The sequence below is a fragment of the Thrips palmi genome, unplaced genomic scaffold (genome assembly GCF_012932325.1).
Source record: "Thrips palmi isolate BJ-2018 unplaced genomic scaffold, TpBJ-2018v1 HiC_scaffold_4, whole genome shotgun sequence".
NCBI lineage: Eukaryota > Metazoa > Arthropoda > Insecta > Thysanoptera > Thripidae > Thrips > Thrips palmi.
The window spans coordinates 12089834-12160476 of NW_023144631.1; the positions used below are offsets into that span (position 1 = coordinate 12089834).

The 70643-nt window shown below is 45.0% G+C and overlaps 4 protein-coding genes across 35 annotated transcripts in view; 2 read left to right on the forward strand and 2 right to left on the reverse strand.

Moving 5' to 3' along the window:
* Window positions 1-2194: 2194 nt before the first annotated feature.
* Window positions 2195-14259, forward strand: LOC117649554. Its single transcript, XM_034392440.1, has 9 exons — window positions 2195-2217; window positions 2968-3117; window positions 5249-5476; window positions 6562-6696; window positions 7117-7239; window positions 11665-11799; window positions 12388-12480; window positions 13585-13754; window positions 14130-14259. Exons 2-9 carry the CDS (start codon window positions 2968-2970, stop codon window positions 14206-14208), a joined length of 1113 nt encoding a protein of 370 aa, XP_034248331.1. The 5' UTR covers window positions 2195-2217; the 3' UTR covers window positions 14209-14259.
* Window positions 14260-16219: 1960 nt separating this feature from the next.
* Window positions 16220-29861, reverse strand: LOC117649481. 26 transcript variants are annotated; one of them, XM_034392333.1, is made up of 8 exons: window positions 29733-29844; window positions 27932-28080; window positions 25733-26029; window positions 24673-24917; window positions 23889-24099; window positions 22330-22609; window positions 18420-18638; window positions 16220-16805 (listed from the first exon to the last, which is right to left on the reverse strand). In XM_034392333.1, the coding sequence occupies exons 3-8, from the start codon at window positions 25987-25989 to the stop codon at window positions 16593-16595; spliced, it is 1425 nt and encodes a 474-aa protein (XP_034248224.1). In that variant the 5' UTR covers window positions 25990-26029; window positions 27932-28080; window positions 29733-29844; the 3' UTR covers window positions 16220-16592. The 26 variants fall into 26 exon arrangements, with proteins under 26 accessions (XP_034248224.1, XP_034248217.1, XP_034248219.1 ...); XM_034392326.1 differs by lacking the exon at window positions 29733-29844 and adding an exon at window positions 29372-29490; XM_034392328.1 differs by lacking the exon at window positions 29733-29844 and adding an exon at window positions 28895-28950.
* On the forward strand, window positions 28343-37862 carry LOC117649626. Its single transcript, XM_034392525.1, has 7 exons — window positions 28343-28532; window positions 29704-29957; window positions 31992-32168; window positions 33815-34177; window positions 35552-35788; window positions 36731-37261; window positions 37408-37862. The coding sequence occupies exons 1-7, from the start codon at window positions 28343-28345 to the stop codon at window positions 37477-37479; spliced, it is 1824 nt and encodes a 607-aa protein (XP_034248416.1). The 3' UTR covers window positions 37480-37862.
* An 18305-nt stretch (window positions 37863-56167) lies between these two features.
* Window positions 56168-70643, reverse strand: part of LOC117649411 (NFX1-type zinc finger-containing protein 1-like) — a 19258-nt gene continuing 4782 nt past the window's right edge. For all 7 annotated transcript variants that reach the window (XM_034392190.1, XM_034392189.1, XM_034392192.1 and 4 more), the window contains 10 exons: window positions 70108-70484; window positions 69010-69386; window positions 67707-67854; window positions 65274-65402; window positions 64253-64439; window positions 61683-61766; window positions 59112-59386; window positions 58218-58358; window positions 57451-57628; window positions 56168-57065 (listed from right to left, as the gene is read on the reverse strand). In XM_034392190.1, coding sequence (XP_034248081.1) covers window positions 56809-57065; window positions 57451-57628; window positions 58218-58358; window positions 59112-59386; window positions 61683-61766; window positions 64253-64439; window positions 65274-65402; window positions 67707-67854; window positions 69010-69386; window positions 70108-70455 — 2124 coding nt within the window. In that variant the 5' untranslated portion in view covers window positions 70456-70484 and the 3' untranslated portion in view covers window positions 56168-56808. The remainder of the gene's footprint in view (window positions 57066-57450; window positions 57629-58217; window positions 58359-59111; window positions 59387-61682; window positions 61767-64252; window positions 64440-65273; window positions 65403-67706; window positions 67855-69009; window positions 69387-70107; window positions 70485-70643) is intronic.

Sequence of the window (70643 nt, forward strand, 5' to 3'; positions counted from 1 at the left end):
AGCGTGAGATGAGCATCACAGCACTGGACGCAGAGCAGCGCCAAGATTGCTCCTTCCAGAGAGGTTTCGAGCCGCATGGGGCAGCGGTCGGGCAGGCGGGCCGCCCTACAAACTGGTAACAGTGGCCTTTCTAGTGTACGCGTCGCGGACTCAGGGTAAAGTTATATTATTATTATATATAAGTTATATATTATTATATATATAAGTAAAGTCCTATTAGTCAATAAATGCTAGTTCTAATGTACTTATGTTAGCTTGCAGCATCGCATTAGAATGTAATTCCCCGAGTCAAACCAAGACAATTTACGCATGTATGCCTACTAATTTCAACAAAAGTTATTAAAGTAGTACATCAGCTAGGGTTTCCCGCCAAAAAATTTTAAAATTAAAATTTGTCGTATTGCTCTGCGCTTTGCATCAAGTTACAGATAAAGCTCCAAACTCTATTTTAAGTAATATGCAATTTTGATGTTAACCTACAGGGTTTTGACCAATTCGACTATAAAAACGGCCAAAGTCGCGTTTTGACCCAAAAGAGGGCATTTTTTGGACATTCTTCGTTCTGTAGTTCTCACCTATGGACAGGAACCCCCGTTTTTCTGGAAGGATTTTGATTCTATGTAGTGTTCTTTATCTAACTATAGTTTTTCATTGCCTTCTTATTACTCCATATGTGCCAAAAGTAAACGTTAGCATGTTTTTTAGACCCATTCCCCATAAGACCCATGTTAAAAATCCGAACTTTGACTGCATTTATCTCTGAAACGAGTTCAGGAAGGAGCATTTCGTTTGGTAACACTGACTTCAGCGCATGATTTTCTATCGATATGGATCAAATGGGGAACTTTTTGAATACCTTTTTTTGTAACTGATGTACTACTTTAATGCATTTCCATGATTTGATTCAGTATCAATATTAAATTTAAAAATACGATTTCAAGAAATCCTAGGAGTCACGAAGTCAATTTGGGTAGGAGTGTGGGGAAAGCAAAAAAGTTGTGTAAAAGGGATAGGGGGTGGCTCAGGGGTGGCTACGAATGGCAGTGGTACCAATGTGGTCGATGTGCCACCCGTCAGGCAATAAAAAGAAATCAAAATGCCGGTAAATTCGAAAAAAATTCCAATGCTAATGTATTCCACGGAGTTCTGACAATGGAACATCTTTGAAGTCCATCATTATCAGAGATCCTTAACTTAACGTAACATTTAACTAACACTGCTTTCATAACGTAACATAAGACAATGTTCGCTAAAGGTTAAGGGTACGGACTTTTGGAAGTACTTCCAAAAGTATCTCTACACAAATTCAAAACACAAAAAAATAACTTACCCTTTTTGAAAAGATGTCAGAAGTTAAGGTTAATAACTTTAACGCTTACGATAACGTTATGATGCCCTTATGAGGTAAGTTAAGGATCCCTGATCATTATTAAAATTTTGGTAGCAGAAAGAAGGCAGTAAATTAATTTTCGCGGGTTGGCAACAATTTTGTCGTTGTCTGCGCCCTTGCGAAAATCGCGAAGCTGAAAACACGAGTAGTCGCGCATTAAAACTGCCCCTCCATTGTTGCTGACCTTGAATTGTTTGGCTACGGTTCTCTAGTCATGTTTTCTTCAATTCTGTGTAATAGTTCTCACTCACAACGTAGCAACACCACGGCTTGACAAACTTTATAAACTCGAGAGGGATGGTTTTGAAACGCGGGTGAGTCTTGTTCGAGGAACATAAGCACTGAAAGTCGCAAGGTGGAGCGAAGTGATCATGGTTCTAACTGAATCAGAAGTACCATCAAACCTCGCTAAAAGGAGCAGCTACATGGCCAGCTTATTCAAAAAGAAACCAAAAGTCTTAAAGTGACTCTTAAACTACATTAAGGAAAGATAATTTACAGATGCAGTGCACAGGTACGCAGTTTAATGGCTCAATTCACTCCGATGTCTAAAATTATGACGGTTTGCCTCACCCAGGTCCTTTTCCGCCTACACCAAAACACATTCGTGCACACTCGTGCATCATTCAGTATGTCACGATGCACGACGGTCACGGAAGATCACCCGGTCGGTAAATGCCGCTTAGTTATGCCGACACACGCCGGTCGAAGGAAATTTATACTTAATGTGCAGTGCTGCATACGTGGCAATCCACCTAATTACAAGCGAGGTCGTCGGGCCAGCCGGCAGAAGACCAAGAGGCGTTGATATCGTGCAACCCCCTGAGGTGAGCCACGCACTCGACATCACCCTTGATTCTAGCAACTTCGCGGAGAGCGTACACCAAATTCCTTTGGAGTTGTCCATAATTTTTAGCACATGATGTACGTTATGTACAAATTTCTACTTAAATTAAGTACAATTTTAAAAATACTTCAGCACGATATTGAAATAGTGTCCCTAAGGGGTACGCGCCGTTTAGTTTGTGCGCGTAGTGGCTGAGCGATGCGACTCCGCAGATTCTAATGCAAGCGTAGCTACACTGCAATACCTTAGTGTTGCGGGCTTGCATGACACGACTGGATTAAAGCCCTGATCGCGAGGTCACCAGACCTCAGTTAGCCTCTTGCCGATCAGTTGAGATTGGCCATCGACATGAACAAATGGATAGGCCACCCACGTACGGCACATTGGCGCACGGACGACGCGGCTACCTTCCCACCTGATGCTTGTTCCGATCGGCTTTTTTGCATTAAGCTTACCTATAACTTCCATACAACTAAGGACAACACAATTTTTTTTAAATGTTGTAAAAATTCCGCTTTTTCATTTGTTTTTTTCGGTTTGTCTCTAAAAGGCATGTTTAAAAAAATCATCACCAACAAGAGGGGGAAAACCCCCCTAAAAAGGGTCTAGGGACGAGACTGCCCCCTTAAGAAGCTCACGAAACATATGGCGACCTTAAGAAGCTGTACTGCTTGCTCACTTTCGTGCTTACTATAGCATTCTTTTGTTAAAGCTGCGTCTGGTCTAGCAGATGGGCGTCTTGGACATGCTGAGAGGCCGAGGAGTGCCAAATGGTGATGAGGGACCTCTCCGGAGTGTAATGGGCGCCTGGCAGCGCGAAATATCGTCTGGAACGCCTGGCATTGGCCGTCTCCTACTTCGCACAATGCAAGGGTCAAGGGTAAGAATTCACTGAAAATGGAATGGTCGGACACATGGCCAAATTATGGCGTGACAAAAAGTCGCGCCAAAAATTTGCGTGACAGGAAATTCACGCAGTCATCTGGCGTGAATGTACTACCATGTGGATTGGAGCGTACAATGCTTTTTATGAGAAAAGTCATGCCGAAAACTGACATGACAGGAAATTCAGGCCAAAACTTGGCGTGAATTTCTGAGTCACGATGATTTTTGGCATGACTTTTCTGTCGTGCCGTTTTTGGCCGTGACTCTTGATTCACGCCCGCCCTGCAGCAGCACGAAGTCACGCCGATAGATTTTCAGTGTTCTGTCAACAGTTAAAGCAAAATCAGTTCACAGTTTTGTCGCTATCCAATTTATGATGTGTAATAGAGGATGCTTTCAATAATAGTTATATTGAGCCGCATCTATAGAAATCGAATCATCACAGCATGGCCGATAAACAAGTTTAAGGTTTAAGGCGGTGCCCACACTCTTAAAAGTCTACAAAGCATCTGGTTTATAACTGCGAAGACATTGAAAGCATTGAAGAACTGCTTCGTATAATGAATGAATGTTTCTTACTACGACGGATTTTGCTGCATAATACGAAGCGTTTCTTCGTACATTGATTCCGTTTTCTTCGCATTAAGGGGGGACATCACTCCAAAAACAGTGCTTTTGTAAAATCGTCATAAAAACCAAACGGAAAGAGAAAAATTGTTCATACTTTAACAGATAAAGTATATAACAACACTAAGTCAATCCGCCAGGGCAGTACAGCGCTTTCGTTGAAAACGCATTTTTGAGTGTTAGGTTAGACCATTTCGCACTGTTGCAATGCTGGACGCCAAACGGTTTGACCTAGAACATTAAAATTTGGTGACAGCCTTCCTGAGATGTCTGGCTGTGGTGGGTACCTTAATCACATTTCAAAAATCATTTTAAGTTGTATTTGTTACATACCAAAAAAAATTGTTCAATTTTTGGGGTCAAAATTGTTCAATTTTGAACGTTAAAAAAATAATAAAAATTGACCAATGCAAATTATTTTGCTACCCACCATAGCGGCATGTCGTAGGAGCTTCCATGCTAAATCTCCCCGCTGTAGCTCAAAAACTGCGCCCTAGAGGCCTGCAACCGTTTGCAATTTCATGTTCCGAGAAAAACGCGATCAAAGTTGGGGAAACTGGGCTTTTCCCCTATGCATGTTTGCGGCTCACAGCCTCCCAAAACTGCAGTTTTTTTGAATTTCAGAATGCGGTTTTCGCCATTCGATGCAGAAAAGAATGGTCTTTTGTATGAACTAATAAAAAAAAGTTGCGATTTTTTATCATTTTGGAGTGATGTCCCCCCTTAAGCGGCGACGCGCCGTGGACTTTTTAGTGTGCAGATAGAAGAACGGCTTAAATTAAGAAGAAAATATATTTTCAATGTTTAAAATTTAAGAAGCCTGACGATTTCAGATTCATAGCTTTCAACCCCCTTGTTCCGTAATTATCACTGGACCATTCATAGAAGACTAATTCAACGGTCAATCGTTTGGCGAAGTGGCCACGCAAATACTTGCATCAACCAAACTAATCTTTATCATGGCACAGGACACACTAAATGTCATGGGACTTTTTTTGTCCCATGAATGATGCAATTATATTAAGCAAATCCGGTCGTGGTGCAATTTTGAGTCCGCCAGGCGGGACAAATTGTCTAGTGAAAGTACGATTTGCAGCAGGTGTCGGACAAAATGTGTCGCCAGGCGGGAACGAAATTGTATCAGCGTCGGATGTGCTTAAAATTGCATCTGCTAAATGCTAGGCTAGAGAATTTAGAACGTTGAAAATGCCAGGGATCCTTAACTTACCTCATAAGGGCATCATAACGTTATCGTAAGCGTTAAAGTTATTAACCTTAACTTCTGACATCTTTCAAAAAGGGTAAGTTATTTTTTTGTGTTTTGAATTTGTGTAGAGATACTTTTGGAAGTACTTCCAAAAGTCCGTACCCTTAACCTTTAGCGAACATTGTCTTATGTTACGTTATGAAAGCAGTGTTAGTTAAATGTTACGTTAAGTTAAGGATCTCTGGAAAATGCTACGTTTTTGGTCTAATCTTGCTGTGATTTTATTCCGCAGATCTCTATGATCATCTCATTGGGATACCAGATTTTCCTCCTTTCCAACATTGCATTCTCTGGAAGTCTGGAGAACGCAAAGACGCCCTTCCGACTATTCTCCGGGGCCTACTCGACGCAAGCGGCCCAATTCATCTTTTTCCTTCACCGGCACCACGCCGAAGAAGCTCTACGCATTACTCGATGCGTGGCGGAAGACTTGGAAAAGACCGCTGACGAGGAAACAAAGGTGCGGAGTATGGATACAGATGGCCTTGACAGTCGAATGAAGCCGGTGACAATGTTGCGAGCTCTGGATACCCACGAATCCATCCATAGGAGACTTCAGCACTAGGTAGTCAAGAAATTTCAAATGTCGAACAACTGCAGCTTGCAATGGAGGTTGTATGCATGAAATAATTGGCCACTTTTCATGCTGCCTACAACGACCTGGCATTCCGATAGTTTCTTATTAAGGTGAAACAGGTGATAGGGGACTGTTCGAGCAGGGACGGACTGGCACCAGGAAGGCCCTGGTGGTGGGTGCCCTTTTGATCCTTGCTCTGAGGGCCCTTTGTATCCTTGCTCTGTGGGGCTCTGAGGGCCCTTTGGATCCTTGCTCTGAGGACCCTTAGGATCCTTGCTCTGTGGGCCCTTTGTATCCTTGCTCTGTGGGCCCTTTGTATCCTTGCTCTGTGGGCCCTTTGGGTCCTTGCTCTTTGCGCCCTTCGGGCTCTTGCTCTTTGCGCCCTGTTGGGTGCTCGGCAAACTGAAGTGTGTCCATAGTACACTGGAGCATGCTTCCAAGTACACTCTTATTTACAGCATGCATACTTGCTAGGCACACGCTGAAATGGAGTGTACATTGCATGTACACGCTTAATAAGAGTGCACGTGGCATGTACACTTAAACCGGCCCATGCTTTCAGATAGGACAAATCGTGCGTATTTTAGAGTGTACTTGCAAGCTACACACTTATTTAGCGTGTACTTGCCAGGCACACTCTATTTTAGCGTGTGCCTAGCAAGTATGCTGTAAATAAGAGTGTACTTGGAAGCATGCTCTAATAAGAGTGTACTATGTACACACTTCAGTTTGCAGCCCCACTGTGGGGCCTTCGGACCCCGGGCAGATCTAGGGCCCTTCGTCAGGCAGACGCCATTGGAGCCTTTTAGGGCGGGCCGAGGGGCCCTTCGGGCGTCTTGCCACCCACCCCAGTCCACCGTTGTGTTAAAGCGAACGTAATTGTGATCTCGTTAATCCACGTTCCAACCTGTCTGACTTTGGAAGCCGGATATTGACTTTGTTCTAAAACTTTTCCATCAATAAAACAGGTCCGTCTGCGACGAGCTGCCCGATTAATTCGCATCATCAAGATTTTCTTTCTGATCCACATGCTCAACGCCACTTTCTCGGTGTGCATGACTCCACTGTCCATGGGGTTTGACTCGTGGTTAATCGCTGCAAAGGTGCGTTTATCCTCTTTTTGATCCTGAAATAGTGTCCATTTTTTAAAGCTGATCTCACGTTACTGAAAGTTTACGCCAAAAGTTGCACTTTGCCCCTGTAAGTAGACCCTGACTTCGTCGTCGACTGACGAAAAAAGCAAAAGCACGCACAGGAGATGGGGAGGATCGGGAGTAGGTAGCCAGCCCAATTTAAGGATGTTGGTAAATGTTTTTGTTTCCTTTGCCTACATGTAAGTAACTGAAACAGCCTAAATTACTTTTGAAAGAAAGGCTCTTTAGAGAATTCTAATAAAAATACACTCGAACGGGTGTCTGAGACCGGCACCATTTCCGAAGTTGTGACTCTTTTTGTTCTTCACTTGCCGATGACTAGAAAAGTCTAATGACGATTGAGTCCTGCCCGTTTCTGTCTCTTTAAAGGTTGTATTCATGTGCATCGGGATGGTTGTATGCTGTTGGGCATACTACACGTTGCTGCCACTAATGCTCTGTGTACACCTAGCCTGCTGCGCCCTCTATAGGGAGGTGGGACAGCGCCTACAGGTACGCACATGACCACACACCACTGCGAGGCCCGGGCAGGGACAGGTCGCTCATCATTACTGAAAGCAACGCCTTCCCATGGCCACCATAGATTTCCATACCAAAATAATTTTTAAGATACCCACCCACAGGATAAAGTTGCTAAAATATAAGCCCGCCATAAACCCAATTGATGGAGAGAATATAACTTTCTTATACGATGACCCGAGGTTGTTGGTGCAGTTAGGTTGACAACTGACTTGTTCCCACGATGCGATGTCGTCGGCAACTCTCCTTTACTGTGCACTCTCAAGAGTTTCCTCAACACACTCTCTTCGGCGTGTACTCACGAGTTTACTCCCACGCTCGTGTATTCATTTCAGCTCACTCCCAAGAGAGTGTTCGCCGATGAGTGAGTACACAACCTTAAGCTGCCTGCTCGGGCGTGCTGGTGAGTACTCGTGCTCCTCTGAGTGTACTCCAGGGATCCTTAACTTACCTCATAAGGGCATCATAACGTTATCGTAAGAGTTAAAGTTATTAACCTTAACTTCTGACATCTTTTCAAAAAGGGTAAGTTATTTTTTTGTGTTTTGAATTTGTGTAGAGATACTTTTGGAAGTACTTCCAAAAGTCCGTACCCTTAACCTTTAGCGATCATTGTCTTATGTTACGTTATGAAAGCAGTGTTAGTTAAATGTTAAGTTAAGTTAAGGATCTCTGGTGTACTCAGGAGTACTTTAAAGGGAATTTACTCATGTGAGTACACGCTGAAGTGAGTGTACTGAGTGCGCTGTGAAGTTTGCAGAGTAGCCGGGAGCATTCAAGAGTCACACACTGAATGTCCAAGTTTTTACAAGACATCACAGTTTTTTGTGCACACGAACTTTTCGTACTTTTAAGGGAGGGTGGGCAGATACTGACACGGGGCAGTTGCTGATACTTGAAAATTCTCATAGATTCCATCACGCCCCTGAGATATCCCATTGCACACAGTTAGTCAGTCGGTGTTCATCCTGGTTGGGCTGCAGTGAAGTTTTAAGAAAGTTGTGCCATCTAATAAAGGCCACAGTTTTGATAGCCCACAACGGCCCATAACCAACCTTAAACTCACATTTCATTTTGGAGCCCTGCAACTTTGCCTGCGTACGTACGTGCTCTGTCAAAAACGGTCATTGTTATCGATTTGTCAATGATTTCACTTAAAATTTAGCGGAAAAATATTTCAAGAAAATTGATTCTTCCTTTAACTGCACTTGATCAAATGAAAAATGGGTGCTTGCCTGAGGCACTTAATGACAAAGCCATTCAGCCCAGAACATAATGTGGTCTAATTTAAGTTCTCTTGTAAGTTTTAAGCTTAAAATACATGATTTGAGAACATCAGGACTGAACCTACGGTTGAGTTTGTCAACTACCTGCTGTCGGGTAGTTTGTCAACTACCTGACAATTGCAAGCCTTTTTCAGCGCAAATCTAGGGTAAATCTAGGGTAAATGCTAATTCTTAACCAAATATCCACCCGGGCCCTCTCAAAGCAGAAGGTTTAAAGAAGCTTTTAAGCTGGAACGGGTTTTAGACTGTCCCACGAAAAATTACATGTTCTGTTTGCTCACGGGGCACTTGAAAAATAAGTTCTAAATGTAAAAAAAGGAATAAATTCTTTTGGCCCAAGCATTCGGACAGAATTTAGAGGTCGCGCATCGCTCCCAAAGTGAAAATAGCGGTTTTTGGCAAATTTCGCCCTTTCTCTCACAGCCACGGCGCTTCCCGGCCGTCCCTCGCGACTCGGTCGGACTCCTAGTACCCTCGCGTAACATTCAAGCACCAACCCGACCCTTGCCGACCCCTAAAGCCCTTTAATAATGGCCAAAAACAATAATTTTTATCAGAAAATTTTGTTGAAAAGTGCTGAAAAAGGTGTAAGGACTGAAGATTAGGCAAGTCTGTGTGGCTCAATCGATTGGAAATCATCGAAAACCTTCATGTCCAGAATTGGAAGTGCCTACGGTCAGAAACGGCCGCACCCGAAGCAGTGCAAATTCACAATTTTCGGGAAACGGCCTATTTTACATAGGGGCGTTCCAGACCAAAAAGGCCACTTGGCCGGCAACCATCTCGGGTCAAGCTCAAACGTTTTCCTGGGTTCCTTTCATCCTTACGAACTGCCGAAACACCATGGGAGCGAGATCCGACTCGAACTCCGGATTGTATAAGGGTCGTAAACCCCCCAGCACCGGTAGAACTCAAGCGTAGTTTTACGCCTTTCTTCTAGCGGAGTAGAATCACGCTCGGCTTCAAGCATAGTTCTCCATTTAGCCCCTCTCCCGCCTATCGAAACGCATGGGAGAATTTCTTCTTTACGCTTGACGTCAAGCGTAAAGTCTTCAAGCGTAGTTGTATGCTTGAATCAAGCATACAACTGCGCTTCCGCTTTCTCTGCAAACTGAAGTGTGTACATAGTACACTCTTATTAGAGCATACTTCCGACTTCCAAGTACACTCTTATTTACAGCAAACTTGCTAGGCACACACTAAAATAGAGTGTACATTACATGTACACGCTAAATAAGAGTGTACCTGGCAAGTACACTTAAACTGGCCCATGCTTTTAGATAGGACTTATCGAGTGTATTTTAGCGTGTACATGGAAGGTACACACTTATTTGGCGTGTACTTGCCAGGCACACTCTTTTTTAGCGTGTGTCTAGCAAGTATGCTGTAAATAAGAGTGTACTTGGAAGTATGCTCTAATAAGAGTGTACTATGTACACACTTCAGTTTGCAGAGCATCTCCTATTTCCATCTCCCATCTCATCGTGATCAACACCTCTTGAAATTCCTTTTAAACTGTCTTGAAGCTTCGAGACTTTCTCGTGGAAAAAATGTTTTGACGATGTAGGGGTATTGACCCATGGGTACACTGATTTTCTAAGTGTAATAATGAACTAATTTAAAAAGCAATAACATTTTCATTGCTCTAGTAGTGCCATGAAAAAGTTTTTGCATTATAAGTGCAATAGTTGTTGTATTGCATTAGCGCATTTATCGCATTATTAACGTAGTTATCATTTTATGGCATATGTGATAATCTGGGCCCAGGCCGGCCAAAACCTGAGGGAATTATTGCATTTTTAATGTGATAATTTTTTATTGCTGCCACGGATGCGATAATTTGAAGGAATCACACTAGCCTTTTTATCGCAGCAAATTGTATGAAACTTATAACATTAGAAATACCAGTGTATAGGCAGGCACCATTTAAGCCAAAGAGGAGCGAAATCGCCGATGATCTACTTTGAAGGGCCCTGATATGATCAAATCACCAGGGAACATAAGGAAATTGAGCGACTTTGCGAGCCCGTATCGCCGAAACCCGACGTCGTACAGCCGCGTGTGACACGCCAATCGAAAGAGCGCATTATTTCCACAAGAAAAACCTAGAGGGTAGATTTTTTGAACAGCCGCTTCCACCAGCCCAACAAGTCCCAAACCCTCAAAAACAGCCATTTTGGGGGGTTAACAACCCTTATAAAAGCCATTTTGGGGGGTTTACGACCCTTATACAATCCGGAGTTCGAGTCGGATCTCGCTCCCATGGTGTTTCGGCAGTCCGTAAGGATGAAAGGAACCCAGGAAAACGTTTGAGCTTGACCCGAGATGGTTGCCGGCCAAGTGGCCTTTTTGGTCTGGAACGCCCCTATGTAAAATAGGCCGTTTCCCGAAAATTGTGAATTTGCACTGCTTCGGGTGCGGCCATTTCTGACCGTAGGCACTTCCAATTCTGGACATGAAGGTTTTCGATGATTTCCAATCGATTGAGCCACACAGACTTGCCTAATCTTCAGTCCTTACACCTTTTTCAGCACTTTTCAACAAAATTTTCTGATAAAAATTATTGTTTTTGGCCATTATTAAAGGGCTTTAGGGGTCGGCAAGGGTCGGGTTGGTGCTTGAATGTTACGCGAGGGTACTAGGAGTCCGACCGAGTCGCGAGGGACGGCCGGGAAGCGCCGTGGCTGTGAGAGAAAGGGCGAAATTTGCCAAAAACCGCTATTTTCACTTTGGGAGCGATGCGCGACCTCTAAATTCTGTCCGAATGCTTGGGCCAAAAGAATTTATTCCTTTTTTTACATTTAGAACTTATTTTTCAAGTGCCCCGTGAGCAAACAGAACATGTAATTTTTCGTGGGACAGTCTAACGGGTTTCCGTGACTTGATTTTCCTGGCATCTGAGAGGCGCCGAAAAAAAGCGTCAGTATGTGCCCCACCACCCCTTACGCGATTTTGCTCCGAAATGGAGAAATGTGCAGTTCTTCGTACAGGAGTACGAAAAGTTCGCGTGCACCAAAAAACTTGTGTCTCGTACCACTCGGTACATAGCATTTAGTGTGCACTCTTTGTCCCTGTCGCAGTGAGACGCTCTCTAAGCTCTTTCAATTACCAGGCACACATCGGCTTGGCCGAAGTGTCCCGGTGCGCGAGGCTGCACTCCAGCCTGAAGGAAGCGGAGCGGCACATGGACTCTCTAGTTGGGATGTATTTTCCGCATTATCTTCTTGTCGCAATCCTGTTGCCTTTGGTGAGTGGAAAAGACGCTTTAGGGTCAGTTGGGGTAATTATGGGACACGGGGTAAAAATGGGACAGCTGATTCTTAGTCAAAATTTGACATTTTTGAATGCATGACATACCAAATGTGTTGTTTTTGTCGAGAAAATAACATTTGCTACGGCACAAGTTCTAAAATCTTGATTCTTGTCTAAGAATCAGCGGTCCCATTTTTACCCCGTGTCCCATAATTACCCCAACTGACCCTAGTTAGTTACGAACTACAGCGGCCTCTGAAAATATTGTTTAAACAAATTTGGCGGACGTGCTGCATTTTGTCATTTTTTTCAGTACCTGACTGAGCTAGTCATAGCTCTTTCAGGCACGAAGAAGTAGCTTTATGATCCTGTCACAAAATTCTCTCTTTTTTTTGTAAGCCTAACTTCATATCGCATGTTAAATTCTCTCTACAATTTTGATGGGACTCTGCCAAGAAATCAAACTTTCCGGTCGTGAAATTGCCGCAAAAGTTTGTGGCTAATTCTTGACTGCTTTCGAGTGAAAGTCACCCCTAAGTCAGTTTGGCAAACTAATCGCTCTGGTCGTAAATTCAATGTACAGCTGAGCATCGCAGAAGTACTGACTTCTGACGTGCAGGCGGACATGTACGCGTTGAGTACCGTGCCCATTGTGTTCATCATCATCGTACCTCAGGTACGTGCCTCTACACTTGAGATCTCAAGTTACGCTCTAGTTAGTAATATATACTATGTAAGAAGCCGATATTATATCGTTTGTAAAATGCTTTGCACACGTTCAATGGTTGCTTTTGTCTGCTGAACAATATGTGAGAGCACGCTGCAGCAATGAAAGCAAAGTGAACAGATGACCTTTCTTTTAACGCTAAGTTGCTGAGGCCTGGAAGCGTTGATGAAGAGTTACCCTTGTTACTCGTGCACAAATGAAATCAAGCGCGTTAATTCACTTCCTTTAACGAACCTTGAGTGAAACATGCATTCCTGAGAGTAACGGTTTCCATTTGGGTTTCCACGAGCTCGAAGCTTCCAAGCTCTCATAACTTGGCCAACCCACATTGCCAGAGAAGGTTCAAAATACAACAAATCGACGCAGAATGATTTGTTTTCCACACACTCCCACACTACAAACCTAACTGTCGACAGTAAGCTTCTAGTGGTGCACACTTACAAATGCATGCTTGCAAATACTTACACGCAAACGCATGCTTGGTGCCGTATAACTAAATGCTTAGCGTAGGCTTCAGTGTCTACATGTCAAGCATGCATTTGTGGCCACGCATGCGTTTGTGAGTGTGTAATTGAAGCATGCATGTCTACAAAGTATCCAGTTCAGTTTCTAGTGAAATTTCCTGCTGAGAAATAATGCCGTAGTCATGCTGCTAAATCTAAAAACTCTACGACACAATACAGATAATACAGAGAAATTTTTCCGCAATATTAAGAAACTAAGTCAGGTTTGCGAGAACCTTTTATGTTATTACCACCATGCTCATGCTGGTGCATTTTGTTCGTATTACAAAGAAAAATCTCAGAGGGATCATGCTTGAGAGTGCACACTGCAGGGCGGGGAGTGCTACCCTCACCCTCACTCGTGTAAATCTTGTCAGAATATCAGAAACCTGTCTGAGAACCTGATCGAAATTCGCGCACCTCTGAAAGCTGAAAACATCTCCCGACATTCCGTGGAACTCACGCCATCAATAGAGTAAGTTTTCAGAATTTCAGCTTTCAGACATATGTTTCTGACATTCTGACAAAATTTACACGAGTGCTGTTTCAGTGCCTCGTCGGCCAGTACCTGGAGGACTGCAGCGGCGCCGTGCCGCAGTCCTGCTACTTCGGGCCGTGGCTGGAGGAGGACCGCGAGTCGCGTCGCGGCAGACTCCTCGTGATGAAGCTGGGCGCGCGGCCAGACTTTGTGCGAGTGCAGGGCATGGGAAGGCTCAACAGGTGAGTCAGCACCGAGGGAATGGAGGCAACCACTCGCCAAATCCTGTGTCTACTCGACCGCCTGAAATCCTTTCATTTATACAATTTACAAATTGATGACATTTCCGACAAAAGCTCCTACTTAAGGCATGTTTTTTTTTGAAAACAGCAATTTTTTTCATTGAACAGTTAATCAAGATAATAGTAAAATCAATAGATAACATTGCATTCGGTCTTGCTTCACATTGACTTACGGTTAAAACTGGACGGTTAAAATTGGACGTCACACTGAGGCTTGACACCTTCGGTCTCGTGAGGAAAATAAGCCTTGACATTGTCACCAAGTGACAACCAAAATTTTCACAGTGTGTTTGTGCTATCTGCCTCTTGTTGTAGAGCTGCCTGCGCGTCCATCCTCCGCTCTTGGTGTGGATATCTCCAGGTAGTCGTGAGGTTTAGTAACAACAGCCAGTGAGTTCTCTAGGTATTTTTGTTAGTAGAGACAATTTAGCGTTCCCACGACGAGAAGATGAATAAACACGCAGCAAAATCTGAGGCACAATCATTGTTAAGGGGGCAGTCTCGTCCCTGTACCCTTTTTAGGGGGGTTTTCCCTCCCTCTTTTGATGACGATGATTTTTTAAATATACCTCTTAGAGACAAACGGTAAAAACCAAATAAAATAACCTTAATTTTTACAACATTTTCAAAAAAAAATATTTTGTTTTGTCTTTAGTTGTAAGGGAGTTATAGGGATTGCAACAAAAGCCGACAACATACAAAATTTCACTGCGCGACAATTTTCTCCGGAAGTTCTTAACTTTTTGGCAATCGGTTTGCGGCATCTTGAAGATGAAAAAATCCTCTTACTTTAACCTACAATTGTCCATGTAGCCCAAGGAAAACCTAAATTAAAACCGTTCCTAAGTTTGTATAGGTTTTTGGTTACGTTTTAAAAAGTGTAATTCTTGAGCTATATGGACGATTGTAGGTTAAAGTAAAGAGGATTTTTTCATCTTCAAGATGCCGCAAACCGATTGCCAAAAAGTTAAGAACTTCCGGAGAAAATTGTCGCGCAGTGAAATTTTGTATGTTTTGTCGGCTTTTGTTGCGTTCCCTATAACTCCCTTACAACTGAAGACAAAACAAAACATTTTTTTTTTGAAAATGTTGTAAAAATTCCGTTCTTTCATTTGGTTTTTCCCGTTTGTCTCTAAGAGGTATATTTAAAAAATCATCGTCATCAAAAGAAGGGGCGAAAACCCCCCTAAAAAGGGTACAGGGACGAGACTGCCCCCTTAAATGCTCATGATTTATAGTTTATTGCAGAGAGATTACATCAGATCGCTGCCGACTTTTGTTTTGTGTGCAAGTAATGGAAAGAGGAATAAATTTCGTCATAGGCCTCAGTTGCTTATATTCTTATAAATTCAGAGATTCTTCGCTAAACCACAACTTCGAGCTCATTGGTTAGTTCGCACTCCGTACTCCCGTAACCGCACAGACCACACTGAAAACCTTAGGGTGTACTGAGTACACATAGAGCACTTAAGTGAGTACCGAGTACACACAGAGCACTTGGGTGTGGTCTGAGTACACATACAAAAGGATGTATGAGTACGCACACGGAGCTGATACGTGTGCACTCCGGCTCCGCACATGTCAATGTCTTGTCTAGGCATAGGCTAGCTTATTCTTATTCTGGAGGTGGTGGTGTGTTGGCTAAACCCAGTGTGCCCCACACGCTTAAAACGTTACGAAGTATTTTGAGCATACACTGTGCAAACTAAGCTACTTTTTATACGAAGAAAAATTTCGTGAATTACGAAGCATTTTCTTTGTAAGCTCATGTATGCTCAAAACACTTTGTTGTAACAAACTGCTTTTCATTGTAAGGCCGAATATAGTTTGTAAGGTTTTCTCAGTGCAGTTAGTTCCGGCGCGTTAGGTTAGGTAACTCAGCTCCCATCGCGCGCTATCACAATAGCGGACCTATGCCTGACTGCGGCAGTATATATGGGCACGACTGATTCTTGACCATGCACGTGCAATTTGGATGGAAAGACTTCGTGCCGGCGAGACATAAAAGTCTCGCCAAGTTTTGGTCAGACCTGAAAGTCTCGCCAAAATTTGGTGAGACAAAAAAGTCTCGCCACAAAACGGTCATACACAAAAGTCTGACCCCAAAATGGCGAGACTTTTGTGTCTGACCACGGCTTTGAGGCCGTAACCGTCCGGCGCATTACGGCCTTTCGGTGGCTGTCAGACTCAAAAGTCTCGCCATTTTGGGGTCAGACTTTTGTGTATGACCGTTTTGTGGCGAGACTTTTTTGTCTGACCAAATTTTGGCGAGACTTTCAGGTCTGACCAAAACTTGGCGAGACTTTTATGTCTTGCCTCTGGAGTGGCGAGAAGTCTGACCTTTGGATTTGTAGTGTGGCAGTGAAGAAACGAATAGGTCGTAAAGTAGTGCTAAAAAAATTGGTTTAGATACTTAGAAAGCAATCTATTTCAAGTGAATACAAAACACAGCACTTGCTACATACACAGGGAGGCTACATGGCCGAAAGTGACAACAGCACAGAACGTGCCCAGTAACTTGAAACTCGCAAGGAAATAGACAGCCAGCCATATCGACAAAGTAGAGCTTACATTCTGACAAACAGAACTAGTTCCGTTCTGGACCCATCCTCGCGTCCATAGCTTCTCTACTTGATTTTACCCTATAACAGCGAGCTGAAGAAAACATACGCACGTTCACTAGATGCATCACTGTAAAATCACAGCAAGTTAAAGAAAAGATGCGCCCCACAAGCACGAAGTCCTCGTTGACATGTAGCTGGCTTCAACACAACTCCCCTAGAAGATGTCGACTCGCTCGAGGTCTGGTCGCGCCATCTTCAGGGCCGCGATCAGGGCGGACTTGGACAAGCCGTGGTGGGTCACAGCCCCTGACACCCGTCGCAGCTCCGGCAGTGCTGCCAGCGCCTCCACGTGATCCTTCTGCCCGGCCCAATGGAGGAAGAGATCCTGGAGGCGCGGCAGACAGGCCAGAAGTTGGTCGACCAAGTCCTGAAAACAAGACGAGGTAGGTCATCCACCAGTGCGGCTCGGGCACACGGTCAAAACGGAACCTGGTTTTCCCAGGAACTCCCTGGAAATCGCCTATGTCTCCACCATAAGCTTCCTGGGAAAACCAGGTTCCGTTTTTGCCGTGCACGTGATTTCAGAAGAGGAGACATACTAAAATCTTGTGGACTTCTGCAATGCTTTTAGACATGCTAATAAGATACACGTAATGTGCATTTACTGTCTCCATAATAGGAACAAAGATGCATAAAATGTTCTCACACGCACTAAAATACCGTGTAGTTAATTGTGCGTGTGTGAAGTATGCACGAAACTGTGTGCAACTGTGTGAAATTTAGAGTGCATGCAGTGCATTAAAGAAGATCACTTAGTAAGGTTTGGTGTGGACATCACTGGACAATGGTTTAAGCCCGAAATAATTTTTGTAGATTACAAATTTAGATAGTCCGTTCTGAGTCGAATGTGACATCACATTCGTGAATTTTGTCACATTCGTGTCACGTTCAAACGAATGTGACATCGTATTCAAACGAATGTGACATCGTATTCAAACGACCGTGACAAAATTTACATTATAAAGAATGTGACAAAATTCACATTCTAACGAATGTGACAAAATTCATATTTTAATGAATGTGACGTCACATTCATTGAATAATAGAGGGTGACGTCGAAAGAACCTGCGAGCCATTCTCGGAAACTACATTTTCGAACTTTGATCGTTTTGTTCTCGGGAAATGACATTGCAATGCATGGCGTACGCTGTGCACTTTATATATTATGTTCATACAAAAAGATGCATTATTGAATGTACACATAATAATGCCTCAGACTGTTTTATACACGGCTTACCACCAAAGGTACTGAAGCTGCAGAGATCTCAGTAACAAATGACCAGTTTCTTCATACTACTAACAATGTCTCTGAATTTTATAACGATTTGAATCGCTATGTACTGAGAATTACAGGCTGAAAAACCTTACGAAGTAGTTTCGGCGTACATAGTTCAAACTAATTTACTTTGTTATGCGAAGAAATAAATAGTTTGTAAATTACGAAGTATTTCCTTTGTAGGCTTATGTATGCTCAAAATCTTTGTTTATAACAAGCTGTTTCTCTTTGTACACGGTAAAAACGGTTCCTGGTTTTCCCAGGAACTTCCTGGAAATCGCCTATACCTTCACTATTGGCTTCCTGGGAAAACCAGGTTCCGTTTTTACCGTGTAAGGCCTAAAATAGTTTAAAAGGTATGCAGGGTGTACCTGGTAATGACTGCACGGCAGGAAATATCCACAACAAAAGTACGCAAATTTCTGGCAAATTTTTTATCAGGAATTTAGTGTACTTTTCAAGTACAATTGTTGTACAAAGTACAATGGGACCGGCATGAGGAGTGCTGTGCAGTCCACGGCTCGTTGTGGTTTCTACAATTCTCGTTGTACTTTCTACAATCCCTGTTGTACTTTTAATGTACAGTTTCTGTTGTACTTTTGCTGTAGTATCTACACTTTGTGAGCAGGACGACCAACTACACTTTTCCTTGCAGTGTGCAGGGCATTTCTCAGGAGGAAACGGGGAGTGAAAACGGTAACTCACCACAAAGCCCTCGTCCAGCCGTATTTCCAGTTCGGTGGCGTTGTGCGCCGCGCGAGCCACGGCCAGCAACAGCTCGGCCAGCGCGGGCCTGGCCGCCTCCCAGTACTGCGGGCCGTGGGCAAACCCCTTGGTGATGATCGTGAGGCGACGCAGCCCGGCCAGGCACTCACCATGCCGGGCCAGGAGGCATGTGCTGCGAGCTGCATCCTCGGGTTGCACCTGCAACGTCAGGGAAACGCACCTTTTCAATTCACTGGAAAAGGAAAAACAACCTTACAGGATTGTTTCCCATGGGGAATTGCCAGAGAACTTGAAGGGATCCGATCCGCGTTCCAAAACTGCTTCCGGGTAGTATAAAGGCTTGGTTTTTCAGTGGAAACTCTTTCAAATTATAAACATTGGAGATCTTCGAATCCCCCCCAAATGGCACCCAGATACCACTTAAAAGGTAGGCCAAAAGCCATTATTAGCCTGTAAGTAGACAAAAGTCTCGTCTCGACGACAAACAAACAATGTCAACACATCTCATAGGTTTGGATGGGAAATGAAAACGTTATTGAGCTTCAAAGGTACCAGGGTCATTTTTGGACCATTTTACAAAGTCTGCAGGTGAATAGCCTTTTCATTTTACATCCAAACCTATGACATGTGTTGACGTTTTTTGTATAAATTGACGAGACGAACACATTTCTGTAAGAAGATCTTGATTTGGACCACTTGCAAAATTTACTCAAACCCCTTTAAAATGTAAAAAGACATCTCCTTGGATTTCAAGGCGGCACTTTTACCGTGGGCCCATGCCAGAAGAACAGCTCACTAAAAAGTTCCCTTCCAAATTTCACTCCCGACAGTGCTAAATTCGCACTTCGCCAGTGCGAACTGCCAAAATCACTCTCGACGGTGCAATCAGCGCTTGTTTGCACTTCTAAGTGCGAAAATGGACCCAAAAGTGCTAAGTCGGTGAGTGAGTGCACTTGTAAGTGCAAAAATGTTTCACCCGGGAAAAGTGCGAAGTTTCTCGCCTCTCATTGGTTCCCATGCGGCGCGTAAGTTTGAATTACGCGCGTCAAGGGCACAAAAAATGTTGGTTTGGCGGGCGAAAACGACCGGTTACTGAAGAACCTAACATCGCGAAATATCCCAGGAGTAACTCCACCCCTAGGTGGACCGAGATCTGGGATTGGGTCACGGATTCGGTTCAAACTTTGTGGGTTCAATAGGTACCACTAGGACCTATCAACCCTCAAAGGAAAAATGGCTAGCTAAATAGAACCTGAGATATTTGCATTTTTCTAAATTTGACTAATTTAGTGTAAAATTGTCGCTTTCTGATTTTTTTTAGGGTAAAAGTTGTTTGCTTAGTTCTGCCTTATGTTTCTTCTTTCTAGTCGTAAAAAAAGAAGAAAAATGGTGGTAGGCCAAGTTTTGTACGTTGCTTGGTTTGGCCTACTCTAGCAATTTTGTCGAATTCATCGAAACTCTCATACCCAAAATACTCCACCTTGGATTTGGCCCTGGTGCGTCTCATTTCAGTTCTTTTTCTCTAATAAGCAATTGCTATTTAGTCCCTAGCACCAACAATTCCATAAAAGCCAGAAAAATCAAAAACACCATTTTTCAATTTTCTACTTTGACCTATTTTGGGCACTTTTGTCAAGATTAGGGCTTCTACATGATCTTGGGTGACAGGAAAGATCCTCCCTGCCCTCAATTTAGATAGTATCAACACAAACAAAGAGACCCAAACTCAAGTTGCACTAGAAATTGATAAGGAAATTGTTTCGAGCAAATTTTGCAAGATTACGAGGGGTGTGAAAAATTTAAATCGGAGGAAAATGTAATGCTTCAGCCAAAAGTGGATTTGTGGTTCATTAGTTAGCTTTCTCAAGTAGGTTTGGTGCCCTTTTAACCCTGAGAATGTGCCACCTTGATAATCAGTGTTAAAACCCTGTTTTGGTATGGGGTTGTTGGACTTACGATTTCAACTCATAAACAAAGTAATGATCCATTTACTAAGGTTGCTTGCAACGTGTAAGTTCAACCGCTTAGTCTTAGTCATCTGTCTGGTCTCAAAAATTTACAAACCAAATGGAACCAGGCTCAGTTATTGAGACTAAGCGGTTGAAGTTACATATTGCAAGCAACCTAAATAAATGGATCATTACTTTGTTGATGAGTTGAAATCGTAAGTCCAACAACCCCATACCAAAACAGGGTTTTAACACTGATTATCAAGGTGGCACATTCTCAGGGTTAAAAGGGCACCAAACCTACTTGAGAAAGCTAACTAATGAACCACAAATCCACTTTTGGCTGAAGCATTACATTTTCCTCCGATTTAAATTTCTCACACCCCTCGTAAACCTGCAAAATTTGCTCGAAACAATTTCCTTATAAATTTTTAGTGCACCTAGAGTTTGGGTCTCTTTGTTTGTGTTGATACTATCTAATTTGAGGGCAGGGAGGATCTTTCCTGTCACCCAAGATCATGTAGAAGCCCTAATCTTAACAAAAGTGCCCAAAATAGGTCAAAGTAGAAAATTGAAAAATGGTGTTTTTGATTTTTCTGGCTTTTATGGAATTGTTGGTGCTAAGGACTACATAGCAATTGTTTATTAGAGTAAAAGAAGTGAAATGAGACGTACCAGGGTCAAATCCAAGGTGGAGTATTTTGGGTATGAGAGTTTCGATGAATTCGACAAAATTGCTAGAGTAGGCCAAACCAAACAACGTACAAAACTTGGCCTACCACCATTTTTCTTCTTTTTTTACGACTCGAAAGAAGAAACATAAGCCAGAACTAAGCAAACAACTTTTACCCTAAAAAAAATCAGAAAGCGACAATTTTATGCTAAATTAGTCAAATTTAGAAAAATGCAAATATCTGAGGTTCTGTTTGAGCTAGCCAACTTTCCTTTGAGGGTTGATAGGTCCTAGTGGTACCTATTGAACCCACAAAGTTTGAACCGAATCCGTGACCCAATCCCAGTTCTCGGTCCTCCTTGGGGTGGAGTTACTCTTCTGTAATAAAAACTTATTGTTTTTATTTCCTCATGGATAGTTTTGAATTTGTGAAATTAAAGCCTCAGTAGCTTTGACTCTGTTTAATTTTATGGATTTAATTAAACTTGACATACCATAAGCCTTTCTTCTTTAGTCTATTGAACCTTTTCCCCAAAGAGAACTTGCTGTTTTAACACACTCTGAAATGAAGAATTGCACTTCAAAGAGTAAAAATCACACTATGGGGGGTAAAATTAGCACTTTTGGCGTTTTTCACCCCTGGTTCCACTTTTGCACTGGGGAGTGCTATCGACTTACTACTTTGCACTCTGTAGTGCAAAATTAGCACCTCCAGGAGTGGTCCATTTTCGCACTGCGAAAGTGCGAAATTTGCACCACTAGGAGCGAATCAGCTAGAAACTTTTTAGTGAGAGGACCTTTGATGAAAATGTCATCAATATGTGATAAGGTCACTGAAAATAGATGGCGAGACTGATGGCCAAAATTTGGTGAGACAAAAAAGTCTCGCCATTCTGTGGCGAGAAACATAAGTCTCACCATTTTTTTTGGCGAGAAACAAAAGTCTCACCATTTTTTGGCGAGAAACAAATGTCTCGCCAAAATATGGCAATAATTGACTGGGCAATAATTGACTGGGCAATAATTGACTGGGATGTTTTTCCCGGTATCCAATAGAGTAAGGTTGCAATTATTGCAATATTTTGGCGAGACATTTGTTTCTCGCCACAGAATGGCGAGACTTTGTTTCTTTCCCCTAAGATGGAATGAATTCCTTCCTTTGACTTTTCAGTGGTTGTCGTCATTTGAAAGTGATGAAAATATCATTGTGCAATGATGAAGTGACAACAAATTTTCAGTGTCTGGATCCACCACTGGTCCCACCCACCTCCTGGTGCGACAGCCACAGCTCCAGGCTGCGCAGGTGCCGCAAGCCGACCACACAGCCCACGTGCATGAGGTTGGCGGCCAGGCTGCGGAGCTGGGCGCAGTGCGACACGCTCTCCAGGAGCTTGGGCGGCAGGCCGCGCGGTGTTTTGCCGGCTCGGATCAGGAACCTGCCCAGCTGGTGCTCGTCGGGCAGGCGGAGGTGGCGCAGCCTGGCGGCAGTGCCGCGCACCAAGTCCACCATCAGCTGGGGAGGGCCCTCCCTCTCAATCTCCAGGGACCTGCGGGCAGAGCGCAGAACGTCGCGACATGACACATCAACCACTCTGGAAACGCAGGAGAGAGCAGAGCATGGCATGCTCTACATGTTCACATGGGCATAAACCACGAAGAACGCTTCATTCTGGAGAAAGCTTCCAAGCACGTTCTAGCCTGGAGCACCCAAGGCAAGCGCAGTGATAAAGTCACTGTAAGAAGGTTTCACATCAATGAAAATGCATGCTTCACGCTGTTCAGTGCCCAGCATGCTTTACCCTGGAGCGTATCTATGAATGCTCCAAGCTAGATCGTGCTTCCGAGTAGCACTCCCTGAGGCGAAGCGCGCTTTGAGACTTACTCTCAGGTGGAGCATGCCATGCACTCTCTTGTATTTCTAGAGTACAGAACAATTAAATTCACATTAACGTGAAACATGATGGTTGGCTGATATCAGCAATATTGCCCGGAATTATCTTAGAAAAACTACGCAAAATATTCGAGAAACACGAAAATTTCGGGTTCTTTTGGCCCGCCCTGCTATTTAAAAAATTTGGGGGAGGGCCAATGCACTTGCCTTTGGGTCTGTGTGTCGTCGTCGTCTGTGTACAAGGAGGGAGTCAACCTAGAGTTCCCAAATTTGGAAGGCACGATAGAGTGCCTTGGATCTTGGAAAAAGGAGGACAACCGACTGAAAAATTTTATTGCGGTTTTCGATAGGTCTCGCCAAGACCTTTTCAACGAGTGGTGGTGATTCCAGACAGTACAAGGTTTTCTTTTTCAGATAGGCAGATTTTTGCCTCATGGTTTTAAGCTCTGTCCCATTGCTGTATGTCTAAAGCATGCTTTTGCATGGGTTTGCAAACCCGCATTGACTTCCATTCACTCTCAAAACCTTGCGAAGAATGTATTCACATTACAAACCATTTGGTTTGCAGCTTGCAAAGAATTTGGCTTGATTGTGTTACAAACTGATAGTCCGCAATTTTGCGAACAATGTGTTTTGCAAAGGGTTCGCAATACAAACAGGTTGTTCGCAAATTGCGAAGCACTTGTTCGCAAGTTGCGAACTACTGATTTGCAATACGGATGCGTTCGCATTGCGAACAAGTCAGGTTCGCAAGCTTACAAACACATCGGTTCGCAAGGTTTTGAGAGTGTTGCATATGAAAATTCTGTTAAGCAGAAGTTGTCGGTCCCTAGATCAAAACCGACTATAGAAAGCATGAACTCAAATTTAGGCATTTAACCAGCATTTTTGGTGTTCCCATCCCCTTAATTATAACTAAGGGCAACCGTACTAACCTAAGCGCGGGAAGTAGGTCCTCCTTGACTTGGAACTCCGCGGCGTACGGAAGAAAGAACTGCATTTCCAGCCCCAGCGATTCCAGGCGCCGCAGCTCCGCCAGTATTTCCAGCAGGGAACGAGAGTCGTCACCGTCTGCCTCGACCCAGGCAGCCACCTTGTCGCTCTGGTCTTCCTCCAGGGCCAGGTCGCACTCCTCTAAAGCCACTGCTTCCCAACGAAATAGAGACTTAGAAAAGGAATATTCAACACAGATAAATACCTACAAAGATCCGCTCTTTGTAATACGAAGAAAACGGCGGCTTCGCAACCTGCGAAGAAGTTCTTCGAACGCTACGAAGAATTTCTCCTTTGTATTACAAACAAAATCGTTCGTATTACAAACGATTTCCTTCGCAGGCTGCGAAGCCGCCGTTTTCTTCATATTACAAAGAGCGGTTCTTTGTCGAGTTTTAAGTGTGAAAATAAAGGTTCACTGCAGGAAATAACCACAACAAAAGTACACAAATTTCTGGCAAATTTTTTATCAGGTTTTTATAGTACTTTCAAAGTACAACAATTGTTGTACAAAGTACAATGGAACCGGCATGACGAGTGCTGGGCAGTGCAGGCCTCGTTGTGGTTTGTACAATTCTCGTTGTACTTTCTACAGTCCCTGTTGTACTTTTATTGTACATTTTTTGTTGTACATTTGTTGTGCTATTCACACTTTTTCTTGCAGTGTTGATCAGGATCGGAAAGTAGCACCTGACCTCAAATTGTTTCTTTGCCAGAAGTTCTCACCTGCATCGAACATGTCCTCCTCCTCTTCGTCCTCTACCCACTCCTGGGGCGTCTCCAAGCCGAGGGTGGTCAGGTGTTCCCTGTTGCGCCAGAGCAGGCCGTAGAACACAGCCCAGGCAGGGTCGGCCATGAAAGATGCGCCGTCCATGAGGATCTCGCGTATGGCCGCACGGCTGCGACGCACAGCCGACAGGGCCATGGCTTGAGGTACGTTGATGTGCTGCCCGAGGTAGTTCCAAGACCAGCTGGTTGACAAAAAAAAAGTAGGAATACAGACGAAAGCTCTGTCGAAATTTCATTCTAACTCCAAAAGCCCTGCACGCTGAAAACCATGCAAGGTGCACAGTATTTAGTTCAAAATACGAAGAAATAATTTCGTAAAGTACGTACATTTCTTTTCAAGGTCACGAATGCTTAACATACTGTGCTATGAAGCTACTTTACTTCGTAAGGCATATATAGTTCGTGAGGTTTTCAGAGTGTGTTTAGGTTTTATTAAAATCTCAAGAGCTCTGGCAATTGTTTATTTAAGTTGTTCTTTTTAAAAATAAATTTCTGTCCATTTACATAATTGAATGAAAGAGCTTAGGACCGAATCTATCGGACAATGGTCAATTCAAGTGAGAACTCACTAAAATTCACTTTGAACCCGTGGAATTTTCATTTATAGTTAAATGTCATTCTGTGCAGCCTCCTTACTTGAAGAAAAGTACAAAATTTTCCCAATCAAATATTGTAGACTCAGCATCTGTCCACACTCTAAATGTCTAATAATGAAATTTGAGCTAGTTTATCATACTGTGAGTTCGGCGCAAGCATAATACTAAGCTATATTTCTTTATAATAGGGATCTAATATTTTTATTATACAATACAAACAAAAACCTTCGTAATACGAACAAAACCCCTTCGTATTATACTTGCGCCATTGAAGAAATTGTTTCGTGAGACATTTGGAGTGTAGACGCAGCCATTATGGAACGACCGTTCACAAGGAAAGAACGAAAAGCAGAATTCCGTTGGTAGAGCGACGAAAAGGAAGAAGAAATAGTGAAACTGACCCGAGAAAGCGCAAGACGGGGGCGTGCAGCACCACGCGCGCCTTGTCCATGGCGGCCTTTTCTCTCTTGGCGCGCTCGGTGCCTCGCCAACGCCAACACCACATGCCGAACTCGACGCGCACGCCGCGCCAGGCCTGCGGGTCACGTGACAGGGCGTGCCAGCGTTTGCACACCAGTGCCACGCCGTCAAGCAGCGTCTCGCCGTCCTGGAGCCACGAAAACACCTCCAGCAGCAGCTCGGTGGGTAGGCTGTCCATGGCCGGGCAGCACCAAGGGGCTTACAGCTACAGCAACACTCTGCCAACACATTTTCCGACGCACCTTCAATCTTGAAGTCCCAGCGACCACTCTATCTGAAGTGAATTTTTTTCAGACTACAAGGTCTGCAATTTTAGACCTACATGGTCCAAACATTATGACCCTAGTCTAAAAGCGAGATTCAGACGGACAAGTCAGACACTTTCGGTCTGAATTTCCAGAACTTATGACAGTATACCTGTCTCTGCACACTTTTCGGAAAGTCGAGGGGTCCACTGAAAGGGTGAGAATCGCGACAAAAATTTGGCAAGGAATATTTCTCACAGTCTTGCACTGCAGGAAATAACCACAACAAAAGTACACAAATTCCTGGCAAATTTTTTATCAGGTTTTTATTGTACTTTCAAAGTACAACAATTGTTGTACAAAGTACAATGGAACCGGCATGACGAGTGCTGGGCAGTGCAGGCCTCGTTGTGGTTTGTACAATTGTCGTTGTACTTTCTACAATCCCTGTTGTACTTTTATTGTACATTTTTTGTTGTACATTTGTTGTACTATTCACACTTTTTCTTGCAGTGTGAGGTGAAAATAAAAATTCTCACCAAATTTAGGCACATGAACTGTTCTTCCAAGCCACTAGTGTGTTGTGAATTTCTCACCACTTCATGGCGATCTCAACGCTACAGAGGTGGGGATTTTTATTTTCACCACACAACGGTGAGAATTATTCGAATGTGACACAATGCTCAAAGGAAAGTAAAGTTTTGTCACACTCGTTTCAACGTGATGTCACGATCCTGGAATAAGAGTAAACACACTTCTGCGCGCACTACTGGATTCCTTTATCTTTCATCTTCAAACTAGCGTGAATTATATCGTGACCTCTTTTGTTTCGAAGAAGTCTCATGATCGTATGAATACGTTCAATAGAGTACTCCAAAGAAGCTCTAGCCCGGAAGAAGAACAAAAACGGAAGTAAGAAATTGCAGTTTCTACACTGCAGGAAATAACCACAACAAAAGTACACAAATTTCTGGCAAATTTTTTATCAGGTTTTTATTGTACTTTCAAAGTACAACAATTGTTGTACAAAGTACAATGGAACCGGCATGACGAGTGCTGGGCAGTGCAGGCCTCGTTGTGGTTTGTACAATTGTCGTTGTACTTTCTACAATCCCTGTTGTACTTTTATTGTACATTTTTTGTTCTACATTTGTTGTACTATTCACAATTTTTCTTGCAGTGTATGAGACATATACGCGGCGCATGAGGGTCCGCTAGAGTCCTAAAGGCCCCTTGGGGAGAACCGTCAACTTGAAAAGTGTAATTTTTATTTCTCATACATCCGAAAATTTATGCGCCATTCCTCATATACTGATGATCAAAATGGCGTCGCTTTGTTTTGATGTTGTGTCGTCTGCTCCGAGTCTCGTGAGGTCAAGAGACTTGACAGCGCTTGCAATAGGCCTAAAAACATCCTCACCTCTTTAAATTATTTCATTGAAGATCCCTCGAATGTGGGAGATAAATAGTAAAGCCATTTTGAGGCTCACTGCTGAATTTTTAAAATCCCCGCCGGAAGCGGAAGCGCTCGGCGGACATTTTGATCGTCAGTATGAGCATCGAATCGGTCAGAAGTCAGTAACGCAGTTGACGGTTCTCCCCAAAGGGCATTAAGGACTCTAGGGTCCGCAGCGTATATTTCTCATAGAAACTGCAATTTCTTACTTCCGTTTTTGTTCTTCTTCTTCCGGGCCAGAGCTTCTTTAGAGTACTCTATTTAGGCTTGGGTGGCGAAATTTCTAGAACCCGATAGATCATTCTAGTCGTCGGCAAGTAAAGAACAAGAAGAATCACAAAACCGGAAATGGCATCGGCAACTTCACCTCACTCGTTCCGTGGCTTTAATTTTAGAGATTGACGAAGCGGCTCTCTTACCAAATCAATGGGAACTTCGGAGGATGCAGACCGGAAGTCAACGTCGAAACATGAGAAATCTCCACCAATGCTAAGCACCTTCGCTGATCCACTTCATTTCCGGTTGAATGATACTTCCTGTTCTTCGACGTCGATGACTTCAAAAAGTCCTTGGAACCAAGATCACTTGTAAATCGGTGACATGTACACAGTAAAAACTCTACGAAGAACCGCTTAGTAATACGAAGAAAATGAAGGCATTGTAAAATCTACGAAGAAATGCTTCGTATTACGAGGCAAAATCCTTCGCAATACGAAGCATTTCTTCATAATTCAAAGCAATTCTACAATGTCTTCATTTTCTTTGTAGTTATGAAGTAAATGCTTCGTGGGCTTTTAAGAGTGTAGGGACTAATCAGCGCTCTGGTGGAAATGTGCAATAGGGTGCTTCGGAGAAGAGCTGGGACGGAAGTTGAGTGGAAATCAAGAAGAATAAAAGACTACTTTGCAAAAGAAAAGAGCTCTGTGCAGAAATTGTCCATACTTTCGTCTTCTGAATTTCCTCTCAACTTCCGCACCAGCCCATCTCTGAAGAACCCTTATCCGTACCACATGTTACGCAGTATTGGACCTGTTGAAACTGAGCTCTATGTCGTAACTGTCGCTTACCCCTCACCTAGGCGTAACGTAACGAGTGCCCTATTCTCACCCAATTGTGGGTGTTAAATTGGTCCTTTTACACTGAAAGTCCCTACGCTATTAATATACCGTCAATTGGTTTTTGCATTACTCCCGTGCATTAGCATAGGGCATTTTCAAGAGCATGCTCGTAAGGCGCAATATGGCGATGGCATTGCACGCATGGCGCGATGTCTCAGTGAATTGCACCACACGTCGTATTCATAGTGTTTGGAATCTCAAGGTAGTCGTTTGAGTGGATGACAATAGCAATTAAAACGCAGGAACCAGCTAGCGTGAACTTACTTCCTCCAGACGCTTTCGACCAATTCAAGTTCAGCTTTCCACAGTTTACAGTACACTGCAGGAAATAACCACAACAAAAGTACACAAATTTCTGGCAAATTTTTTACCAGGTAGTTAGTGTACTTTTCAAGTAAAATAGTTGTTGTACAAAGTACAATGGAACCGCCATGACGAGTGCTGTGCAGTCCAGGGCTCGTTGTGGTTCGTACAATTCTCGTTGTACTTTCTACGTACAATCCCTGTTGTACTTTTATAGAACAGTTTGTGTTGTGCTTTTACTGTACTATCCACACTTTTTCAAGCAGTGTAACGGCCGCTTAGTGGCGCCTGCCTTCTTTCTTCACCCGGTGACGCATGAAAGGGCCTAGTTTACTTCGCCCAAAATTTGGCTCTGATGAAAACTGTTTCATTCTCAGTATACATAGGGGTACGGAACCGGAGGTCAAAATTAGTCCAAACCTGCGTAACATTACTTACCTTTGGCCTGTCAGTGTCAATGATTCCCCACTAAGTCCTTACTTTCACTCTTAAAAGCTTGAAAAGCACTTTGCACTACAAAGTATTCTCCGGCTTTGTATTACGAACTCCCTTGCCAATTTGTTTCTTCGTATTGCACAGAAATACTTCGTTATTGCGAGGAAAAAAGTTTGCAACGTTGCGAAGCATTGGTTTGTAACGTTGCAAAGCATTTTCTTTGCAAGTTGCAAAGTAATACTTCGCAATGCAAGGGAAATAGTTTGTACGAGAGTTTGCAACACAATGGCGGCAAATACTTCGCGAGGTTTTTAAATTGTTCTGTCTGTCTCAAGTTGTCAGGTCTTCATCGTGCCGCTCTCACAGTTGCGGCGCCGTCGAGCATTCCTCCTTCACAAAGATGTCCGACGCCAAAGATCCCGTTCCCGCCGAGATCGTTGCCACCGACGGCGAGGTGGCCGCGTCCGACGACGTTGAGGAGTGCGAGTCCGTGCCCTCGAGGAGCGTCGCCGCCAAAGACAACGTCTCTGAGGAGGAGTCGGACCAGGAGGGAGCCGTCGCCGTCCCTTTCAGCAGCTCAGCCGATCAGGCAAGTGAAGAAACTTCGCTAGCACTCAGAAAAAAAAACGTTAACGCTAACTCTAACGTGAAAACAGATGATACTGACTAGAATATTAATTTTAGTGTATCGCAATTCATGATTAACACGTGCTTGGTTTAATGGACGAAAATGTTAATTTTGATTTAACTATCGAAGGTCCTGTGCGAACAAGTTTCTCACATGCAACGCTCGACCAGCCGCCCTATCAAGTTTAATCCCGCATTGTGCTTGAAGGCGGAAACGCAGCACCAAAAGCCATGCTAATACAACTACCAATTTTAATATTTTGAATTTTAAAAATTTGAATGGTGCATTGCAAAGAACGGGAGAATACGATTAAAACAATAACAGGGTTGTGCATACACTGTAAAAAATTCCGTCCTTTCGTACGGAAATGGTACAGAAAAATATAGTACGGAGGTACGGAGAAAAGTACGGATCGTTCCGTACTTGCTCCATATGAACCCATGTAAATGGGTACGGAAAAAAAGTACGGAACGTTCCGTAGTTGGCAAGTACGGACGTTCCAGGCAAATTATTGACCAGACATGTTCCGTACTTTTTTCTCGCAGTGTATTTAAAATTGAACGTTCGACCGCTAGAGGCGCCAAACCGCAATATGTGGCGACGCCGGGACGCCGGGACGCCGCACGGTAAAAGCGGTACCTGGTTTTCCCAGGAGCCCTCTGGCGAAGACATAGGAGATTTCCAGGGGGTTCCTGGGAAAACCAGGAACCGTTTTCACCGTGCGGGACAGCCTCCGACTGTGTAGAGAAGAGTATGGCGGTGGGGTGGGGGGTCTTGGGGCTGAGGACCGAGGCGGCTGCTCAGCGCTGCTTACCGCTGTCGGGTTAGGTATCCGATGCCACTGCCTCTGCCACAACTGCTACGTACTTCTCGCTACAACTGTTTAACTGCTATGTGCTATTGCTTCATTTGCACTTGCTTTGGTATACGTCTGATTGCAAAACTGTTGGTTGCGATCGAGAGTCAAAGCTAGCTGATTTAACATCATCTGCTAAAAAGTCGACGAAGCATCGCTTCCCCATACGAAGGAAACGACGCATTGTGCACAGAAATGCTTTTCGCCATTGTGCTCAGAAATGCTTTTCGCATTAGCAAAACCCTTGGCCACATACGAAGCTTTTCTTTTTATGAAACGAAGCAATCCGAGGGCTCCTATTCAAAAGATCTTATCTAGGCGTTCCCCCCAAGAGAATCTTATCTTAAACGCAGGTGAATTTCAGTTAGTGTGATCATTTGAAACAGTTACATATCAATTAAATTTGCGATTCAGTTCACGTAAATCTGAAGATGGAAGATCAAAGAAACCAAAAGTGCATGTAGAATTATAATCCGTTTACTGTCGTATTTATCCCAAATGATCAGAAAGAGTGAAATCTGCCTGTCTTTAAGATAAGATTCTCTTGGGGGGAACGCCCAGATAAGATCTTTTGAATAGGACCCGTCTTGGACCCGTTGAATTCTAGAATGCCTTAATTTTCTTCGTAGTTGCGAAGCAAATTTTTCGTAGATGAAGCAAGTGCTTCGTGGATATTTTCTTGAGCGAAGGCAAGAATACTGTTAATCAACGTAACCCTTTTGGTGGCCTATTTTGTGTCCTTTATTGGGTGCTTTCTTTTCACTTCGTGGTGATTTTTTTGGCCCTTTTTTGAGACCTTTTTCGACGCCGTTTTTAGTGACGTTTACAATTGGTGACCTTCTTAGTGCGCTAACTGCCGCTTATTTTTAGCCTAATAACCCAAACCTGCCTACACACTAAGTTACTAGGTAGTTTTTTTGTGCTTAAGCTATGCACGAAACGTGCATGCGTTCCAAAATGCATGATTTTGTGCGCATTTGCGCACGAAATTGTGCGTTTTAGCACTTGAAACGCATGCACAGGTTCGTGGGTCCGTGCATAGCTGATGCCCATAAAACTACATAGTAATTTAGTGTGTACAACTTGCGGTCGTGATGTCGGTCTGATGCGAGTGTGTCATTGCGACTGCCCGCTTCCAGGATGCCGAGTTCTGCGCCGTGTGCTACAAGCCGGCCAGCCTGCGTTGCCAGCGCTGCGGGGACGAGACCTACTGCTGCGAGTCCCACTTCAAGGACGACCGACAGAGACACCGCCGGTGGTGTGTGCCCCGCACCAACCCGGACGAGGACCCTGAGGACCTCCCCGACGTCGTGCAGGTCAGTTGATGTTCAATGGAGAAGTAGTTTGCTTCCTCCTCGAAAGGTTTGGCTTACTATAACCGTCCCACTCCAAATTCAAAGGTGGTACTCCTCGTATCTCTTTTGGCGATACAATTGAGTATCGCCAAAAAGGGGCGTTGCCTTCGGAGCCAGCGGTGCCAAACAGAAGTATCGTCAAAATGTAGCGATGAATTTTGAACAAATGAACGGGGTTCACTGTTTATTGCCGAATTATGGTTATACCATTGTGCATTGCCGTTTTGCTGGCCAGATTTTCGGTATGACCGTTTTATGGCGATTCTCAATTGTGTGTCTAAAAAGATACTCGTACGCTCTCAGTCTCATGTAGACTTTTCATCTCTTGCCATTAAGTTTTTTGTGAAAATGTATTCAGTCCATTAAAGCTGACTTTTTGTCATTTGCAAAGATCCGCTGAGGCCTACACTCTCAGCCCTATATGGACTTTTTTCTCTCTTGCTTATAGCGTTTTTAGCAGATGATACATTTACTTAAAACATGCCTAAAACTACAACTACAAGACACATAAAGGTGTCAGCTAGCTTTTCCAAAGCTTGAGTCCAAAAAAAACCAAGTGCGTATCCTAACAATATAATAGGGGCTGGCTGCCGGGGCTGCCAAGTCATTGTTAGTTCATTTCACAGGTGGAATCGTAATCAAACCTTGTCTCTGATTTGCCCCTGATTTGGCTCGTCGAAACATAATCCTGACAGGCTGAAACGACTCAAAACACAAGGAAGAAAGTAGAAGATATTCATCACATCACTATGTTTATCTTGGGATCATAGCTTATCCTATTCTTTTATACCCAGGCTACTAATGAGTCATTTCTCCGCTAAAGTCCTTCAGACTACGGAGTGAAATTTACGCTTTCTTCCATTGCTCCACTCTCAGCCTTTTACTGACTTTTTCTCATCAGCTTACGCATTTCTGTAAGCAACCATAATACTTAGTATTTTTTGTCAGTATTACTTAGCAATTGCTAATTACTGTACTGATATTACCGTTTCCTTAGTAAATTACAAAGAAATTTTTAAGTATTTAAGGACTAAATACTAAGTATTATGGTTGTTTACAGAAATACGTCTGCTAATGAGAAATAGTCAGTAAACGGCTGAGAGTGTCCCAAACCAAGTCTGTGCCCAGGCTGAAATTTTGTACAGTTACGAGGACCAAGAAAAGGTACTTTCTCAAATTTTTTCAATTTTTTTTTCAAAAAATCGTTTTTGATATCTAGAAAAACAAATTGAAGTTCAACTTTTTTTCAAACAGTAAAAGATTTTCAAAATTCTTGAAAAAATTCTTAAATGTTGTCCTCATGCCCCCTAAGACCTGGTAAAATTTTCAAGTCCCTAGGTCAAGCCCTTCCCATCGATTTGTACCTTCAAAGTTGACTTTTACCAAAAAGTCGCAAAACACACTAAGGCCCACTGCTCCGGACTGGGTCGACCTAGGACCTTCAAAATTTGTGGGCATCTTTCTCTACCCTAGGGGTACATGTGGTAAAATTTTGGTCCAGATCGGTGACACAAAAGAAACCTTGTGCTCCCGAGATATGGAATCACTCAAGAGATACAGTCAATACGAGTCTGAGAGTGTAAAGGCGCAATGATGATGTGTTGCAGGACGCGCCCATCCTGGCGCTGAGCTTGGAGGTGTTGCTGGGCATCTGCGGCCGCCTGCCCGCCATGGACCTGGTGCGGCTGGGCCAGACGTGCCGCACGCTGCGGGCAGTGTGCCGCGACCCGCACGCCTGGAGTCACGTGACCTGGGAGGGCGGTTACCTCGGCGACGGCGTCCTCAAGGTGGCGCCCGCACTGCTCGCCATCCACGTGAACGAGTCGTCGCTGGACGAGCCCGACGTGAACCTGCTGCGCTGCACTCACCTCGTAAAGGAGTTCCACCTGGAGTGGGACGCGCTCGAGCAGGAGCCGTTCGACGTGGACCGCATCATTCCCCTGCTGAGGCACTACCATCCCCACCTGGAGGTGAGCACTACACTGAGACAAGATGGTGCCCTGAAACTGACCGACTAAGTCGCCCGCCCCAGTTTTTAGGGCGACCTGAGTCGCCTACTTTCTGGGCGACACAGTCGCCTAGTTTCTGGGCGACACAGTCGCCTAGTTTCTGGGCGACACAGTCGCCTAGTTTCTGGGCGACACAGTCGCCTAGTTTTAGGACATCTTGGTCCTGTAAATACTGAGCTTACTTATCTATGCTGGCCCAAGGCATTGCACACCAGTTTTCCTGATCATGGATAAACTCAATGGATTTCACATTGGGGTGGCGTCAGAGATGCCCCGAATCTAGGCGCAATGGGTGCCCCGAATCTAGGCGCAATGGGTGCCCCGAATCTGGGCAGCAGTGGTTTACATTAGGTCGGACCAACCCCAAAAGTGCTCAGGTTGTGGGCGCCTTGGGCCAGCATTGATAAGTAAGCTCTGTATTTACGACCAAAATGCCTTAAAACTAGGCGACTGTGTCGCCCAGATACTAGGCGACCGTGTCGCCCAGAAAGTAGGCGACTCAAGTCGCCCTAAAAACTGGGGCGGGCGACTTAGTTGGTCAGTTTCTGGGCACCACCTTGTCTCAGTGTAGTGCCGCGCAGTGGCGGATCCAGAGGAGACCTTTCAGGGGGCCACGGTAGGCACTTTTGCTTCCCAGGTCCGCTTTCGCTGAAAAACCAAACGTGATCTAGACCGCACCACTGGTGAGGAAATTGGTGCCATTTTGACCGTATCAGTTGGTGTGGTCTACTAGTCTAGACCACGTCTGGCCACGTTTTGTGTTATCTTTCCATGCAATGACCACACCAAACGCACCAAACGTGGTGTGGACCACGCCAACTGATGCGGTGAAAATGGCACTCATTTGACCACACCGCTTGGTTTTTCAATCTTGACCAGGTTTAGTTAGGGTTCACGCCAGTCAGCAGTCAGGAAAAATAAGACGGGCACTGGAAGTCAGAGAAAGTCGATTCTTGGCTAGGGAAAAATTGTTAAGTTGGCCACAGGATGGATTATAAACGCCGCACGTGTGGAAGCCGCATGCACTGGACTCTGGAAGTGCACAAAATTTTGAAAATTAAGTCGAGGAAAATTGGTTTCATCTACACAGGAATGGTCAGGGAAAACGAAAAAGGGAATCTGGAGTGATCTCTGATTTTATGGGTTTAAACTCAGCGGCCGTTGGGCATAAGGACGTAAGTCACATGGGAAACCCATTGAAAATAGGTTGTTCTGTCCGATGACCACTCAACTAACTGTGTAGAATTCTGTATCGGACGGAGTGACCCTTAGGTTGGACTGCTTATTGTTAAAAGTAGGATTCCTCGTTTATGTCGTTTTTGAATGTGTCATCAGGTCGTGAAACTGGGGTGTCTCAACAAGTTCATGAGAGATGTGGAAACCGACGACATGAGGCTGCTTCGGTACATAGATGGCCTCGACATCAAGGAGCTGTACATCAAGCGCAGGCTGGCGAAGGTCTACCCGGGGAGCTCGCAAGTCATCACCAGCTTGTGCTGGGGCACTGAAGTGAGCGAGGATGTGCTGGCGGACTTCGTCTTCAACTGCCGTGAGACGCTTACCAGCTTCTACGTGAGTCACGTCTCCTACACTCTCATCCCAAAATCGACATTTTTTCATTATTCAGTGGCGTTTCTGCACATTGACAGAGTTTCGTTGAGCAGCTTAGATGGATGCTTGCCATGTAGACACTGTGCGTTTGAAAGTTTGTACTTGCCAAGTGTGCATTTGTAAGAGTGCGTGAACACACTGAAGATGAAGGAGTTACCCCACCCCTCACTTGGGTGATGCAACTTTCTTGACTGGTGACTGGTGAGGAAAAGTTCGTCACCTGAAATTTGGCAACAGGCGTTTCGTCGTCCAAATTGGAGTGACATCGGTGACGTTTGAGAGGTCCCCGATGACGTCCTTCCGGGGTCTACCATGCCCCCCCCCCCCGGCCGTGTGTCCATTACGCAAATTTGGGTGATGAATTTCTGACTGCCAAAATTAAATCACAACTCCTTATCGTTTATGATTTTGTACGAGACATCCCAGTTTTTTGTGCTCACGAACTTCTCGTACAATTTTTGTACTAAAAACCTCACATATTTCCCCATTTTAGTGCCAAATTGCGTACAATTTTGTACGAAAAATGGGTGTGCTCTAAAAACTGCGGTGTCTCGTACAAAATTTGTACAAAAACATCTAGTGTGTGTGCTGAACTCGTGACCTGAAATCAGGCGAAGGTGCGTGCGTCACTCAATGAAAGGGCGGTGTAGAGAACAAATTTTGACTGCCTTGTTCCCAAATGCACAGTAAAAACGCTACGAAGAATCGCTTCGCAACACGAAGAAAATGAAGGCATTGTAAAATCCACGAAGAAATGCTTCTTATTAAGAAGCAAAATCCTTCGTAATACAAAGCATTTCTTCATAATACGAAGCAATTCTACAATGCCTTAATTTTCTTTGCAGTTATGAAGCAAATGCTTCGTAGGCTTTTTAGAGTGTGACATCGACTTGCTCCCTCCAGCTTGACGCCTACTACATGAAGTACAACGACTGGGCGTACCCGCCGCACGTCTCCGTGATGCGCGCGCTGATGCAGTGCCCAAAGCTGCAGGAGGCCTGGGTGCCGGTGTGGGACGGCAGCCTGTCCATGCTGCGCTCCTGGCCCGAGCTGCACACGCTGCGACTCTACGTGTGCCCGTCCATCGACCACCGCGCCGCCAGGAAGAACCTCCTGGCCGCCCCCGCCGCCAAGACCCTCCAGTCCCTGTACCTGGCGATGGAGGGCGGCTTCCGCGGGGACCGCAAGTTCCTGGCCGCCGTGGCCGAGGCCTGCAGCGGCCTGCGCCAGCTGGAGCTGCAGTACGCGTACGTGGACAGCCGCTGGCGCGGCGACCCCAAGGACATCCCCGAGGACCTGCACGTGATCCTCGGCCCCCTCCTTTGCCTGGAGGAGCTGCACCTCGGCGAGACCACGGTCCCGGAGTCGTTCTTGCGGGGCCTGGCCCAAGGCGCGCTCCCCAGGCTGCGGAGCTTGTCCCTCACGGAGTGCGAGGTGAGTGCATTGTACATCGACGGGTCCGTTTCAAAAGATCTTATCTGCGTTCCCCCCGAGAGAATCTTATCTTAAACGCAGGCAAATTTCACTTTGTCTGAACATTATTATTCTGTTTCTTAAACTCCGACTGTCGTTTTCCGCAGGAGGCACCAGAAGGGTGCGACGCTCGGGCCCAGCTTCGGCTTCTGCGCCCAGACCTGAGCCTCTGCGAGTAGACTGTGGCGATGCGCGAGCCCGATGGAGACTGCGGCCTTCGACAGCTGACAGCCCTGAAGTGCCGGCCCTGACTTCGCGGATACCACACCACTCTCATGAACGGACCGACCCCATGTACTGAGTCAAGAAGTGTGAACGATTGATTATGACAAGGTTGAATCCATTCGGAACCGCAGGGTGGATTTAAGATGTATTTTTATTTCGTGATTATTAATACGGTTTCTTAATTCGGTGGATTAGAAAGTAAACATGAGAACGATCAGATTTGGAAATCGATATTTATTATTGTAGTCAGGTTTAGTTCGACGACATACCTTTGTAGTCTTTCGTTTTCTTCAAGGTAGCCTTGTAAATATACACTGTAATTCTTTGCAGCCCGGATGTTGGCGTCGGGTCATTGGTGATATCCTTTCCTTTGCTGTTACACTGACAAACTTTTAATGTGCATCGCTTCAAGTACTTTTCTAGAGTATGAAAAGCAAAATGAGGGCATTTTTTAAGTTCGTTCTAGAGTATGAAAAGCAAAATCATAACATTTTTTAAGTTCGCGGATCTCCGACCCAAGGGCCCGCCACAAAATGCGAGTCTATTCTGGACGAGTCTATGTTGGAGTTTCACCGTAGAGGTTAGAACGAAAAATCAATGTAGGAATGGTTTGCGCCTCTCGTTCCCCTCCTCACCGCATTCCTCCATCGCATGGGATCCTTTTTTCAGGTCACTCACAGGTGAGTGTAGTTCAGAATTGTAGATGGAATGTTGTCTTTGCTAACTGTGTTTGCCTCTATTGATGTCATCTTCTCTGATGCCAACCTTATTTTTAGGCACGAAGTAGCCTTATAGCAGGGGGCGGTAACACTACAAAGCAGGAGTGAGGTGAAGCTCTCGCTTCCTGCAGGGGTTACGGACTTCTTCGAGATTATTAAAACTAGGCCATTGTTTTCAAAACGCTTTGCACAGATCGAAAGAGCATCAAATTTAGGGTGCATTAGACGCATTGACCTTCCCAAAACTCCCAATTTTACTGAGTACAAAAGGGAAAATCGCGGAAATGTTTACACAAAGATGGCGCTTAATTATTAGGCTTATAGTATTTTTCGATGTTTTAACTTAAAATTTTTGGGGGCTGAAGTAGCAGTTAAGGGATTGCCAATGAGTCTAATGCACCCTTTATGGGATGCTCTATCGATATGTGCAAAGCGATTTTCAAACAATGGCCTAGTTTGAATAATCTCGAAGGAGTCAGTGACCCCTGCACGAAGCAAGATCGGAGCGAGAGCTTCGCCTCACTGCCGCTTTAGGATGTTACCGCCCCCCTGCTTATAGGAGCAGTTGCCAAAATTCGGGGCACTTTTGAAGGCCATAGAACCGCAAGAAAAAAATGTGGAAAAGTCGGCTTTTTTCTCGGCCAATTTATTCAGTGATGTCCCACGACTTATATCTGAACGCAGTCGAGCTCCCGGTGCAATATTGCAGAAAGACCAAAAAGCCCCTATCAAAAGTATAGGGGAAAGACACGGAACGTTACAGAAAACAGCGGGATACGGAACGTTACATTGTCATTCAAACAGGCCTAGTAACTCTCTTGCTATGAATTAAAACACGCCATTTGGTGTGAGCTCCTGTTTTAGGATTCCTCAACACGTCCCGATAGAATCATATCTCTGTTTGGTCTAGAACTTGCCCGGGGAACAGAATAGCATTTTAAAATCATGGTCGGACACTACCGAAACATAACCTATAAAACAAGATTCTGAGCTTTCTATTAACTTCTCAGAGTTCCCGTTTGCACCATTCGACGGCAAAAATGCTACAGATTAATCTGACGACAAGGCCGAGAACTATCAGTGGAGTACAACGCGAGAAACCGTGATAATTCACATGTAACGTTCCGCAAAGTCAACCACGGAGGACATTTTGCGTTTACAGATTGCACCCAAATCGAGCTCGTATAAACGAGTTCAGTAACATGTGTCTGATAGATAAAATAATAAAGTTTCCGAATATCTTCTCAGAATCGTTCTACGTTCCATATTAGCTGAAATATAAGCATCGAAACTTTGAATTTTTGGACGGGGGACATGCCGGAACGTTACAAAATGACCCTTTGGAGCACTTTATCGACATCTTCTGAATTGAAAAAGTGGTGACTTTAGATGGATAAGAGTGGGCGACGTCGAGCCCAACACAACGCACCAAACCGCATCTCAATACGTTGAAAAATAACGATAATAGAGCCAAAAGACACGAAAGATACCCTTATTTTGGCAACTGCTCATAGTATACCCAGGGTTCAGCTGGCGCGAGATTCAATTTGTGTGGCCCTTTATGCATTTTGGAAATTTTCTATAGGATTTTAATGAGATTTTACAGACTAGTAGAACTTTGAACGCTGATTCTAATGTTGAAATGTGGTTAAAAAGTTAACGGCCAATTTTGGGAAATTTGTTGTCAAAATCGCTGTTTCCATGGCAAAACTCGACTCGTCAAGGAAAAAGGAACGGAGTGGGGGGAGCCGAGCCGGACCCGACCAATAGCTGAGCTCCTTTTCGGCTCTGTACAGCTAACCCCAAAAGATGAAAAAGCACGTTCGAAATGAAAAATCTCTTTGACTGCAGCTAGAAGAGATCCAACAATAGCATTCACGTTGTTTTCGGACGCGGCCATTTGGATCGGCCGGCCGGTCAGTGACTTTTTAAGATAGTGTCCCGCACCAATTCCGCACCGCTGCGTTGTTGTTTTTTTGAAAATTTTTGTTACTCTTATAGAGCTGTGCAGTCCAGGCCTCGCTGTACTTTCCACAATCCCTGTTGCACTCTTGGTGATCAGTTTTTGTTGTACTATTCACCCTTTTCCTTGCAGTGCAGGTAACGGCATTCACTGCGTGCGCAGGTTGAGGAGCATCTGCAGGAAGCTGAACCACGACTTGAGGGCGTTGAGGCAGGCGCGCCGGTCCAGGGCGCCGAAACCGCGCGCGCGGAGTTGGGCGCCGCGGCCGCGGGCGGCGAGCATGACGCCCAGACGCTGGCGCCGCAGCGGGCCGGGCTCGGCCAGCCAGGGGCCCTCGAAGGCGCGCGTGGCGACGCTGGCGCGGCACGCGGCCAGGCGGTCGCCCGCCTCGAAGAGCGGCGCGAACACCAAGACGAGCGGCGCAGCCGTGCCCACGGCGAACGCGTCCGTCGTGCCGCCCACGAACTGGCGGCAAGGTCAAAACTCATAAGGCTCAGTCAAAAATTTAAAAAAAAAAAGCTGTAAAAATTCAGAATTTAGACAATTTTGTTTTGTATTTTGTAGATTCCTAATCATTTTTTTGGTTAGTAGGGCAATTCTTTGAGGAATCAGCAAGCTCCAAAACATGACTGCCGCCGATCCTGGTAAAACTTAATTACATGGATGATTACCTACTTGTTCCTTACTAAGAAGTGACATTTGGTTTGGGCCAAACATCTCCCGTCATCGAGATATCGAACGATATCGATTTCAGCTTACAACTCCGAAATCGCTTATAAAAACGTCTATAGCTCGGAAATCGTTTGAGATAACTCAAATCCGGGAAACGGTTGGAAAGAGGATAGAATTCTACACAAAATAAGATTTTTTCCGAAAATTTTTGAAAAAGTCAAGTTTTTGCTAGGTTTTGCTGAAATATGAAAATTAGCGTCAAACTTTAGTCCGGCGATCAAACCAGGCATACTATAGCTCAAAAGATAGCTCCATCCTTCCTACAAACGAATATACCAACCACAAAAGACATTTTTTTTTCGTTTCCGAGTTATCTTAATAATAATTCTCCTGAAACCCTGCAAGCGCCTGTGGCGGCGGGATACCCGAGATAAAATTTCTCCAGGCAACTTTGAGCAAAGGTGAGCAGGGGTCGAGCACAGCCCGAGCCCTGCCCGGCACCCGGTGGGCAACTACCGGGCAACACCCGGGCAACACCCGGGCAACTCCGGGCAACATCCGGGCAACACCCGGGCAACTCTGAGCAACTATCGGGCAACTTTGGGCAACTGTCCGGCTTGTTGAGGCATCACCCGGGCAAAGCCCCCAGCGGGCAAAAGTGCGCACCAAGTGACTCCAGCGCAGCGCGGCGCCCGAACTGCGGCTGCTTGGCCAGAGCGCCCAGCCCGGCCCGCCACCATGGAGACACACTACCAGATAGTGTGTCTCCATGCCGCCACCCTGAGCATGGGCCGGGTGGCGGCCCGGACCGTCAGAGGAGCAGGCCGTCGCACAACCCGCTCCGATCGGCACCACGCTTGGCTTCGGCTGCGTAGCCGAGCTCGCAACGCGCTGGCTCGCTGCGAGCGGCGGTCGGTTCGATGCCAGGCAAGGCAGCGCGCCGCTCGGCAGCCATCCTTGTCTAACCCACTAGCCGCCCTGAGTGCGAGAGAGATGCAAGATGTGCTCGTTTGTCGAGCGTCGAGCGCCGCCATAGGCAACCAATCTCACAGTGCAGCCAGCTGGTTGCCTACTCCTGTCCAGCAAGGCGCGCGGCGAGCCACCCTTACGCGCGGCGGCGGGAGAGGGAGGGGTGAGGTGAGCGTCTGCCCACCTCTGCCTCCCTACCCCTCCCCTCTCACCCTCCCCGCGCTGTGCGTTGGTTGAAATGGAAACAAACACCATGTTTGAAACGAAAAGGTTTGTGATGCTGCGGCCGTGTGATATTGACGTTGAACTTCTCACGTATCTTTATCACAATTTCGTGGCTCGCTTTATCCTTGCCCAGCGGTTCTCAACCTTGGGGTCACGAAAAAATTTCGAGGGGTCGCGGCGAGGTAACTGGGGTCGCTTGGGGTGGCGGCGGTTTCCCAGCTGGCCCACACGCCGAGCACTGGCGGGAACAACTTTTAAGTTGATCAAAACGGTCACAAATGTCTTTGAAAAATCGTGTTTTGGGCCGACTTTAGGCATCCACTGCGTCTGATCCGAGGCGGTACTTCGTCCTCCCTCAACGGGCAATTGGTCTTTGGACCTTCCTTTAGCATGCCTTTGTTACGGAGTTCGATTATCTGCCTTAGTTTGGGAGCAGTATTGCCGCATAGTTGATCAAAACGGTCACAAATGTCTGAAAAATCGTGTATTGATCAACTTTGCGGCAATACTGCTCCCAAACTAAGGCAGATAATCGCACTCCGCAACAAACGCATGCTAAAGGAAGGTCCAAAGACCAATTGCCTGCTAATGGAGCACGAAATACCGCCTCGGATTAGACGCAGTGGCTGCTTAAAGTCGGCCCAAAACACGATTTTTCAAATACATTTGTGACCGTTTTGATCATTTTTGCTGCAATACTGCTTCGAAAATAAGGTGGATTATCGCATTTTGTATCAAAGGCATGCTAAAGGAGGGTCACGTGGGGTCACGAAATTTTTCCTGGGGGTCGCGGAAATTTTTCGCTACAAATTTGGGGTCGCGAACCGAAAACGGTTGAGAAACGCTGTCCTTGCCCTTTATTCTTGCCGCCACCGGCCGGGGACCGGTGTGATCGACGCTCGACGAGCGAGCACATCTTGCATCTCTCTCGCACTCAGGGCGGCTAGTGGGTTAGACAAGGACGGCTGCCGAGCGGCGCGCTGCCTTGCCTGGCATCGAACCGACCGCCGCTCGCAGCGAGCCAGCGCGTTGCGAGCTCGGCTACGCAGCCGAAGCCAAGCGTGGTGCCGATCGGAGCGGGTTGTGCGACGGCCTGCTCCTCTGACGGTCCGGGCCGCCACCCGGCCCATGCTCAGGGTGGCGGCATGGAGACACACTATCTGGTAGTGTGTCTCCATGGTGGCGGGCCGGGCTGGGCGCTCTGGCCAAGCAGCCGCAGTTCGGGCGCCGCGCTGCGCTGGAGTCACTTGGTGCGCACTTTTGCCCGCTGGGGGGCTTTGCCCGGGTGATGCCTCAACAAGCCGGACAGTTGCCCAAAGTTGCCCGATAGTTGCTCAGAGTTGCCCGGGTGTTGCCCGGATGTTGCCCGGATGTTGCCCGGAGTTGCCCGGGTGTTGCCCGGGTGTTGCCCGGTAGTTGCCCGGTAGTTGCCCACCGGGTGCCGGGCAGGGCTCGGGCTGTGCTCGACCCCTGCTCACCTTTGCTCAAAGTTGCCTGGAGAAATTTTATCTGGGGTAGGCCGAGCCGCTCGGCAGGTGCGTTCGGTGGGCTTCCTATCTAACTGGCGCACTGTGCCCCTCCCTCCCGCTTTCCCTGTTGCCCGGCTGCCGAGGCACTGGGCACTGTACGTTGTTTGCATTGTGTAATTTCGACTGTGCTGAGTCTCCCCCCTTAGGCCGACTCTGGATCCGCAGTTGTTCGGACCTGACTGTAATAATGACAGTACTAATTGTTTTATACTTTAAAGGTTTAGTATGAATGTGGAAGTTGATTAATGTTGATTGCCGAGTCAATATGTTCAATGATAATGCGATTTTGTAGTATTTTAAAGGTTACACAGATTGTACCTGAATGTGAATAAAAGTTATGAACCAATTATTGCGCTTTAATCAACAGTTCCTATTAAAATTATATGAGATATACATGCGCATTGTACGTTTGGCACTACGGCTTCACTGTATCACTATTGCAACTGACTGGTTCGGCACCACCACCCTCTTACACTAAATGGTCCAACCCAATATAACCTAACTTAACGAGCTCGTGGCAGACCACTCTCTACCGGCGTCCCAATGCTGAAAGGCACAGTACGTTACGATGGTAAATCGAGTGCGATGCTAGTTGTAGTGTATCCGAATGATGCTGTAATCCATTTGTGATGCAGGCTACGTTTCAGGAGAGGTGTTACTCAGTATCTAGCAACATCTGTCAGGAAATATCTGCCGATCTTAGAGGGTGCGATTGCACCAACCTGGATTGTGGTGACGAGAGGCATGGTGACTGTCGCCATCAACACGTGGGGAATCAGATCGGGAAATGTCGCGTCCGCAACAAGGCAGGCTTGAAGGACGGCTCCGTGAAGTGCACTCCACCGTGGTGAGAAGCAGCCCTCCTGCAGTGCAGAAGACGCTTGTTGAGAGCATTCCCAAGAGACGTGTGCACAGCAAGAGATAGGCACTGGACTGGAGCTCACACACCATGGGGCTAGAGTAATTGCGCTAGAGACTACCGAGAAAACTGAACCGCGGGTACCGATTTGACCGAGATTCGACTTTATTTGACATACACCTATAGCAGTTCAGAGGTATATTTGACATTAAACACTCGCATTAGGAAAAAGAGTCAATTTGAGTTGAAGTGCAACTACATTTCGGAATGACTGCTGCTGGATCTGGCAGCGGAAATACAGTTCAAGGGCTATTTTTTGTCCCCTATAGGGAGCATGACTGCAGAGTACACAATATATATACACAATACAATTTAAGTAAAGTAAAGAACAGGAAACGAGTATAGCAGATGGGCTACAAAGAGGTGTCACCTGGTTGATACATCACCGACGGATGTGCTTAAAAAGTCCCAAGACTGGAGCTAGTGTGGGAGGACAATAACCTACTGGTGGAATTTTATTGATGTCTCACACATGCGCACTCCCAACATCCTAATGAGCGTTTTCTTCGTAATACGAACAAAAAATCTCATTCAACGAACGTTAATGAAAGCAGATGATACTCGTTTGGTTTTCTTATACGGGGTAGTATGCGGGATCATTCCAAAGATAGTATTTAAAATTGTGTATGAATCAAAATACACAGACCCGAGCGAGCTGGCCGGTGTTGGTACTAGCCGTGCCGAGCTGTGGCTTGCACCGCCCGCCGCCGAGTCCGAGCGAGCGCCCCAGGCCGGGCCGAATCGGGAGGCATTGTTGCGCGATACTCCGCGCCGTGGCAGGCGGGGAGGGATTGTCAATGCGAGAAGGAGGTGCCATTGTTTACGCCCGGTGCCGCTGGCGCTGTACCGCGGAGGGATTGTCGAATTCCGCGCAGGCTGCGCCTCATTGCCAGCCAGCCAGCCAGCCACACGCACCAGCCCGCCCCGGCCGCCAGCCCCTATTATACTGTTAGGATACGCGCTTGGTTTCTGGACTCGAGAGTAAAAGCACGCTGACACCTTCATTTGTGTATAGTAGTTTTAAGTGTTTCAAGTGTGAAGGTATCATCTGCTAAAAAGGTTAGTATTATGACCGCGCAGAGAAGGGTCGTTACGTACAGTGAAGAGTTCTTGGTAACTTATGACCAATTTCTTCATATTCCGAACAAATTTCTCTGCATAATCTTAGATTGGTATCGTAAAGTACTGAGGATCGGCTCAGTATTGTGACTGCGCAGCATTAGTCAGTAATAATTATTCTATAGGGAATTGGGAGTGCACATGGGAGGCCCCAAAAGTTCCTTACCCGAAGGTGGATGCCTACGGCGAGATGTACTTCAGCAAAGGCAGAGTACAGAACCAGCAGCAGCGGTACCGCCGTGTAGAAGGCCGTGAGGCAGCACAGGCTGCCCGCACACAGGCCCACGGCGTTGCACACGTACAGTGCAGCGGCCCAGGAACTTGCCTTGAGAGGCAGAGGCACATCAGAGAATGTGCTGACCCGCGCGCACTGCATTCTACACACTAAATATCATGGGACATTTTTTTGTCCCACGATATATGCAATTTTAAGCGCATCCGACGCTGACACATTTTGTCCGACGCCTTCTGCAAATTGTACTTTCACGAGACAATTTGTCCCGCGCCTTGCGGACACAAAATTGCATCACCACCGGATGTGCTTAAAATTGCATTACGCATGGACACAAAAAGTCCCATAACATTTAGTGTGTAACGTCTTGCAATGCAATTTGCGCTAACGTTACCACTTGTTATGTTTGCCACCATTTATGAATTTTTCGAGGTAACACAACAGGTTATACTTATATTATATAAAGGCTGTGTACGAAGTAATATGTGAGTTGACGACCCCTCGATTGAAACTAGTTTAATGCACATTGCACTGAAATTCAACTGCGGCGTTCTCTTCAGACTGCCCACATTTGGCGTTCCAGGGACCACAGAGAGCCATAAAAATTATCACTCCATTCTCCAGACCATCACAGCAAAGGAAACTGAGCATTTCTAGGTTTGCAATTAAAACAGGAGCACGAGACCCCTCCATTGAGACCTCGATAACTTCGGTTTTCATTTAAAGTCGCTGAGATAAAGCGCACTGTAAAAAATTCCGTACTTTTGTACGGAAATGGTCCTACAGAAAAATATAGTACGGAGGTACGGAGAAAAGTACGGAACGTTCCGTACTTGCTCCATATGAACCCATGTAAATGGTGCGGAAAAAAAGTACGGAACGTTCCGTAGTTGGCAAGTACGGACGGTCCAGGCAAATTATTGACCAGACATGTTCCGTACTTTTTCCGTACTTTTTTCTCACAGTGCGGAGTGGGGGAATTTAAAAGGGCGGTAAACGCGTTGCTTACGTGTCCACTCAGCGTCGCAGACAGGCGCAGTGAGAGGCCTCGGCCCCAGCGGGGCGGCGCCCGGACCGCTAAGTGCACCAGCATGCCCACAGTGGCCCAGCCGAACCACAAGTACAACCGTCGCATCCACCACGCTCGCCGAGCGGATTTCGACATTCGGGCCTTTGACAAAAAGAAAGACAAACATGACTGTGTCCACTGGATTTCACCAAGTTAGCACAAAATTGTCACATGTTACGGTGAGTTTTAGGATTTAAATAGATGCCGTAAGGGTATTTTATTATTTTAATAAAACCCCACAGTACGAAGAAAATTACGCAAGCACAATTTGAACGTTGTTTTTGTTCCTGTAACAAGGTTTATCTTTCCATCTTTAAATAAAATACGTTAACGGATAACGTGAAAGCAGATGATACTAATGAGAATGTTCATTTAAATAATGTATGGCGGTTTAATTTAATGCCACGTTTAGTAGAAAAATTTGTCGAAGATGAATGTGACATTTTGTTAATTACTTTTCAAGAGTAAACACTCGGAACTCTTTGTTTGACAAATTTCTTACGAATGGTAATTCACGAAAATGTCAATTGTAGTAACACTTTTGGAAAATCCAACGTGCCATTGTGTTGTGTTTACATTTTCGCAAATGTCGCGGTGGGACACCCACATGTCCGATAACGCATTTTCAGCTCCAGCAGAGACAGGACTCAAACCAAGCGTGTGATCCCCACCAATGGATCCTTGTTCATAGAGCAATCCATTGGTGGGTTCACACGTTCGCTTCGAGTCCCCATTTAGCAACTCCATGGAGCTCCAAAAGCGCCTGGGATTTTGGCCTCCTCCACCGGTCTTCTGGCCCACTGTGCAGTACCTTGGCGTGAGGGGTGGCGCTCCGCTCCGCCTCTGCCACGGCTGGCGCCAGAACGGACAGGCAGCGGCAGACCAGGCGCCACCGCCGCCAGAACAGGACCTGCGCGATGATGCTCGAGTAGCCGCCCATGACGATGGTGAGGTGCGGCAGCGCGTCTTGCAGTGTGTCTGCCGCCGTGGCGTCCAGCAGCGACAGCAGCACCGTCACCCAACTCGCCGCGACGGACCACTGCAAGTCAGAGTTTTGTTCGTGCAATGATGAGAGCGAGTACACCGTACACTAAATGCTTAAGGACTTAATGCGCTGGTAAAACTAAAGCGTAGTTGTACGCTTCATTCAAGCGTACAACTACCGTCAACGGGGGTAACTTGGGACACCGGGGGTAACTTGGGACAGTCTGCCCTGTACAGCTTGTTGGTGCTGCCATTCAGCGACGGGGGTTCCTAGCGTCAAACCCGCGGCAGGGTTTTGTTTCAGAGGCCTCAGGGCACGCGCGGAGAGGTAGAAAAGGCGCATAACATCACAATTAGTATTTGAGAAACGGGAAACTACATAATAGGGTTTTTGACAAAATATGTCAAACCTTAACAAGTTGACCCTAGTGCGAGGAGTGAAATGCAGATTTGGCCGATTAGTCTCTCTGGGCTGTTAGATCATACACAGACAATAACGTTCGCAAAAGGGCGTTGATTATAGTTTCCCTATCTTCGGTCCACCCTGCATTTTATCAAAAATCGAAATTTTAAGGGACAGTCTTTTCCTCATGTTTCCAGCAGTCCTAGCCTCCAAGGAGTTGACTGACCCGGTCCCAGACATAACATAAACTTCGGATTTTACGCTGATGATGGAAAGGGATGCCTTGCTCTGCAGATTTGTCTTCTGGTTATCCATATTTTGAAATTTTCAGAAAATGCCTAGAAAATACCAGTAGAAAAGAGAGTTCCACGTAGAACCCTAGATATAGTCCAATATCGGTCCTACAAGAGTTCCTAGGCCTGAGTTCTTGGTCTACATGTTGTGACTTAAATTTATTACATCCATTAACATCAATAGATGCATGGGAATGTAGCTAATTACCTACTGTCCCAAGTTACCCCCGGTCATGGGGTAACCTGGGACACTCTTTCGAGACCGCTTGGAAACGATGGTCTGGGTTGAGAATCTTGCCTCTGGCGTTCAAAAAACGTGAAAAAGCGTCCTAAGTTACCCCCGTTGACGGTACGCTTCAAGACTGTACGCCCTTCTTGAAGCGTGCAACTACGCTTCAAGGCAATTCCCCCATGCATTAAGATAAGAAGAAAGGAGCGCATGAACTCTTGTACGCTTGAAGAAGGGCGTACTGGCTGTACGCTTCACGAAGGGCGTAATAGTACGCCTTAGTTTTACCAGTGTGTCCATAGCCATGGCCGTTTTTTGTGCAAACGGAATTTGTACATAGTACAATTTTTAAATATCCAAGCACAATACGGAATTTTCGTTCCTAATTTTATGTACCAATTTTTTCGTAACTTCCGACTTCCGTATGTAATTACAAGAGCGGCCACAGTTGTGGACAATAATAGAACATAAATAAAATAAATAATGAGACTGTAATGTCTTACGTACAATGGGATTTGATTTGAGCGGACACAGTGGATCCGCCGCAAGCATAATACGAGGCAATACCCACCTTTATTATTCAGCATCGAGCTCAACCAACAGCAACGAACTGCAATGCAGTTTGAAACTGACTTCACTGCAAACCGAAGTGTTTGACTGGACGAATGTGTACTTTTCTTGCCCATAACTTTCGTCATATAGTGCCTATGTAAGCTCCGGACAGTTTAATACAAAAATAAGCAACAATATTTTCATATTATACTTATAAGTATGAAAATATTGAATACTTATGAAAAAAAAACTGTTACTGTGTAAGTAAAACTGTTAGTAAAATTTGTGTTCAGTTTAAGTATAGACAAATATGCCAATACTCATGAATAAAAATTCTATACGATTTTCGTTGTACTTTCTACAATCTTTGTTGTACTGTTGTACTATTCACACTTTTTCTGTTAGTTTGGCCTGTAGTCCTAAACTTGTGTTTGCAGTGTTCCAACACATAAAACAACCATCTCTCTATTCCATTTCTTTTACAATGTGTCCAAGGCTCTTCTTTATTTGCATTGCGACTCCCTATCTACAGCGCTTGGCACATTTACACCTCTAGTGTCGTCAAAATTGAGTTCTCGTTTTCTCAGTGGCATTCCATTTTTTAAAGGCCTTTTATTGTGTGTGCGTGTGCGTCCGAGCGTGCGCGCGCGTGTGTGTGTGATGTGAGTGGACTCCGATTTCAAAGTGCACTGCTCACCTTGCTCCCTTGAAGCATCCGTAGCAGTGGTCGCCACAAGGGCTGCCCCTCGGTGGTGGCGAAGTCACGCCTCCAGGACTCCAAATAGCTGGCCAGGGACCCGGCCGGCCATGCAGGCTGCACGCCACCCACCATGCCTCTTTCCAGAGAGATCCACGTGTCTAATACCAAGAAATTAAACCATGGATAATACACAATGAACACTCTGTAAACCTTGCAAATTATTTAAGCCTTACGAAATAAAGTAGATTCATACAACGAAGTATTTTGAGCAAGTGAGCTTACAAAGAAAAATGTTCGTAATTTACGAACGATTTCTTCGTATTACGAACTAAATAGTTTGAACCACGTTATGCTCGAAATATTTTTTAAGGTTGTAAGCGTGGAGTGGAGTGTCTGTGACGTTTAGGGAACATCATGCCAACGAGCGTGTACAACCATAACTTACCCATTCAAAGCCTCACAAGAAACAAAATTCAATCCTCTTTGTCTTTAAACAAATGATTGCGTCCTGCTTCGTGAATCGTTACTACTAGTTTACATGTCTTCTTGGCTTTGTTGAAGGTACACACTAATTTGTACGGATCAAATCGTACCTAAGTGTAATATAATTCACTGGTTTTTTGACAAAGGGGCGTAAGTCCACTGAACCAAATTTTTCAGGACGGACAAAAAACATACTGTTTTTAGCTTCTCAGATCTATAAATTCCCACATAACACTCAAATTTTTGTGACAATTTCTTTGAGAAAGTGTGCATCTTTTGGTAAAAATCTCATGTGTGTAACTCTTCTGTAACTCCTGCAATGTTAGAAACACCTTTCAAAATGAGGTGTCATTTTTGACAAAGAGGCGTAAGTCCAGGTGGTGTTTTGACAAAGAGGCGTAAGTCCATGTGGTTTTTTGACAAAGAGGCGTAAGTCCAGGTGGTTTTTTGACAAAGAGGCGTAAGTCCAGGTGGGTTTTTGACAAAGAGGCGTAAGTCCATTGGCCATTCTGACAAAGAGGCGTAAGTCCATAGGCCATTCTGACAAACAGGCTTAAGTCCATAGGCCATTCTGACAAACAGGCGTAAGTCCACAGACTATCCCGATAAACTAGTTTTGATTTATAATTGACCACTTACGAATGTCCACAAGCTAATGTGGTGAAAATGGCGAATGTCCACTCATGAGGTCACTGAGTGGTTTGCAATTTGTCAACACTGTTCCAATCAAATAATAATGACTAACGGCTCCTCTCATCTCAATCCCATCAGGCTACCAATACATATCTCAAAACGGACTCTTAAATATTTGCAAGGGGCATCAGATCTAAAAGACCGCACCAGAGTGCGATGACGATGGTGAATGGGGCATTTTGTCTTCTTAGGCAGCACTTGGCCTTAAAGTCATGGGCCCAACACAGAGTGTGCTACATGGAGGTTATCAGCATGGATAAGTCCAAGTTCTCCCCAGCTGCAGAAAATTAATGCGCCAATCACCATCTTCATCGGACTCCGGTGAGAAAGAATGCTGCTCTTTTAAATCTGATGACCCTCGCAAAGATGTAAGAGTCCATTCTGAAATACGTATTGTAAGCCTGATGCGACTGAGATGAGAGGAAGCGTTACACTACAAACCTTACTGTCTACTAACGTAAGTACACACTTACAAATGCATGCTTGCAAGTCCACACTTACAAACGCATGCTTCACGCATGGACACTCTCATACCAGGAACGTGACATCACGTTGAAACGAACGTGACAAAGTGTCACGTTCGTTCGAGCATTGTGTCACGTTCGTTTGAATGTGAAAGAGCTGATTTTCGGCCAATTCACTCCCAAACGAATGTGACACAATGCTCAAACGAACGTGACAGTTTGTCACGTTCGTTTCAACGTGATGTCACGTTCCTGGAATGAGAGTGGAGTTATACGGCGGCAAGGATGCGTTTGTTGGTGTGTACTTGCAGGCATGCATCTGTAAGTATGTATTTGGCCAAGCATGCGTTTGTAAATGTGTACTTGGAAGCACGCATTTTTAAGTGTGTACTTAGTAGACAGTAAGGTTTGCACTGTAGTCATTATTATTTGATTGGAACAGTGTTCACAAGTTGCAAACCACTCAGTGACCTCATGAGTGGTTGGTTGATTGGGATGGTCTGTGGAATCACGCCTGTTCGCCAGAAAGGTCAATGGACTTACGCCTGATTGTCAGAATGCTCTATGGACTTACGCCTGTTTGTCAGAATGTTCTATGGACTTACGCCTGTTTGTCTGAATGACCCATGGACTTCCGCCTGTTTGTCAGAATTGCCTATGGACTTACGCCTGTTTGTCAGAATGGCCTATGGACTTAAGCCTGTTTGTCAGAATGGCCTATGGACTTACGCCTCTTTGTCAGAATGGCCAATGGACTTACGTCTCTTTGTCAAAAACCCACCTGGACTTACGCCTCTTTGTCAAAAAACCACCTGGACTTACGCCTCTTTGTCAAAAAACCACATGGACTTACGCCTCTTTGTCAGAAAACGGGTGGACTTACGCCCCTTTGTCAAAAATGGAATGGACTTACGCCCTTTGGACACCTTCTGTATCTTCTGAACTAATTGAGATATTTTCATTTTTCAAAAACCAGTAGGCTTGCTATTTAATTTTAAATTATTTTCTGGAAAAAAGTGGATTTTGCCAATTTGTGGACTTACGCCCCTTTGTCAAAAAACCAGTGAATTATCACACAATGGTACTCGAAAAACAAAAAAACAACAGAATTTGTTCATTTAACCAAGAATACGTTGATTCCGTGATAACCAAAAATTTGTTGGTACAACAAACAATCCGTTGGTGAAGGAAAAAAAACTCGTTAAGGAACAAGTCTCTGACTTTGACCCTTGAACTAGGTTATTGCGCCGCCAACGGATTTTTCGTCGCGTCAACAAATTGCTCGTTACACGAACCATTTTCTTTGGTTATCACGGAACCAACGAATTTTTGCGTTGGGTCAACGATTTTTTCCCCTCCGCATGACATAGGTTGTCCGACGCCATTGCGACGTGAGCATTTTTTCTCATATTTGTCTTTGCGACTGACTTCGACTAGCAAGAATCCATCGCACAATGGGCCACAAGACCGAGGAGGCGATTAAAATTCTTTTTGAGCTCCAGAGTCGCTATAGCGACTCATAGCTATACAAAATTCTATAACTTCTTTTAGAGTGCAAATATATTTAATTGTGGGACTCGAACCGAACGTGTGTACGGACCGATGGATTACTTTCCGGTCACACCTTTGGTTTGAGTCACGCTTGGAGACTCTGGAGCTCAAACCGCGTCATTAATTTTGGCCGCCTTCACCGGTCTTCTGGCCCACTGTGCATCGCTGAGCCAAGCCGGGGGCCAACTAACTGAACTAACTTTGCAAACAGCGCAGTCACGGCGTCGACCCTTAAAGAGCGCCTGGAGAAGTCCGACTGACGCCTCCTGCTCCGCGCAGCGTGCTTTGACCGCAATCACCGCCGCCACTCTTTCTCCCGCTGCATTGATTTGTCGGGCGATTCGTTAATTCATGCGCAACCTCAGAGCGACACCCTCAGTAATTCACAATCGTGGGCAAAACGGGGAGAATCATTGATGAGCGCGAGGTCAGTCGCCGCAGGGGCGAAGAGGGGACTGCCCTATATCGGTGCAAGGTGGTTCACCCTAAACGTAGAAGCTATATTCAGTTAAGACACTAAATTACTATGTAAGTTTTTCTGCGCGCCAATGCACGAAATTAAACATGCACTTCGTAACGCACCTATTTGTGCGCAATTACGCTGAAAATCGTCCGTTGTCGCGCACAAATTCGTGCGTTACGAAGTGCATGTTTAATTTCGTGCTTCAGCGCGCAGAAAAACCTACATAGTAATTAAGTGTAAACGGTTGGGCGAAGGCACGGAGAGGGGAATGGCCGAGCTAGGTGGCCGCCGTCCCCCGGACCCTCGGCCACCCCCTGCTAGTGTTCGGCATCGGGCGGGTCGTAAGGGAGTATGGGGCGATTTGTAACAGGGGCGATTCGTAACAAATGCGTTTATTAATTTGAGTGGAGGGAGCAGAGGAAAATCTGAGTATGGCCCCTCTTTCGCTTCAAGTACAGGGTCCTTCAACAATCGAAGCGGATGTGATCGGTGCTCAGGTATAGTTTTGGATGGCGTCTGAAATATAGGGTACACCGAAAACAGGCAAATCTTTTATTTTGGGTTCTAGGAAGTTTCTGTCTGAGGCTCCCCAGGTATGAATCACCATCGAAGTACCGTTGGGGCCTTGAAGCGTGACCCCTTTACAATGTAACCACGTGGCATAAGGTTGCTTTCACTTTGTCCAGTGATAGTTAGGGACGTATTTCTTGCGGAACAGGCATTTGGGGTGATTCGTAACAGACCCGTATAAAAACAAGAATTTAAGTAGTTTTTGCAAAAATGCTTGAATTATTTCTCGAATCATCTGCTGCCTAATTCCAATACATTTACACAGCTCAAAATGCATTTTAAAGCGAGTTATTCTATTCTTTCCTCCAAAATTGAAAAAAGGTGAGGTTAGGGTTGACATAGCCGGTCAGTTGATGCTGAGGCGGTCAACGGCAGCTTGTAACGTAGATTTTAAGGCGTCTGCAGGACATCCGAAGAACAACTGCTAGAGGAGATGACATTCCCGACGATGTTTCATTTAATGTGTAGGATGTTATGAAAGGCCCCATGGCTGTTACAAATCACCCCATGCTGGGGCGATTCGTAACAGCATGCAAGGGTTTGGAAAGCGTCTTAGATTTCAAAGATTACGGACTCCAGATTGATCCAATGGAGCTGCACGGTCAAGATGAAGGGCTAGACTGCTCAACTGGCACAAGTTTGACACCGATATGCAGAATGTTCTTAATTTTGTATAGAGAATTCCAAAATCTGTTACAAATCGCCCCATACTCACTTACGGGTTTGCACTGCGCGACGGCGCTGATAGCCTTTGGCCCGATCCGGCACGCCCAAACGGGACACACATTTTAAAAAGAACTGAACTCTTTCTCGTTGACGGTACAACGACGCAGCCCACCATTTGTATCTACTTTTCTCGACCCTGGAAAAGTCTCGAACAGAGTAGCGTTTGAAACGCCGTAGACTAACAGTCTTGTTGGCTGAGCGATAGCGAAGCCTGTTACTCAGGTGGGGTTGAAAATTTTTTCCTGTCTGCGTGCGTGTGTGTGTGTGTGTGTGTCCGCGCTACTCCTCCTGAACGGCTCGGCCGATCTCGGTGAGATTTTGCACACTTTTTGGGTTTGTCCTTGGCTCAGCACACGCGAAATTTCACAATCCTAGCTCAACTGGTTCGGTTTTTATAGCCGAAAAACACCTAAAAAACGGCGAAAAATCGAGTTTTCTGCAGCCCCCAGCCTCGACAAGTTAAAAAGTCAGGCCAATGCAGTCCTAGGCACGAAATCAAATGCTGTTTTGACCTTCAATCACGCAAATTGGTATGCGGATGCCTGGAAAAGAAACCTAGCCTGCCGAAGGCAGGCAAGCGCCGCAGGCCAAGGTAGGTGTAACGCCAGGCGTGGATTGTCATAACTGGCGCAGCATCGCGAAGCCTGTTACGACAAGACACGGTCTGGCGTACACCTACCTTGTTTACTGTGTCGATTAAAAATTGTCCTGACAATGTTTTACTATCTACTTCTACGAGAGCCACCTGGCCAGCTTCACCTTAAATATGCAGGTGGAAATTTCTTCCACACGCTTCAAAGAGCGTGTCAGGGTGAAAGTGAACTCGTGTCGTTGATTTACCCCGCATCAACGCTTATGACTTCAGCATGAAATGAGTGCACAGGGCTTATTTTCGGAATGATCTGTTAGTAAATTTAGATTGCTGCTAAAGAGTCTTTAAAAAAACGGAGCCTTGAATTGCGAGACCAATAAAGGGGCAAGTAGCTTACTCTTACGAAATGTCAGAAACGGTCAAGTTCGCATGTTTCTGTTATCCCACTTCATTTTCTCTATGAGTGTTTCTATTGTGAACCGCAGGGCAAAGGCTTATACGCCTACTAAAACAAAATGCAAAGTTTTACTTTCATAAACTTGTAATGAATGGCAGTGTCACCACAAATGCAGAGAAATTTAACACGATCTGCAAGCACAATTCAGATCAGTTAACAGTGATTAATTATTAAACCTCCAACTGTTAAACCTTTGACTTCAGTACAAAATTTTCGAAATTATAACTACGAACTAAGAGATCAGAAACCTTATTTAGAACAATTGACATGCTCTTAGCTTTCTGTAGAGATTGGTTAATGTACAACAGTATCACAATAAAGGAGAACAATATCTTGTTTTGGCATATACCAGAAGCATGAGGATTTTGTTGCCAACCGAACATCACTACGATTCCATCATGAATGAAGCAACTCAAAAACTGACAGATAATGACAAAGTAGTAAATTACAAATATATTAAACTGAGTTATCCGTTTAAGTAAGTGGATTCAACACCTAAATACGGTACATCACTTCCTATCATGATAATTTCAGTCAGTGGAACTAGGACTAACAGACGTACAAAAATAGTTAACAGATCCTTGCCCAGGAGGGAGCAAGCTTACAAACAAGCTTACAAGCTAAACAAATTGACACAAGGTGTAGGAGCAGCGTGTCAGCGTGGCCGTGGCGGCTGCGGCTCTGCACGGCACTGCAGCTTTCGCGGGCTAGTCGTCGCGCAGGCTGGCGCCCTCCAGGGCCTTGCACACGCTCGCCAGGGCCAGCTTGCTCCGGCAGAGGGCGCAGCGCTGGCAGGCCGCCCGGATGTCCGCCGCCGACCGCACGCCGACCCGCTGGCCATGCTGGCACAGCAGCGGCAGCACGGGGCCCACCCTGCGCTCCTGCGTCAAGATCTTTTGCACATGCAGCCACACTGGCTCGCGCGAGGACGTCAGGCAAAACAGATTGCCCAGCATGAAGAAGCCTGCGAGCAGAAAACTATCGTCAAAAAGCTGGAAGACTTCTTCGTTCATTCTTTGCGTATAGGTACGCTGAATAGGATTTAAACCCAGACAAAAGGCCACTGTCACATGGTACACTAAGGCTGTCACATAGTGTACTACGTGGGGTACGAAGTGACACTTTGACTTGGCCCATTCAACTCGGGATAACTCAGCAACCAAAACAGATAAATTAGAAATCTCAACAGAAATTATAAGGTGAAGAATCATTTTGTTCACATGTCTACTTATGGATGTAATGTGATTGGTATTATTGGGTTGACGGGCATTTAACAAAAACCGTCACATGGTACCCCACCTTCCCTTACATCAACTGTGTTATCATCCCACCAAATACGCTGAACTTACCGTTCCTGGCGCGGCTCAGCGCCACACAGGCTCGGTTGGCCATCTTGAGAAAGCCAGCTTTCCCCGAGGGATTACATCTCACCAGAGAAAGTATGATTACATCATTCTCCTCTCCCTGGAACCCGTCTACGGTTGATATTCGCAAGTTCTTCAGTTCGTCGTTCGCGTGCTCTTGAAGCTGCAACAAAAAAGATTGGTTCACTGACAATAAAGAAATATCAGAATCAAGGTTTTCATGCTCAACGAACTCTGTAAGCGAATAACCCTCGAGTAAAACACATTTCTAGTAACGCAAGTCAGTTGGAAGTTTTGATTTCGCTGTCGTCTGAATCTTCACTTATGAAACAAAATGTAGAATACCCAATACCTTATGTCTGATAATAATCTTTAAATACCATAAGCGCGTAATAGAGAGAGGACACATACAAACAATTTGCCATGAGTATCACATTGGAAAATCGATTCACCAATTCGTACAGCAAAAGGAAATTTTAATTCACAATTGCACCATTTCCTACATGTCACTCTCATTCCAGGAACGTGACGACAAGTCGAAACGAACGTGACAAAATGTCACGTTCGTTTGAGCATTGTGTCACATTCATTTGGATGTGAATCGGCCAAAAATAAGCTCCTACACCTTGAAACGAATGTGACACAATGCTCAAAGGTACGTGTCATTATGTCACGTTCGTTTCAACGTGATGTCACGTTCCTGGAATGAGAGTGGTTGCTATGTGTGAACGGATCAGTATTTAAGTACTCACCAGCTGCTTTAACAACCGCAGTTGTCTCCGGTACGTAGTTAAGATGGTTATCTTGCGGACATCATTATTTTGGAGGAGAAGGTAATTCGCCAATTCGACCGCGATCGCAGCTTCCTCAGGATTCTTATAGCTCTTTCCTTCCTAAAAACAAACAAACAAACAAAGGTATTGAAAGTTTGAAAATTGTTAAATAGTTACTGCTGACCACTTAATTTGGTGGAGCGGCAGGGACCAAGCCCCTGAACACCCAAACCAAAGGATTTTGAAAAGTAGGAATAGGAATAGGAGCACTTCAGATATTGAACTTTTTGACGTGCCCTGAAACTGAGTGCCTTTGTCGCCTGCTCCACTTTTGAGGGTGCCATAAGCCAGCCAGTTTCTGGGCATAGTCTCGGGGTGCACAAATCATCAAGCAACTTGCCTTCACCCGCGACTCGGGAGCGCAAGTGGTGCCAAAGGTACCCAGAATCTGGGCACCTTCGTCAACCACACGAGCTAAGGCGCCTGTGCATGCTCTACCATAAGAGAGGGCTAAAATGTAAAGCAGGCGACAAAGGCGCCCAGCTTCTGGGCATACCAATTTGGAGTGTAGCCTACTTGTGCCGCAACAAGTGCGAAAATAGAAGTACCCACTAAACGTCATGGGACTTTTTTTGTCCCACGATTTATGCAATTTTAAGCACATCCGACGCTGATACAATTTTGTTCCCGTCTGGCGACACATTTTGTCCGACGTCTGCTGCAAATTCTACTTTCACTAGACAATTTGTCCCGCCTGTTGGACACAAAATTGCATCACCACCGGAAGTGCTTAAAATTGCATCATTCATGGGACAAAAAAAGTTCCATGACATTTAGTGTGTATTTTCGCGAGTTTGAGGCACTGTTACGTACTTCTTGTTCTTCATTGCCGTGGTCAATGAACCAGACTGGCTCGTCCAGGTCCACGCCGCTGACACGGGGCCGGTTGAAGGTGCTGGGGTGGTCCACCAGATTCGGGTAGACACTGCGAACCAGGCGGGAGATGGTCGGCCGCATGCGTCTCTGTTCATTCAGCATGGGGCAGTCCGCCCTGTTGTTGACCATTCGTTCGAATAACGACTGGCAGAGATTGTAATCTTCGGCAAGCTGCCTGTGACCGTACCCTGGCCGCAGCTGGCGATGGTCACCTGCAGGGCAGAGACGCGAAAAAATGTAATAACTATTTTCATATTGCGTAGGTCTCACTCCACGCCAAACCAGCTACGAATAAAAAAACATAGATCAAAATTGATGGCATGAAGAAAGGAAGGCTGGCTCATAGTATCGTCAAGGGGAGTTGCAACCCTGAAATGAAAAATAAAAGAACCGAAAATTTTTTTCCTCTCAAAATTCTTTATAGTGCCCCAAACACAGCACGAGTACCCCCGGGCCCAAATTCGGAACGCGTAGGCCTCAGCGGGTGATTTCCGGAATTCCCCTCCCTTTCCCCTCCCACCCCCTCCCCTGCTCCCTATACTTTAAAGTTAATTTTCCCCTTTACTAATACTGTACATAACTTGGACAAAGCACCATGAGACGATTAAGCTGAAGTTTTGTGGGGATGTTAACCACACCTTTACGCGGGCACGCTGTTCGTTAATGCAAAGACTGAAAGAAAGAAAATAATTGTTAACTTTTTTTAGTACCGTGAAACGGGGTAACTTCGGACACTTTTGATAGGTTTTTTTGAAATTATGAAAGTTGTGGTGATGTCATGGACTTGAGGGTTAAAATTTATCATCTACCCACCTTTAGCTTCGTTTTGGCGCTTATTTCAATTATCTGCACCTCACCGTTTTTACAGTGGAGGGTCCGAAGCAGTGTCCGAAATTACCCCGTGTTTTGGGGTAATTTCGGACACCCCTGGAAAAAACGACTTTTCGTTCTGATTTTGGTCCCAAAATCGATCACTGTCTCTTTCTAAAGTGCCAATATGATTATACGAGAAATTCGTAAGGGTTGAGATGTAAAGGTAAGGTAGGGGTGGTCATACATAACTTGAAGTCATATTTTTGCACTCATATGTAGTTCGATTTCAGGAATAGTGGGTGGAACTAGCAGAGCCATTTAGAACGCTTCTATTTTTTTAATTTTTGACCGATGATTAGCTTTCATAGGCAACTCGGGCCATACTTTATTACGCGAAAGTGAATCTTAAATCTTCCTCTACAAGATTACATACGATAACATACATGCATATGAACCTCTGTGAAGGTGGCCTGACCCATCAATCCCATGAAAGGCAAGTAGTCGTGTCGTATGTACGGTTAGGAAGATACAGGGGCTCAGTGGAAAGCTTTGCATTTCAATTGTAGTGAACCGGCGAGCTATGCAGCCATTCGCCAAGGGCAACTCTCATGTCACATGAAAGAAAATTAATCGCAAAACAGTCGTTGACACTAAGGTAGGACATGCACATAAAACTAAGTATGAAAGATGTAGCTTTGCCCCATTGTTATGAAATTCGAAGTTTACAAAGCAACCGCTGTAACAATTGGGGATTATCGTTGTTATTGGATTCTCTTCAACTTTCAGAAGAGCTCTTCAGCTTCCACCACTCAAACCTTGCAAAACTGAAAGTGTTCAGGACATACCCCCTCTCCCTGGCGTGACGTTTGTATGTCCGAAATTACCCCGTAAAGTAACATTTTTTCAGTTTTGAGCCCATAGAAACCATACTATTTGACCCAGGTGATTGAAAATTTGACACAGTATGCTCTTAACATGATCGAATCGACAAACAATCACCTCATGAACCGGCCATGGACAGTTTCGGCTTGCCAGTCAAAGTTTTTACGCATAAAGCAAATTTAGGTAAAAATGGTTGAATACAAAAACCACTATTTCTCCTGAAGTTTGCCCCTGATTTGGCCTCCGGGTGATTGATCAGATAGTTTTTAGTGTGGCCGATGCGATGCGCGCAACGGGACAAGCCTCCAAGTTGGCCGTTAGATGGGAGCATCATTGCAATGCTTCCGGGCAGAGTTGTCCGAAATTACACCGACTGTCCGAAATTACCCCGTTTCACGGTATTTGACCTGAACTTTTGTTTTACAAAATGGAGAGTCACATTGAAAAAAAAAACCTCTTAGATGCTTAGTAATCACTATTAACTCCCTCCAGAAGTTTTTGGCCTCTCTCAATGGATAAGAGTGGGCGACGTCGAGCCCAACACAACGCACCAAACCGCATCTCAATACATTGAAAAATAACGATTATAGAGCCAAAAGACACGAAAGATACCCTTATTTTGGCAACTGCTCTTATACGGGGCCAAAGGTGTGTACTAGCAAGCACGCATTTGTAAGTGTGTACTTAGTAGACAGTTAGGTTTGCAGTGTAGGTTACCAAAGTCATAATCGAACTTCGGGAAGATTGGAGTGGCTTTGACAGCACTTGAAGATATACCGACAAGAAGGCGATAACAAGGGGAAAAATACTAACCAATTTGGACTAGGTGTTCTGCTCTGTAAGGTATGCAAGCCAGCACGTGGGCCTCGAGGACCTCAGCCGCCTCTTCCACAATCACTGAAAATAGCAAAAACATGGTTAATATTCTTGTTCGTTTGTGTGCCTGAGCACATAAATTTGAACGATAGCTCGCCCTTCCGAAAATGTCAAGTCCTAATCAAACTGGTTGGGAAGCGCACTTGAGAGGTGTGACTGGCGTAGTTTAAGTAACTGACTGCCTTTGTGGCAGAGACACAGTAGAAATCGCGATAATGGGTAAGAATCGTAAAAATGATGTTAACAACGGTTCTCGCAGAGCACACACTGTTATTCAAACCGCGATAACCACGGCGAATAGAAATCGTAACACACTATTTTTCCTTTGGCAATGCGATCAACACTAAAAATCTGCAACAGTAAAATCATGGCTAAATGTTGCACTTTGCACCTTTTATGAGATAATACCTACAAAGAAAATACAATGAAAATATAAAGCAAAAAATGGGATAAAAGATACTACAAACGGCTCTTTACTCGCAAAAATTAAGGGGTGGCTGTAACAAATTATTGCAAACTATTATAAAAACATAAATGATTGCACTCCAGAATGCGATAAATCGTGGGAAACGGAAACGCAGTTCTATCGCATAAAATTGTAGTAAATTTAAAAAAATGAATGACAGTGCATTTACAATTGGAACTTTTTTCGCAAGGCATGAAGCTGTAAGATCTAATTTGGACCCGTTAATGTGTCAGTCACTTCCACGGTAAAAACGGTTCCTGGTTTTACCAGAAACTCCCTGGAAATCACCTGTGTTTCTACCATAGTATTGCATCGTATTACAAAGATTTCCTTCGTAGGCTGCGAAGCCTCCGTTACAACGAGCAGTTCTTTGTAGAGCTCTAAGTGTGTCCATTGCTCCGCAAACGTTGGTGTGTGCATGGCAGTTTAAAATGTGTGCCTGAATGAATGCGGTTCTAAACTGCAGCCACACAATTTAAAACAGTGTGCATACAGGCACACCTCAAAACAGTGTGCACACAGAAACACAGTTTAAACTGTGTGCCATGCACACCATTACGATTGCAGAGTGCACAACCGTACCATGCGTCAAAAAACACCATCAGGCAAAACACCATACAGGCAATAAAAACGGGATCGAACGGATCGCACCAACTGACTCGATACTCATATCGTGTGGATTCATGGTGTGCTTTGCATTAATGCATTAGAACTTATACATATTTTAAAAACATTTAATTGGAAAAAGAAATGACCCGAAATCTAATTGAAATGTCAAAATTCATGAATATGAATGAATATGAATATTCCTCACATACCCCAGTCTCAAGTGCTTCAGGTTCAAGCATGAGAGCAAGTACACTCTATCCGGAGCATACCTGTCATGTACATTCCACGCTCGAGTACGCTTGTGAAGTAAGGGAGAGTGGGGTAATTCCGGACGCTTTTTTTCTTTTTGGTCTTTGAGCTTGAATATGCTTCTTGGGTCAAATGTTATTACAGGAGAGTAAAGTATGGACTTTTACCTTCACAATGATATACATGAAAGCCAAATCTCAGCAACGGTTAGGGAGATATAAGCGCCTAACAAAAGCCCTGCTCGTGTCCGGAATTACCCCAGCCTGGGGTAATTCCGGACGACCTATGGGGCAATTCCGGACGACCTTAAAATTTGACACTACTCGAGCTTACTTTCGCTTGTTTTGATGTCAGGCATGCTTTTAGAAGTCGTACAAGGACATTTGCTGCGAACTGAAGTGTTTGATTATTACTCAAAGCATATTATAAGGAATAGTTTCTATCAAAACCCCTAAATTGACAACACTGTCTTGAGTAAAGCTCTTAAACATAGCTGCAATACTATTTTTCGTTCTTTCTTTATCCTTCTTAACGGTGGGGATGCATGTCCACAATTTTGAACCCACTACCTTAACATTATGCGGGAAATTGAAGAAAATAACCCTTATTGTCCGGATTTACCCCACAGGTAGTGAAAACCTTTGATGTTCAATTGTAAGAAAACGGCGAGCCATACGAGCACTCCCGAAACGCCAAAGTAAAGTCCAATGACCATATAATATGATAAAATTTTAGTCATGGGACTGAACTTGATGGTAAGGTACGATAAGTACATGGAAATACGGGGGAAAGATGCAGCTTTTGCCTATTTTTGATGGTACTCAAAATTCGTGAAGCGACCACAGCCAAACGGTTTGACCTCCTACCTTGGCGATTTGGAATTATCATTTTTAACTGATTATCTTCCTCTGCTAGGCGGGCTTTTGAGTTATCTTCACTCAAACCCAGTGAAAATCGAAGTGTCCGGAATTACCCCGTGTCCGGAATTACCCCACTCTCCCTTACACCCCATGCGCCACCTGGCGTGCACCAAGCAAGCAGGCTCCAACGTGAAGCGTTTGTGCCAGATTGGCTTCAGGTGGAGTGCACTTGCACGCGCTTCAACCTGAACACTCGATGAGAGAATCCTCAGTGAAGGTCATAGCTCCCATTCGTTCCAGAGCTGCTCAACGTTAAAACGTACCAACTTTGATCTTCATGCTGTCCAATGAATTCCTGAGGCAGGCGGCCCGTGTAGTCGTCATGCCGATGATCTCGGCACGTTGCAGAACAGCAGGTTTCTCGTTGTGCCTCGCCAGGTCATGCTCCTTCTGAAGGGGACCAAAGTCCACTGGGTCACGCTCGTGTTTATTGCTACAGCAATGGATCACCTGGGCATGAAAGAAAAGGCTTGCACGAGTTTGAGAGGCAGAAAAATCCACAGTTCCGCGAAGCTCGTAACTGAAAACTTGAGTATATACTCGGTACACACTCATAACTTGCAGCACCAGAGCGAAAGGGCGAGAAAGAACAAAATCTGCTATTTCATTCGACAGATAGGGTCAGGTCCGGGAAAAATCAGACACTGGAGGAGCGGCGGAAAATCGCACACGCTTACTTTAAACGTAACTGTCACATTCTGATGCTATAGAAAATACTTCCTACTGGTTATCAGAACCCTACACTAACGCAAGAGAGTACAAGCTAGTCTCAAAATCAGGAAATCTAGTTTAAAATAACAGGGTGTCCGATTTTTCGTCACCCCAGAGGTGTTCGGTTCTTCCCCGTCCTGACCCTCTGAGTAAAGACAGCATTCACTACAAATGCAAAGGCGACGGAAAAGTATTGCGTTCAGAACGGCGTTACACATATGTATACTTTTGGGTATCGCCAAAATCACGGCATTTAACTAAGAACTTGTCCCCTTGATTTGTTCAAAGTTTATTGCCAAAACCGTGGCAATACTCCAAAAGTATCGCCAAATTTTGGCGATACTTTTGTGTATCGCAGTGTTGAAGGCAATACTTTTCCGTAAGGCCGTTCATTGGCGATAATCAATTGTATCGCCAAAAAAGGTACTAAAAGTATCACCTTTGGATTTACAATGTTGGCAAGTGGCCTTGGTTGTCATCGGCTGCGTTTAAGGCAGCACGGCCCAAAATGTCCTGACCGTTAAATTCAAAAAATATAAATTAAAAGAAGATTTGAGGAAATGCGAAACACACCTGATCCGAGAACTCCCGGCACCTAAGCAGAAACTCCTGCACAGCATGGTTTGACGCAGAGAACACCAAGACGGGGCCCGGAAACACTGTGGGAAGCTGTCTCTTAGCCTCTACGAACATCTGGGCTGCCTGCAACACGGATGGAATGGCGTTACATTTTCAGACATGAAGGATTACGAGCACAAAAGGAGCTGACCGGAGCTGACAGTTTTAACACTACCAAAGTTCGTCTAAGCTCAACAAGAGTAAAGGTAACACGCCAATGATCCAAAATGCGTTTTATTTTAGTATTTTGGGGATTTTCACGAATTTCCTCAGCACTTGATTCCTGCCAGATGATACACACACTACAGGGTAGTTCTTTCTCAAATCGCACGACCCCCGAAATCGATGTCTCGGATTCGGACTAAACTTGGTGGACTCATTGCTTGGGTCACCAAAACCAAGTTTCTGACCCCTAAAAATTTTTTTTTGCTCTAAAAATATTTTTTTCCCCTAAAAGTGTTAAAAAATGGACCAAAAATCGAATTTTCGTCCAATTGACCCTACATTGTGCAAAGTTGTTTTTTCAACGTCTTTTGATCTTATTTTATCCTATTTTATCCTATCCCACTCAGAAATGATTTTTAACACCACTAAAAACCATGAAAAACGACAAAATTTTAACGTTTTCTTGAATACCCAAAAAATGCATCCGAATTTTTTCTTGAAAATTTGTTTTTAAATTCATCTTTTGGTCCTCTAACATGTGTCAAAAAATTGGGAGAGTTAAATTTGAATTGCCTTTAAAATATTTTTTTTCCACTTTTTTCAAAGAAAATTTTCACTGAAATGACTCAATTTATCAAGTTTTCAGCAAGACTATTCGAGTCTCATGGCTCCTGGGTCCTCCTGGATGGGCAGGGATGTTGGAAATGTATTACTGAGTAGATAGAAGCTTCAAGATGTTTATTTTTTATTATTTTAGATGGTTGACAGGCAATACCGGTAAGTTGCCCTGGACTCCAACGAAGTCCCAGCCCATAGGCCCCGATCCGACCCCGACCCGGTCCCGACTTGGCCCAGACCCGGCCCCGACCCGGCCGAGACCCGGCCCAGACCCGGCCGGCAAAGACCCGGCCGACACCCGGTCGCCCCATAGGAATCCGGCAAAGCCTTGGCTAAGCCCCGGCAGAGTCCGACCGACCGGCCAAGTCCGGCCACGGTGTAAGAGTGCACCACTCGAAGAGTGGTCTACCTACACTGTGCCCGGCGGAACCCGCCGCAGTCCGGACTTACGGTGTAGGGAGACCACTCTTCGGGTGGTGCACTCTTACACCGTAGCCGGACTTGGCCGGACTCGGTCGGACTCTGCCGGGGCTTAGCCAAGGCTTTGCCGGATTCCTATGGGGCGACCGGGTGTCGGCCGGGTCTTTGCCGGCCGGGTCTGGGCCGGGTCTCGGCCGGGTCGGGGCCGGGTCTGGGCCAAGTCGGGACCGGGTCGGGGTCGGATCGGGGCCTATGGGCTGGGACTTCGTTGGAGTCCAGGGCAACTTACCGGTATTGCCTGTCAACCATCTAAAATAATAAAAAATAAACATCTTGAAGCTTCTATCTACTCAGTAATACATTTCCAACATCCCTGCCCATCCAGGAGGACCCAGGAGCCATGAGACTCGAATAGTCTTGCTGAAAACTTGATAAATTGAGTCATTTCAGTGAAAATTTTCTTTGAAAAAAGTGGAAAAAAAATATTTTAAAGGCAATTCAAATTTAACTCTCCCAATTTTTTGACACATGTTAGAGGACCAAAAGATGAATTTAAAAACAAATTTTCAAGAAAAAATTCGGATGCATTTTTTGGGTATTCAAGAAAACGTTAAAATTTTGTCGTTTTTCATGGTTTTTAGTGGTGTTAAAAATCATTTCTGAGTGGGATAGGATAAAATAAGATCAAAAGACGTTGAAAAAACAACTTTGCACAATGTATCGTCAATTGGAAGAAAATTCGATTTTTGGTCCATTTTTTAACACTTTTAGGGGAAAAAAATATTTTTAGAGCAAAAAAAAAATTTTCGGGGTCAGAAACTTGGTTTTGGTGACCCAAGCAATGAGTCCACCAAGTTTGGTCCGAATCCGAGACATCGATTTCGGGGGTCGTGCGATTTGAGAAAGAACTACCCTACACACAAATTTGAGACAGCGAAAAGCTGGAGCCTAAAACCTGCTACAACGAAACTCCATTAATGCGCACAAACGTCAAATGGATATTGATAAAATGTCGATTGCAGAATGAGATAGGAATAGTCATCTATACCCTTAACCTTAAGTAAATATTGCCTTGTGCTACGTTATGACATCAGAATTAGTTAAATGTAATATTAGGTTAGGGATCCCCCGTCTGCGACGAGGGATCGAAAGCCCCATGCAGCACTCTTGCTGGAATTTACTTACCTTGCTTCCTAAGTATGTTTTCCCCGTTCCTGGGGGCCCTTGAACGAGAGCTACTCTGTACTGAAGTATTTTCTTTAAAGCCAGAGCCTGTGAGCTGTTAAGGCTCGTGCGGATGGACCTCCGAAGCCGCTTCATAACAACGTCCACCCTACGAGTAAATGAAAACAAATGATCAGGCCATGTATCCCTTCCGGGCAGCAAATCACTGCGACACATATGAAAATCTTGCTACAATCATTTCACCAGGGGGCGGCAACGGCCTGAGGAGCGCGTGAAGTCATGCGGTCGCTCGGTGCAGGGGTTAGGGCCTTTTCCGAGATCTTCTAAACTAGGCCGTCGTTTGTAAAACGCTTACCACGGATCGAAAGAGCATAAAATTTAGGGTAGGATAGGCGTCTTGCCCGAGTTGAAACTCTAAATGCAACTTGGATCAACAGAGGAAGCGTTTACATCAAGGTGAATGCCTTGATGTTTTTCCTACATTTCTTGATTTAGTGTCCTTTTAGGTGTTTTCTCTATGATTTCTCTAGGGACAATATTGCAGAATTGGGAGTAATTAGCAATTCATCTATGCTACCCTAAATTTCATGCTCTTTCGATCTATGTAAAGCGTTTTTCAAACTACAGCCTAGTTTTAAGGACCTCGAAGGAGGCCCAAACCCCTGAATCGGAGCGATCGCATGGTTTCACGCGCTCCCCAGGCCGTTGCCGCCCCCTGATTTCACTGACTTGACTATGTAAGGAAACCTCAGTCGCAACTGACCATGACGGTGACATTCCAGTAACATTCATGAGGTTTCGAATACCTGGCCGTCGTGCAGTTGTGACTAAGGTTTCCCAGGTTAACAAAGCATCGTCCACACTGCAAGAAAAAGTGTGAAAAGTACAACAAATGCACAACAAAAACTGTACAATAAAAGTACAACAGGGATTGTAGAATGTACAACGACAGTTGTACAAACCACAACGAGGCCTGGACTACACAGCACTTCTTATGCCGGTTCCATTGTACTTTGTACAACAAATGTTGTACTTTGAAAGCAAGCTTAGAATAAATTCCTGATAAAAAAAATTGCCAGAAATTTGTGTATTTTTGTAGTGTTTTTTTTTCTTGCAGTGCATTATAATAATTTAAAAAAACTGCGCATTGAGCAGTAATTTTTTTCATCAGGGCGATATTCTTTCATGGCCAAAAAATACTGGAGTACGACGCGAAACCTTGGCTTGGAGCTCAAACACTCAGAACTGTCATACTGTAGCGTGCAAGGCGCAACACCTCCAACCAATCGAATAAGGTACGTACCCCTCATACTGCTGCATGTAAGGTGGCGGTCTTGAAGGCATGACGCTGTCAACAATCTCTTTTTCAAACTGGAAGCTGGTCTCACTAGGCGGTAGGTGCACGCCAAAATTCACGTCATACAGCCTGAACAGCTCTTCCCCGAAGACGATACTTTGCTCGTCTTTGGTCAATCTAAGAGATACTTGCAGGTACGGGAAGTGAAACGGGTCACTTTCAACCATATGGAACGTGTGACCCACGAATTGCTCTTGATCCAGAAGGGTCGGATACCCATTATCCGCAAATTTTTCAATCATGGCAACAACTATTTCACCCTTCCGGAGCAGCTTCTCGCCGCTCTCCTCTATACGGCCCACTAGGAAGTCATCAAGACCGTTCTGGATTACAGAAAAACACGCAAAACATTAACAAACAGTAAGTTATTTCGCAGTGCACAATGAACTAAGCAACATTGTTAAACTGAACTACGGATGAATTTATGTCTGAAATAGAAACATTTTAATGAAATAACCATTGCAGACATACGTTTACGTGAACAACAAATAAATTAGTCCATTGACGTTTTGTTGTGTATTGCTATGAGCAAATTTGTTCGCAACACTTTTCTAAATGATGTATATTATGTTCATGAACTAACTGTAGACAACATTGTTAATAAAAATAAGACATTTTTTTTTAACGAACTTTAGTTCTTAAATTATTTGCCTCTGATTTTGACACTTGATTTCTAAATTTTTTTCTAGTTTAAATGAAGAGTGAATCGAAAGTTTCACATTTGACCAGTCACAGCACATTGATATCAAGTAAGGAAACTGTTGTCGTTGACAAGTTCTTACTACAATCTAGAGATTCAGCAATTCACAATTTAGACACCCTAGTACTTGAATGCGCTCAGAAAGTCTGACAAAGGAAACGGACACCGTTTCTTTACAATAAGAAGAATTTTGAAGCTGTTCTCTGTACGTTACAACAACAAAAAAGCAAAAAGAGATTTGAAAAAAAAATTTGTTTGTTGCGCAAATTTCTTTATACAATAAAGCCAAATTTATTGTAAGAAATTTTGAGTGTGGTTCTGGTGTGCAAGGGGGTGATCATTACCTGGGTCAACAGTACGATGTTGTTCCTCATGAGACGTTTTTCCTCGTCCCACTCCACTTCCTGGTACTTGCTGGCATCGAATTTAAATTCCACCCCAGTCACTCTTTGGAAGCGCCCGCCCTGTCTGTACTGCACGCAGCGGGCTTCTACGCGGTAGCAGTTGATGTTGGTGTCCAGGAGTCGTTTGTCGCGACGCAGCTCAGCAATCTGCTCCTCCAGCGCGCACAGGTAGTCCTCTCGCTGGAGCTTGCCGTGCACGTTGTAAAGCTCGCGCAGACTCGGGTAGGGCCCCGTCTCCTTGAGGCGGGTCAGCTTGACATTTTTCTCCTTGGGATCCATCAGTCCCATGGTGGGGAACAGGAAGTGCCAATCATGTCCTGCGGGAGAAAACAAAGACAAACTTCACCAACAAACAGAAAAAAAACTACACGATGAGTGCATGTTGCAAAATGCCGCAACATTGGCAAGCCACTTTGTTCGCCAACAGTTACAACACGCCTGGTTCGAAAATACTTCTCAGATTGCTAAAATTTGGC

What these genes read in the sequence shown, in the direction of transcription:
- LOC117649626 (XM_034392525.1), top strand. Translation starts at nt 28,343, where the DNA reads ATGTGCAATAGGGTGCTTCGGAGAAGAGCTGGGACGGAAGTTGAGTGG. An exon ending in ACTACCATCCCCACCTGGAG is followed by an intron (nt 34,178 to 35,551) that starts GTGAGCACTACA and finishes ATGTGTCATCAG; the next exon opens with GTCGTGAAACTGGGGTGTCT. An exon ending in TGTCCCTCACGGAGTGCGAG is followed by an intron (nt 37,262 to 37,407) that starts GTGAGTGCATTG and finishes CGTTTTCCGCAG; the next exon opens with GAGGCACCAGAAGGGTGCGA.
- LOC117649481 (XM_034392342.1), bottom strand. Translation starts at nt 25,989, where the DNA reads ATGGACAGCCTACCCACCGAGCTGCTGCTGGAGGTGTTTTCGTGGCTC. An exon ending in GGAGGACATGTTCGATGCAG is followed by an intron (nt 24,100 to 24,672) that starts GTGAGAACTTCT and finishes TTCGTTGGGAAG; the next exon opens with CAGTGGCTTTAGAGGAGTGC. An exon ending in TGTGGCTGTCGCACCAGGAG is followed by an intron (nt 18,639 to 22,329) that starts GTGGGTGGGACC and finishes CTGACGTTGCAG; the next exon opens with GTGCAACCCGAGGATGCAGC.
- LOC117649554 (XM_034392440.1), top strand. Translation starts at nt 2,968, where the DNA reads ATGGGCGTCTTGGACATGCTGAGAGGCCGAGGAGTGCCAAATGGTGAT. An exon ending in GCACAATGCAAGGGTCAAGG is followed by an intron (nt 3,118 to 5,248) that starts GTAAGAATTCAC and finishes TTTATTCCGCAG; the next exon opens with ATCTCTATGATCATCTCATT. An exon ending in TCATCATCATCGTACCTCAG is followed by an intron (nt 12,481 to 13,584) that starts GTACGTGCCTCT and finishes GTGCTGTTTCAG; the next exon opens with TGCCTCGTCGGCCAGTACCT.